Source organism: Diuraphis noxia, unplaced genomic scaffold (assembly GCF_037042655.1).
Source record: "Diuraphis noxia isolate RWA-SAM2 unplaced genomic scaffold, SU_Dnox_SAM2 contig0003, whole genome shotgun sequence".
NCBI classification, from domain to species: Eukaryota; Metazoa; Arthropoda; class Insecta; order Hemiptera; family Aphididae; genus Diuraphis; species Diuraphis noxia.
The window spans coordinates 4,509,124-4,580,714 of record NW_028301713.1 but is presented as its reverse complement, the minus strand read 5'-3'; the positions used below and the strand labels follow the sequence as shown (position 1 = coordinate 4,580,714).

General features: G+C 28.9%; 9 protein-coding genes across 11 annotated transcripts; 6 read left to right on the top strand and 3 right to left on the bottom strand.

The window, feature by feature from the left end:
• Nucleotides 1–1,262: 1,262 nt before the first annotated feature.
• On the top strand, nt 1,263–19,005 carry LOC107173790 (uncharacterized). The gene is made up of 8 exons (XM_015524471.2): nt 1,263–1,934; nt 9,177–9,387; nt 9,487–9,840; nt 9,957–10,111; nt 10,197–10,371; nt 11,274–11,452; nt 11,516–11,671; nt 18,326–19,005. The coding sequence occupies exons 1-8, from the start codon at nt 1,632–1,634 to the stop codon at nt 18,626–18,628; spliced, it is 1,836 nt and encodes a 611-aa protein (XP_015379957.2). The 5' UTR covers nt 1,263–1,631; the 3' UTR covers nt 18,629–19,005.
• On the bottom strand, nt 15,128–17,178 carry PPP4R2r (Protein phosphatase 4 regulatory subunit 2-related protein). The gene has a single exon (XM_015524472.2). It carries the CDS (start codon nt 16,865–16,867, stop codon nt 15,383–15,385), a length of 1,485 nt encoding a protein of 494 aa, XP_015379958.2. The 5' UTR covers nt 16,868–17,178; the 3' UTR covers nt 15,128–15,382.
• A 602-nt stretch (nt 19,006–19,607) lies between the features above and the next one.
• On the bottom strand, nt 19,608–21,709 carry Ada2a (Transcriptional adapter 2A). Its single transcript, XM_015524419.2, has 3 exons — nt 21,046–21,709; nt 20,576–20,877; nt 19,608–20,510 (listed from the first exon to the last, which is right to left on the bottom strand). The coding sequence occupies exons 1-3, from the start codon at nt 21,503–21,505 to the stop codon at nt 19,992–19,994; spliced, it is 1,281 nt and encodes a 426-aa protein (XP_015379905.1). The 5' UTR covers nt 21,506–21,709; the 3' UTR covers nt 19,608–19,991.
• Nucleotides 21,710–22,794: 1,085 nt separating this feature from the next.
• On the top strand, nt 22,795–31,970 carry LOC107173750 (transcription factor Dp-1-like). Its single transcript, XM_015524413.2, has 7 exons — nt 22,795–23,095; nt 28,821–28,971; nt 30,273–30,482; nt 30,608–30,756; nt 30,828–30,910; nt 30,978–31,061; nt 31,129–31,970. Exons 1-7 carry the CDS (start codon nt 22,989–22,991, stop codon nt 31,197–31,199), a joined length of 855 nt encoding a protein of 284 aa, XP_015379899.1. The 5' UTR covers nt 22,795–22,988; the 3' UTR covers nt 31,200–31,970.
• A 4,719-nt stretch (nt 31,971–36,689) lies between these two features.
• LOC107173802 (NAD(P) transhydrogenase, mitochondrial-like) lies at nt 36,690–49,758 on the top strand. The gene is made up of 17 exons (XM_015524491.2): nt 36,690–37,237; nt 37,392–37,546; nt 44,176–44,316; nt 45,200–45,322; nt 45,409–45,596; nt 45,686–45,841; nt 45,902–46,424; nt 46,506–46,624; nt 46,687–46,775; nt 46,860–47,058; nt 47,129–47,295; nt 47,367–47,725; nt 48,054–48,205; nt 48,299–48,458; nt 48,878–48,982; nt 49,072–49,283; nt 49,359–49,758. The coding sequence occupies exons 1-17, from the start codon at nt 37,083–37,085 to the stop codon at nt 49,509–49,511; spliced, it is 3,156 nt and encodes a 1,051-aa protein (XP_015379977.2). The 5' UTR covers nt 36,690–37,082; the 3' UTR covers nt 49,512–49,758.
• A 2,704-nt stretch (nt 49,759–52,462) lies between these two features.
• Nucleotides 52,463–54,297, top strand: ppan (Brix domain-containing protein peter pan). The gene is made up of 6 exons (XM_015524431.2): nt 52,463–52,683; nt 52,936–53,100; nt 53,195–53,518; nt 53,584–53,768; nt 53,852–53,996; nt 54,085–54,297. Exons 1-6 carry the CDS (start codon nt 52,648–52,650, stop codon nt 54,181–54,183), a joined length of 954 nt encoding a protein of 317 aa, XP_015379917.1. The 5' UTR covers nt 52,463–52,647; the 3' UTR covers nt 54,184–54,297.
• Nucleotides 54,298–55,239: 942 nt separating this feature from the next.
• On the bottom strand, nt 55,240–57,601 carry CstF64 (cleavage stimulation factor subunit 2 CstF64). Its single transcript, XM_015524425.2, has 9 exons — nt 57,372–57,601; nt 57,218–57,296; nt 56,968–57,137; nt 56,756–56,904; nt 56,567–56,674; nt 56,261–56,420; nt 56,060–56,195; nt 55,806–55,998; nt 55,240–55,721 (listed from the first exon to the last, which is right to left on the bottom strand). The coding sequence occupies exons 1-9, from the start codon at nt 57,415–57,417 to the stop codon at nt 55,602–55,604; spliced, it is 1,161 nt and encodes a 386-aa protein (XP_015379911.1). The 5' UTR covers nt 57,418–57,601; the 3' UTR covers nt 55,240–55,601.
• Nucleotides 57,602–59,681: 2,080 nt separating this feature from the next.
• On the top strand, nt 59,682–63,184 carry Daao1 (D-amino acid oxidase 1). Of its 2 annotated transcripts, XM_015524430.2 has the most exons (6): nt 59,702–60,067; nt 60,980–61,100; nt 61,804–61,964; nt 62,119–62,275; nt 62,560–62,841; nt 62,998–63,184. In XM_015524430.2, exons 1-6 carry the CDS (start codon nt 59,862–59,864, stop codon nt 63,091–63,093), a joined length of 1,023 nt encoding a protein of 340 aa, XP_015379916.2. In that variant the 5' UTR covers nt 59,702–59,861; the 3' UTR covers nt 63,094–63,184. The 2 variants fall into 2 exon arrangements, with proteins under 2 accessions (XP_089080670.1, XP_015379916.2); XM_089224544.1 differs by lacking the exon at nt 62,560–62,841 and having other exon boundaries at nt 59,682–60,067.
• A 187-nt stretch (nt 63,185–63,371) lies between these two features.
• LOC107173777 (dynein axonemal assembly factor 4-like) lies at nt 63,372–70,344 on the top strand. 2 transcript variants are annotated; one of them, XM_089224541.1, is made up of 8 exons: nt 63,372–63,499; nt 64,657–64,912; nt 65,605–65,836; nt 67,235–67,393; nt 68,044–68,231; nt 68,343–68,443; nt 68,852–69,005; nt 69,955–70,344. In XM_089224541.1, exons 1-8 carry the CDS (start codon nt 63,405–63,407, stop codon nt 70,222–70,224), a joined length of 1,455 nt encoding a protein of 484 aa, XP_089080667.1. In that variant the 5' UTR covers nt 63,372–63,404; the 3' UTR covers nt 70,225–70,344. The 2 variants fall into 2 exon arrangements, with proteins under 2 accessions (XP_089080667.1, XP_089080668.1); XM_089224542.1 differs by having other exon boundaries at nt 63,493–63,849.
• Nucleotides 70,345–71,591: the final 1,247 nt, after the last annotated feature.

Genomic DNA, 71,591 nt, shown 5'->3' with positions numbered 1-71,591 from the left:
TTAAAATGTTGTTTTTGTTGTATGTGCTAGGTCAGTGATTCCCAACGTGGGTGCTACCGCCCCCTTGTGGGCATTTTTTATTTTGAAGGGGGCGTTTTTAAGAGGGGGGCGCTCATCTATTAACTCATATATTAGCGAATCCGAAATCAAATTATATAATCATTAATTATTAGTAGGTATTTAAATTTAAAATTAACTAAATTGTACCGTTAAAATGTTAAATGATATTTTGTCTTAAATTAAATAGCTTATTAAAAAATAAAATGTTTATCATTTTAAAAAATTGATCGGGGGGGGGGGGGGGGGGGTAGTGTGAGATTTTTAAAATCTAAAAGGGGCGTTGAGTAAAAAAAGGTTGGGAAACACTGTACTAGGTATACGTGTTTAAACACTGCAACAGACGATAAGAATATCGTTATTTTTTCCGCTGAAAATGTAAGAAAACAATTTGACACTACCATGTAACATTTTACCACAAATACCATAGTCATACGTGTGTTAATTAGTTTGCTTGAAATTTAAACAATTTATTTTATGTAAATAATAATAATAATTTATTCTAGTCTAGTTTTTTGATTTTTCACAGTGGATTTGAGCTCTCTCTCAAAAAAGGTGTAACATTTGCTCTTATATTTATGTGAAGATACGCATGATGTATTTAAAATTTTTAAATGCAAAAATAATTTGTAAAGGTACCACCTATAGTGTCTACGATACGGTGATTTTCGTCTCGTGTTATATGAATTGTTAAAAATTATGATTACTTTGTAAGTACAAGACATAAACAGAGTTGGATACGTTGGTACGTGACACATGCAAATCATTACAAGTCGTATTTCAGGTATATTGAAATAAATAATGTTATTGAGTAATATAGTATGGACAAAAACAAAAAATAACACTTATCGAAAACATTGTTGGCGTGCGTGTCCGGCCGTGCACAACACGTATATAATATATTATTATATTGTAAACACATCGAATTATAATCGTGTAACGACAGAGCTGTTATTATTTCGTTTATCGTACGTGTTCTAGATTACCATAGCTCATAGCCGTTATAGTTTTTGCGCGTGCGACCGCTCTGTATGCCACCGATATTGTTAACGGTGTTGGGGGCGGCAAGTGTGCGGTAGAAATGCAACTTTCCGCCCACCGAAACCGTACGGTCGTGTATGCTGTGAATGTGCAGCGGCGGCGGCGGCGGCGGCCGACAACGTGTTGCATGTTTACGTATGGCAGACAATAATAATATTACAATATTCGCCCGTCGCTGCCCCGTACAACACTACAGTAGTACAGTACATTCAGACTTCAGTATAGTTTCTCGTCCGCTGGCAGTGTGACGTTGGCTCCTCGTCCGCCGCGATTTCGTTGTCGTCGTGCATATATTATATTTTAGTATCCAACATACTTATTAAAGAGTTATAGACGACGACGGCAACGAAGAATTTAATCGATTTCGAACTGGACATAATATCATCTGCGCAGCTATATACATAATATTTTATCGTATTAGGCACAATACAATAATATATTATTATCGTAATAAACCGATTAATTTTCCAAAACATACTTAAGCCCGCGGTTGATCGTGCACGGGATTTTCGTGGTAACCAAATAAAACCGACATGGACCGACTGAGAGTGATGACCGGCGCCCGGCGTTTGTTCAACAGACCATTACACAAGTGCTGTAAAGCTTCGGCGGGCCACTGTCGCACGTCGCCGTCCTGGACTGCGTCCGGGTCGCACGCGCCGTGCACGACTGCAGTCGTACGCATGTTCGGCGCCACCTCCTCCCGCTCCACCCCTTCGTCACCAACCGGACAGATAATCTTGGAATCTCCGTTCGGCACCGTCAACCCCGTGGATGTCACCCTGCCCGATTACATATGGAGGAACGTAGACAAGTGGGAAGACAAACCGATGATTGTAAGTACCTATACATTATACCTACACCTACCTAAACAACTGCAAAGTAAACCTGATTTATATAGCCTTAGAAGTTGTACGTTGCACCCGCGACGAAGGTGTTTATATTGTGTTTATTAGCGATTAATGTGTTGCGCCAATACAACGGACCCCTGCTTTCTAAAATTTCTACTTCCGACACGAAAATGAATTATAGTAATGTCAAAACTTTAAAAGAATACTTCGTACTATAATACGCCGTGTACACATTTTTAATTTGTAAATGCGATAATAATTAAAATTTGCACGTATAATATTAGTATGATTAATGTAACATAAATAAATATATATAGTATAGCCGTATAAGTACACAGTACACGCTCTTTAATCGCTACGTCTGTATTTACTATTTACACCGCGCGGCGACGTTAAAACGTTTTTAAATCCACGTGAAAAATTATTGTATTTTTACTGATGAATGAAACAGCTCTAAAAATAAATAATTAAGTAATAGTAACTAAGTGAGCATAATGCATAAGTGTATCCTTGCATTAAAAATGTTTTAACGTCACCGTGTAGACTTATTACGCTGTAATTATATTCACTAATTACCTATCTACTATATATTATTACCTAAATATACGCAGTATCACCTGTAGATGTATCACCACGAACGTCTAACTTTATGAGATTGGCTTTGACGTGGTGTATAGTCCGCGCTGGATATATTCATCTAAATTTATTCAACATTGTTTCTGTACATTGTACATATTTATTTATTATTTACATTAATTTCTAAAGTACCTAATATAGTTCACTCTCAATAGTTAATACTGATTTATGATTACTGATAACAACTATCAAGAGTGGTTCTTGAGAAGCCACAAGCCGGTGTGTGTGTGTGGGGGGGGGGGTTTGAAAATATTTACATAGTATACAATTTATATATATATATCTATCTCCCATTTAATTTTTCCTATTGCTTTCATATTTTTACACTGTCCAAGGGGGCGGTCCTCCTATCCCCCCCCCCCCCCCCCCCGTAAAACCGCTACTGACAACTTCTATAATAATATTATTGTTGTCCTGGACTGCGCGCTAACAGTTCGTAATTTAATAGGCATAACTTCTTTGTCGTGATTCGTGATGGTCATCTGCCTACACACTTGCCCAGCACTCACTCCTACCTGGTTTCTCGTGTGGCTATCTACTTCTTGAATCCCATGTCATCAGTAAATAATATTTTCACCTCGGCTATTTAATAAACACGCATAAACATAATATACGCAAACGTTTGTCCCGTCTAAAGACAATACAGCGTTATAAATCTGCGAGCGAAAGTCTGAAAATATCAGTGCCTAATATTACCTAGATAATCTATAATCTATATAATATGTTACATTTATCAAATGTACCTATACACTGGGTAATATTTTAAGTATTTGTATCTTTTAGGTTTATATATAATATCGTATAATATATAATCCACCACGGATCCTTGTTATGGTATAATGACGCGATCAATAAAACAGTGAAATTTCTTTTTTATAAACTTGATTTTCATCATACTATTCGTTTTGGTGTTAGGTATGTATAAATATCTCATCGGATACCTATTCTAAAGTCACTAGTCACCAACGGGTTACGATCACTTCAATGAAAGTAAATTTTCAAATCACATTTAAACGTTCAGCGTATGGACAATTGATATTTTTTATATTCATAACATGAAGCAGTGGAGTGTAACTATCAACTGTTATACGGAAAAAGACATCAGTATACTATTAGTACGATTAAAATACCACCTAATTATTCATAGACCGTGGTAGCTTATATAATTGTACTTATTAAAAATACTTAACGCGTATAACATGTTTTTTACACGAGTAAACTTTATACACGTACTAGGGAGTTATTTTATGTTCTGAGCGCATGTACGTCATACGTTATTATAGTATTATACATACTACACACGACCAACGCAAATATACTGAAAGAGTTTTTGATTTCGAGTCAACGAATAGCTATTTTTAATCTGCGTGTTTTTCGATTTGAAAAACGTTGTACTAGAATTGCTGTGCGCAAACATTTTACAAATCGATATATTTTCAATTTACGCAGAGGATAATAATTACGCTTAAAAATGAAATGTTAGTTAAATATGATATCATATTATTTAAGTTATCAATTTATGCAATAATCACTTTTAAATAATATTGTACGATAATTGTACGAGTTACTGTGAGCAGATATAGATTCTATTAATTGACAAATTTTATCACAATTCATAATATCACATATTATTATATATAATGAAACATTATTATTTTAATATATACATCGTTCAATAGTTGAAAAGATTGTCAATAATTGTAAATAATTTCACCTTTTTTTACCGCATTATAAAATATTTTAAATGTAGATATATGCATTGCGCATAGTATGAAAAAATCACTCACTAGCTGCAAATCTGCAATAATATTTATTCAATACTATAGTACTAATAGCTGTCTACTTTTTATTATCGAGCAGGTAATGAGTACATATCTACATTTGAAAAGTGAGATAAACATTGTATGGCTCATAAATCGTAAGTGCTTTGTTCAAAACAAACATTGAATGCCACTAATTCTAATTTGTGCGTCAGTTAAACAAATAAAGTTGATAATTTTACTGTTTTCAATTTTCAATTTTCAAATACTATTAACTACCTACCTAGATAAAAATTATTGTAATTATATACGATGTTGTCGTTGTGTGATGTGTAATTATTGTATATTATTATTATAGATTATAAAATATATTACTTCGTGGTCCGTTTTGAATTGCATTTAATTGTAAAAACCCCATGATGATTAGTGTTAGCAGAAATTAAATTGAATAGGGCATAGGTACCTTAATTTTTTTTTATGTTTTTGTTTATTTACAACGGTCACAGTTTTAATGGTTCTTAATTACGACTGAAATAAATTCGCAAATAATTTAAATTATTAATATAATATTGTTCTATAAAATACTAAATATTATGTACAAACGTCAATGACTGATTATTCTTTTCTGTAGTTGTTATTGTTATTATTATTTACACGTAGTTATATTTTGTATAATTTAATTATTGAAATGTATATATAGGCGCTTCAAGTCAACGTTGATGATTTTTGATATTAATATACATCTTACATAATACTAATATACGTTTTAATTATGTTATTCCTTTATTTTTTTTGTTTATTTAAAACAATATTAGGTACCTCAAACCGGACAGTGATTAATGTCCATCAAAATTCGACTTCAGGATTTCGTAAAAGTATTTTGATAAATATTTATCGTTCAATGGTATAAAATAAATCATATACATTATTCACTATACTAAATACAATATCATTATTATTGTTATGAACTCATTTTGAACTTTGGGATACTTATATTATTATTATTATTTTTTTTTTTCATTTCCTATGCATCATTGAACTATTGTGTAATTGGTGTACATATGAAAAGTTGTCGGTGATAGTATGAAGTCCAACTATTATAGTTTTAAAAATACAACCTGCAATAGTGCAATCAACTGTGATTATTGTACTTATCCATTGACATATGTACTTATCGCACTAACAGTTGACGCTTAAAATTATTTTTTATAGAGACAATAACTTTTAGATAAGCGCCTTTCCGCGTATACAGTGTATACGATACTGACATGCTTGTTATTTAGTTATTTTCTCAGTCTTGTTAATTTTCGTTGTACTTGTAAATAATTATTGTAATAGTTATTACATTATTAAGTATTTATTTGTCATATACCTAATCTGCATAAATTTGCAGTGCAATTTATAAATGCACAAAAATGATTATACAAAACATACTTGCGTAGAAAAATAATTTGCCGTGGTGTAATATAATTATGTACATAGTTTAATCTTGTATATGATGGTTGGAAAATGTTGTAGCTATAGGTAACGGAATTGGGAAAGTATATAATGCAATTAATAGCTTACTGAAACTAATAAATGTAACGTTTAATTATTATATTAGATACCTATTATATTATATAAATTATAATATATAAAATATAGGTATGCATGTTTATAAAAGGTAATGATTAGGTATATATTATTTTTATATTCGATTGTTTAAATAATATGTGCAGCGCTATAATGATACAAATATGAAACAATCAAATACATTATATTAAATAAATTAAATCAAATCAAATTGCCAATATGTAGGTAACACGTACATTATAATGTTATAGCAATTTGGTAGTGTACAGTGTACAGTGCATAGTACACTTACACATACTTTAGAATTTACATTAAAACTACCTATCTATATCAGTATTCTCATAATCTGGTCAATCATAACATAAAAAGTGGCTTATAGCGTGGCATGGTTGCTGTAATCATTCACGTAAAATGATAGAGTGTACGCACCGTCTGCTGCCACTAGTTTCCGAATGGATCGCCCATCCGGGTTATTTAGTATCAAAAACATTGCACGTATTCCAAACCAACCATGTTTCCAAAAGTTAATTTACAAAAAAAAAATATTTAATAAAAAATAACAAAAAACTTTTACTATAATCAACACACTAGGAAATTATGCTTAATTAGAATACCATAGATTTAGTTATTTACGCGTTTGTTTCATGAGTAGGTACCTAATGCAGATAGACAAATGTTCGATTTTAGTAATCACCCACTCATTAACAACTTTTATAAATAAATTTACATACTTATCATTTTTACACATCAGATATAATTCAATAAATTTAATTGCTGTACAAATTGAAATACATTTTTGATAGGTAGTTTATATTGTATCGTATATTTTATTTATTTACAATTGTTTCGATCAAAATTGTTAGGTTTATTATTCTTGAATTTTAACGAATTTATAAAATAATTATGAATTGCATATTTTTATAATAGGTACTATATAATAGATGGTTACGCTAAATAATTGCTTGTTGTACGCGTTCCTCAATATTGCAAATAACGATTTCCGGGTTTTAAAAATTAAAATAATTATTGCAATAAAAATACCTTACAAATATAATCTACCTGCAACAGAGGCAACGACGACCACGTATTTTATATAGGTACACGTACATTGACATAGTTAGATAATATTAGAAAATCTCGACCTTGTGGTGGCTGTTGATGTGTTATACCGTTTTTTTATTAGCTCGTATCTACTTTTGCATATACTATCGTATACACTATAGCCTTTTGAACGCTACCCGGTAGTTATCGGTTCATTATCTACATACCATCGTCCCAAAAATGTATTGAGAAATCAATCGATTTTTTTTTATCATTTCCTGGTTACTAAATCATTCAATGTACAAAGTGAAACCTGTCAAAAGTCCAATTTTGTTTTTATAGAATTAAAGTAAGGTGTATTGATAAACAATAACACATATTACTTATACTTGTTGCATACTTTTCAATATACCTTGAATAAAAGTAATGTTTTGTCATTGAAACACTATACTTTGTTATAATTTAAATATGCATTTCATTATTTTAATATTTAGCATTACAAACCTATATTACCTATAAAGTATAAACATTTACAAAATATTAATAGTATAAAAATAAAATGATTAAATATAATGAGTCGTCATTATGATGTGGCTTAGGAATTGGGTAGGTATATATTTTACTTTTACACTGCATAGTGTAAGAATCTAGTGCATGTGGTATAATAATGTAAAAATGTAAGTACCTACAATATCGAAAATAAAATAGAATTCCTAACTAGATAGTAAAAGATGAAATATTTGAAGAAAAAAAAGTTAGGTTGTCAGGTAGTCACGTAATTAAAAAGTTTATAAAATACCTATAATAACTTAGTTAAATTATAAATTGTTTGATTAATATACCAACTGATAGTTTGAAAAAAATTAGTTAGGTACTTGGGAAAATTAATGTACTTTTGTATATCATTGCTCTATTAGTTTTTAAAGTAAAAAAATATTTATTGAATTTTAAGAATAATGTTAATAAATGATAAATTTTGTATTTGAAAAATAGAGCACATAAAAATAAATTTAACTCTACCTAGGTTTTTAGATTTTTAAAAGTCATTGCCTAGTTAAGTTAGAAAAGTTACCTACAAAGTAAATTCTAACTTTCTAACTAGTTACTTAGTGCTTAACCTTACTTTCACATTAACTTATGCTTTTTATTTTTGACCATATCTTTACACATTTAAACATTTAACATAAATGTTTATACTTAGTAATATTTTAAGAAAGCGTATATTTTCATATTATTACTTCAAATTAATGTGGAGTATGGTCTTATCGACTAATTTCAAGTTTTTTTTGTGTTTTTCTTCAGCTTTTATAGGCCACTATAAGACCCATATGTGATCCGCACTGATCTATATAGCTTACAGTACGCTTTTTACTCCATTTCTCTCTATTATTTGCCAATGTCTCCTGGTTGTCAACCCCAAATATCCTGAAATTCTGTTTGGGTTTGTCTATCTATCTTTTCTCTGTCCTACCCACTACTGGTCTCATTTCTTTTGGTTTCCAGTTTGACACATCTTTCATACGGTGCCATACGATCTCCATAAGTGTTACAATAAAATCATTTTTCATTCTGTTAGCATTTGTTTAATTTCTTCTTGTAAAAATTATTTTATTTCATTATTCATTCTTATTTCTTATTCGCCTTTCTGATCATTTTGTGTTTGTATAATAATCATAAAATATTATGTATAGGTGCATCATATATTATATTATAATATGTATTTAATAGTTTATAAATGCATCGTTGTATCATTATGCGTAATAATAGCTAAATGATAAGGATTATAGTCCTTGCACAATATATAACATTTTTTGTTTCCTAAAACCTAGTTACTTTTCAGTGATTAAGTGATTTATTTATGAGATTTAATGATAAATATAGTAAATACATCAATAACTATATATTTATTTAGTAGTAGGTAATATCATTGATTATTTATAATATTTATAATCAATGGTGTTTTTAATTAGTAATTAAATATTTACATTGTAAAATTGTATCGCAATAAAATTAATTTTTATGAGTAAAAATAATCGTTGATATTTACACACTTATTTACCTACTTGATGTCTACGATATTAAATAATCATCGTAATTAATACTTACATTTATTAATTCTATTCAATTATGTATCGTATATAACTGATTTATTTTTCACGCGTATTTAAATATTTATATTTATGAAATGTAAATTTTAGTAATATAATTATATTTTTAGACGTGTGGCAGTAGTGGCAGATCATACACTTATGGCGAAGGTCGCATGATTTGCAGATTGTTTGCTAGCACTCTTATTTCGAAACTTGGTTTGAAAAAAGGTGATGTGGTTGGGCTATTATTGCCTAACCTACCAGAGTACGTTTTTGCCATTCATGGAGCCCTCGAAGCGGGACTAGTCGTCACTTTTGTTAATCCTCTTTACACTCCCAGTAAGATATTTTGTTAAGAATCGTGTAAAATTCGTATTTTGTGCATGTTATGTTTATTTTAAAGTCAATGTCTTATCATTGTTAATTGTTCTGTTTTAGTGGAGGTAAGACGACAATTCGAAAACGCTGGTGTAAAACTCTGCATGACGATCTCTTTATTACTTCCCGTAATTCAAGAAGTATTCCCTACTCTTAAAAGTTATGCGGGTACCATAGTATTTGGTGGCGAAGAAGTTGCGAATGAAAAAGCTCGCATATATGATTTCAAAACTTTAGTCTCAGGACAAACGCCTGAAGAACTACCAGAATCATTTGCCCATGAAGTTGCCTTACTGCCATATTCTAGTGGTACAACTGGGCTTCCGAAGGGTGTAATGTTAACCCATAGAAATTGTGCTATAAATTTGGAACAATGTACAAACAAAGACCTCATCAGTTATGAACCAACAACTGGTAATTGTGCTACATTTAATTATTATTTATTATTTATTATTATCATTAATAACACTTGAACCCCGTAAATTAGCAGTTATTTGTATTTCACATTCATTGGCAATTTAATTTTATAGACACCTATCAAGAAAGAGTTCTTAGTGTTTTACCATTCTTCCATATTTATGGTTTTAATGGAATATTAAATGGAGTATTATCGCATGGTCTTCATATGATTACCATACCAAAATTTACTCCTGAATCATACATTGAATGTGTGCTTAAATATAAGGTGCGTAAATTTACATAATATTAATTAAAACATTAAGATAAATAATTTAATGTTTTGTATTATCTTTAAAATAATTATCATTTAGCCAACTTTTCTGTTTGTGGTGCCTTCATTACTGTTGTTCCTAGCCTCTCATCCGTCAGTAAAAGCTGAACATTTAAGCTCAATCAAAGAAATTACTTGTGGTGCAGCACCAGCATCGAAAGGCCTTATCGATAATTTCTTACTTAAAGCACAAAAAGACATTAGAATTAGACAAGGTTAGTTTAGTTTTGTTACAGATATTCATAGAACATAAATATTATATTATAAGGTTATGCAAAGACAATTAATACTTACCTATATGGCTACATTGTAGAGATAATATTCATTAAATATAATATGAATAGTGTCGATGTGGCTCAAGATTTGGTTCTCGAAACAGGACCTAGGTAGTGGCTTTGAAAAAAAATAGGTAGAGGAGGGCGATTTGAATAAAATGGCACACAAATTACGTTTTATTCTTGTTACTTATATTTTAACAGTAAATATAATAATAATAAATTGTAAAAGTAATATTTACTGTTAATTTCCTAAAATTATTATTAAATATATTAAAGAAGTATCAAAAGACATAAAAATGGAAGGTGATACAAACAAAATTGTTTTGCATTTCCATAAATGCAAAACAGATTAATACCGTTATATATACATAAATACATAAATTGTAAATGGTCAACTTAATTTTCTAGGTAAAATATCATCTTTAAAGATCGAGACTTGATGACTTTAAAATATTTAAAAAAAAATGTATGTTTTATTTCTTATCTACCATTGAGTATTTATTTTAAATAAAACAAAAATGTTAGTGTACTCCAACAAAAAGTCGGACTCGAAATGAGAAAAATGCAAATACATAGGTACTAAGTATATCATTTTTCTTAACATGAATCAAATTTCTTTAAAAGCAAGCATTTTATATAATTATAAGAAATAATGTAAATGCATCGAATTCCTGGTCACCAAAACTTTTTTTCATAGTTCAGTCTTAAATTATTGATTATTGCGGGTGGATAATTATATCGTTTGTTTAAATCTCGTAAGCCCTATTTCTATCGTAGCTATAAGTGGGTCAAACTGGCATAGAGCCGCCGTATTTCTATTTCCAATTAAATATTTTCAGGTTATGGAATGACCGAATCATCTCCCGTGTCTTTATACACCAGAGTTATATTGCCTGAGAACAAAACTGGAAGTACAGGACAACTTGTACTAAGTACTCAAGCTAGGGTGGTCAGTTTAACCGATGGCTGTGACTTGGGACCACATAAATCTGGAGAACTATTGATTAGAGGACCACAGGTACATTCAATTTATCTATAGTCTATACATTAGTTGAAATATTTTTAATTAATTTTGTTTTAGGTGATGGCTGGATATCTAAACAATGAAAAAGCAACCAAAGAAACTGTGGACGAAGATGGTTGGTTGCATACGGGTGATGTTGTTTATTATGACGAGGACGAATATTTCTACGTTGTAGATAGGACTAAGGAATTGATAAAAGTCAAAGGAAATCAAGTAAGTGAATATCATCCATACCTAAGATTAACTTTTTAGGTAAAATATTTAAACAATGTTTTACTTATTACTCATATATTATCTATATGATACTCATGCCATATTTCTAAGCATGGTAATTTTTTAAAACAATTTCCTCATAAATATTTTCAAAAAGGTAATAAGTGAAATAAAAGTAAAAATTTTACAAACTACTCTTACTCGAATTTGGATGGTAGGTAGGTACTTATATTTTAGATTCGTATTGAGGTTTTAGTGTGTTGTTATTTTGTGAGTCTGTCATTAGTTCGTTACTTTTTGAAGCACAGCTAAAAATAAGATTTTATACAACATAAATATTTGTTAAAATAACGAACATTTACAAAATATTTTGAGTTGAAAATGTTTAAAATTTTTGTTTCTAATGTGTAGCTAAAGTTTGATAATTTAATTAAAGGTTTTTAACTAGTTGGTCTTAAAGCATTGTAAATATATCGAAAATATTCATTGACTTAAAAGAAGAATAAAATAAATAAGGTACCTACTTAATTATTATTTTCATATTTGTAACAAACCAAATACTTTTTTCTGAAGCCTAATACTAAATTTTGTACAATGCTAATGCACCTATTACCACTATTATAGCAGGTTCCATAATAAGTGTATTATAATATATTAGTTTTATTTTTAAAATAATATTTCTTATTAAAATAGATATTTTGGTAAAACTATTTGTATCATAATTTTTCATAAATATTTTTAAGTTACAACTCATTAACGCTAATTATTTCTGATGATTAAATTACCTAATTATACTGTATTGGGATATTCTACTTGTTGCTTACTAAACTATAATCAAAATCATATATTAAATACTTATGACAAATAAAGATAACGAGTAGGTAATTATATCTATCATCTAAGGGGATACTATTTGTTTATAATGAAGAAATAGTTACCATTTAGTATGCTTATAGGTAACTGGAATTTCAGTTACCTAATATCATAAAATCTTATCCTGATTACATTTATAGATATTGATTAAAAATAAGTCAATACCTATTATGCTTTTTAATTGTTTTTGAAATTTCGTACCTACCTACATATATTACTTTGTTACTCAATTATATGAATATAGTTTATTTATGTAAATTGTAATCAAAACAATTATTGCTAAGATTTGTCAACTTTTGATCAGTTAGCTTGTCTGCTGGTCGTAAATTACATAATTATACACAATATTTGTTAAGGTCCAGCAGTGCCGCATTTAGGGGAGGGCACTGGGTACAACTGCCCTGGGCGCCAGTATTTTAGGGGCGCCAAAATGTTGTGGTCAGAAATGTCTTTACTTATAAATTTTTAAAATTGGATACTTTAATTTATTTTTATAACAGTATTATATAATATAATCTAGTATAATAGTATTGTATATATTATATAGTATAATTATGCCGTTTGAAATTTATTATTTAAACAATCAAAACAATGATCTTGAATATTATTCTATATTATAAACATTATTCATTTAAATAGGTAATATTATTTAATTATTTGCTATTAAATTATTTGTTTATTATAATCATTATTTTTTTGTAATTTTTACAAAATTAAGTAAATAAGAATCAATTAAACTATAGGTATGTATAGATTCAAAGATAATTAATGTTTAATAACTGGTAAGTTGACAAGTTGTTTTGAAACAAATTTATGCAGGTAACTTTTTTGTCACTTTTATGAATAAATTTAGTCACTTTTTTAAATAGTTTAAACCACTTGCAGTCCTGTATATAGTAACATTAATTTTATAAAATACCATATACAAAAAAATATAAAATATTTATTTGCATAGTTTTATATAATTTTATTTTATTTATCCATGAAGTACCTACTTAAATATGCTAAAAAAAAACAACTTAATGATGAATTATTAGCAAGTTTTAAGTGACATAAATTCCAATATATCTTTGCGGAGAGATCAAGCAATTACTAAACAATATATTTTTTTAAAAGCACTCTTAAACATATTCTTTTCTTCGCTCAAAATCTAAAAGGTTAATGATGATCTATCTCAGTGTTTCTCAACCTTTTTACTGTGGCGACCCCTTTTTTAAATTTAAATTTTTTAGCGACCCCTACATATATATTTTTACATACTCGCTTAGATTATCATTATAAATAATCTAGAGTCTATAGTTACTACAAGTACTGTACACGAGAAATATAAAAGATACATATTATAATATTATATTTATTTAAAATTAAAAAAAACGTACATTAAATATTTCATTTTATTATATAAATATATTTTTAATCTGGATTTTTATAATAATATAATATGTGCAGTGTGCACTGCGGCCGCGACGGTGGCCTTATCTTAGGTTGATACTTGATAATCTATATTCAACGTTTAGTATAGATTCTTTAATAGACGTCATAGAGTAATATCGCTTTAAAAATGATAATAGTGTGTTTTCCATTTTAATATAAATAATCTATACTCGTAATAGGTATGTAATTTAATAATATTTTATTGATTTTATTTTTTTTATTATTTGAGCTTTTAATTTTCGAATTGATTTAAATCATTCGATTGCGACCCTAAATAATAAGTCGCGACCCCCAGGTTGAGAAACACTGATCTATCTCACATATTTTCTGTGGGAGGAACAATTTTTTTTTCACCGGGGCTTAGGAGGCGCCAATTTTTTTTTTTGCACCGGGGCGCAAAATGTCTAAATGCAGCACTGAGGTCCAGTACTATTATAAATTTAATAAATAAATATTTATCAATATAATATAAATAAGTAAAATCATAAATACTAATAATAATGTATACTGATATTTAATTTGGTTTTCTTATACATTTGAAAAAGAATCTGATGGTTAATCTCTAAAGACAAATAATGAAAACGCTTAGATATTGTTTTATAAGTAATATATTTAAACAAATTTCATAACGATATTAGATAACTGTTGATAATGGAATGATAATTGATAATGTATAAGTATAAATATAATTTATTATATTCAGATGGAAAATTTTTTATGGTTAATAAAATATTCAAGCATAAGTTATTCAGTCATTTAAACAAGAAATATTAGAGTATAAAATTCAAAACCAACTATATAGATTATTTAGAGATACAAATTAAATTTCTTCATCAAAAATAAATCAATAATTACATTTAAAAGTAATGTGTATTTGACAATACATTAAAATAGGAATGAAACACACATATTATATATATATATATATATATATATATATATTTATACTTTTTATTTATTAAATAAATATGAATTACCTTGAATGAGTACTTTCTCACGTGTAATTGGATTTTTATTAAAATAACATGAAATAAACGAGTCTGAATAAGATAAGAAAATATTATACACTATGAACAGATAATGTAGGTATTGCACTAAGGATAGTTGAAACATATATTATTTGTTATGTTTTGATAAAAATAAAAATGCTTTATTCAAAATAAACTACATTTTTATTCATTTAAAATTATGTATGAAAAAATTAATTATTGATTAAATCAAAATAGCAATATTTGCAAATATTTTTGTACAGTAAATGAAATAACTTATTCTGAATTTATCACGTAGGTACATATAAACATAAAATTTTACATAACTTTTACCTAATTGATAAAATTTCATTATTATTATTAACCTAACCAGTCAATGTATGTAATATTCTTTAAGGTCTAATATTTAGTAAGACTATTCACTTGCAGTCAATTTATTTTCATCCTGTACTTGAGGTTCTTCAACAGTTGTATTAGGTTCTGTTACCTGGGTGTCATCATTTTCTTTAACACTTTCTTGTGGTATAACGTCAAGAATAATATTATTTTCTGTCTTCTCTAGTTCTACTTCCATATCTATAGAAATTGGGTCTACAGTAGGTACTTCAATGGTAGATTCAACAGTTTGTTGTTTGTCATTTTGAATTTCGGTAGGTTTTATACATTCTTCTTGTATATTATCACTGATTACTTTCGATTCCATAATTTTGGATACATCTTCGATTTGTACATCCATTTTTTCAAGATTTTCGTCTGATTTTTCCAACAAAACTGCTGGTTGAGAAGATTCTATATCTAGTTCTACTTTATTATCAGAATCAGAAGTTTGATGAATAATTGAACCTTCTACTCGATCAACATCTGTCGGTATTAATTCCAAATTATCCAATTTATTACTTTCTAAGATTGACTCTTCAGTTTTTGATTTGGCGATTTCAAGCTCTATATTTTGGGATAAACCTTTAAGCTCATCAATAGGATTACTTACAGTTTGTTCTTTTACTTCAACAGATTGAATTTCAGAGACTTCAGAGTTTAACTCTTTTGGTTGGTCAACTATAGTGTCATGATCAACAGTAACATTTTGTGGAATATCAATATTGACTGGTTGGACATCAATATTGACTGGTTCTATAACTTCTGAAGTAGATTCTGTAATCTGTGTCTGAAGTGGTGTATCTTGGGTGATTAATATTGGAGTATCTTGTTTGGGTTCTTCAGGTGTAATATTAGATTCAACTTTATCGGTAACTTGTGCGACAAGAAGATCTTTATGTTCTAAATTTGATTCATCCAGTTTGGTTTCAGGTGTTTTCATTGATTCTAGTTCATTCAGAAGACTTTCAACTGTATCATTACCATTTAGGACATTTGCGTCAGTAATAACATTATTTTTATCAACCAATTCCATACTGATATCGGGCTCTTTCCCATTTTCCCACCGATCTGGGGCACCATTGACAATGGGCTCTTCTCGCTTGGGTCTCAAATCACAGGTACTGACGACCAATATGTTCTTTTCCACGGCACGCATGAACTTGTCCACACGGTTGTATTCTTTCCTCGGGCAAGACAATAACTCGCAAAGCCTTTGAATGGTGAACGGGGGCCCATTGAAAGTGTCGAAACGTTCTAACAACATTGTCTTCATAGCCTCGTAGTTGAACGGATCTACATTTGGATATGGGGGTATGTCAGACAACGAGGATTGTTCCACAAACTCAGCAATAACGTTCATAATCTTCTCACGGATGAACGGCTTGACCAACGTCCACTGGAACAGTGTATTTCCGGTCTTGGCGACGTACCTCAGGTACTCTTCCAGTTCCACGGGAACCTGTTGCTTGTACATCTGGTACATCTCCAGCATTTGCATGACTAGTTCCGCGTTTTCGATCATTGCGGACGCTGGATGGTGGTAACATTAAGCGTACGGTACCAACCTGTGCGTGTCCGTTGTCCTGCAATTTCTTTCCGCTTCACCAACCTTGGTCCAGTTGTTCGTTGACGGATCACACGAGATTTCGGATTCGGAACACAACATGAACCGTACACAACAGTAATAATAATTACGTATGTTAATGATATTATTATTATTGCGGTTGTAAACGTAAATTTCACAACAATATTATTAGAACGGTAAACTAGTCAGACGCCGTTCAACGGTACCGCAGAAATGCTTGGAAGTCGGAACGAAAACAGATAAGGAAACTGCTCGGTGCACAACTTTACCATTATAATAACTGGCGTAGAGTGCGCACGCGCCCGCGTCATGGAACAATGCCGAGTGTCAACACAACGCCGACGAACTATGGTTTCTCGATAAACGAACAAAAATATTATAATAATAGCTACATATTATACATAATATTACATTCAGCTATAAAACTATTTTTACTGTCGGAGACAAGAGTGCACGGGAGGAAAATACTTTTAATGAAAATATTATTTGTTTCGTTCAACGTATTTGACCGTGGAAAACTTAATTCAATATTTTTTGCACCTCACAATTTTGTTGTATAAAATCATATACCTCTATGCAATATCCTATTCAGAATAAATTATGGTCTTATCTCTTATATACTTTTACATGTGTTAACGATATTTTTGGACTCGCAGGTTTATGCGAAATCTGCTCGCATTCAATATTTATGTTTTTCGACAAAGACACATTAAATAAATTGTACCGTGACAAAATAATAATCATAAAATAAAATCAAATGTTGCTAGGAAAAGTATTGGCGTAGGTATATAATATATATAAAAACATAATACCTATACACATTTAAGGGCTTCCTTCTCCTCCAACAGTTTAATAAGCAGAACAATACAAGGTTGTAAATTTGTAAGTGTTCAAACTTGACCTCATGTCCACATTCCGCCACTGTGGTGTAACGGTGTAAGCAATATAGAGAATTAGTAGACTTTTTCGAAAGCGAAACACTTTAACTGTTAAATATGATCTATTATTTAAGTGATCAACACAAACTCAATACCAATTTACTAACGTAATATATTGATTAGCGTGCTGCATTTATGATTTAACACGTATTTATCACATAGTTAAATATTAATTATATGTTTTACATTTTAATTATTTTTATCGTTCAGCTACAGAGTCGGTAGAGGGAGATATAAAATATATAGCGTCCAACTAAAACATTTTATTTTTATGGTAAAACTGTTGGTAAATTGTATAAAACAATACTTATTTTGTAATATGAAGTTGGAATTTTAAGCTTTATGTACTTAAATCATAAACAATTATTTGAGTATATTATACCGATACGTAATACATATCGTTTTATATAATTACCTATAATAAAAATGTAATGTATTTATATATTTTTTGTTAAAGGTATCGCCAACTGAGTTAGAAAATTTGATTTCCCAGTTGAAGGGTGTCGCTGATGTGGCTGTAGTAGGTATACCAGACGTGCTGTCAGGAGAAATACCAAGAGCTTTTGTTGTAAAGCAACCAGGTATGGACATTGATGAAAAAACTATATTAAGCCATGTTGAGAAGAATGTAGTAGCATATAAAAAATTGGCCGGAGGTGTTAAGTTCTTGGATATGATTCCACGTAATCCATCTGGCAAAGTATTGAGAAATGAACTTAAAGTGTTTGGCAACAATCCAAGCGAACAACCACAGAACTGAATTTAAACGATTAAAAATAAATTTTTTTTTATTATATAAAATATATGATTAAATATTTATTTGTTACCCACGTTTCCTCATGTAATTTTTAAAGTACCCAGAAACCTGATATACATATATATATATTTTACCAATTCGGTGGATCAGTGTATATTTTTGTTAGTTAATATTATAAAACATGTTTAAAATTATCCAATAAATAAATTTTGTAATTATCTGACTAGGCTAATGGCTTATAGTCTTTAAAAAATAAATGTAGTTAGTTGGTTTTATTACTATTTGATACATTACATTTATGTATAATATACATTATTTTAGTAATTGTTCTGGAAAAATTGTATTCCTCTTGTTATGTTGTAATATTTATTACTTTTGATGATTATTGAATATTGAATATTGATTGTTATAACTGTACTTTTATGAAATATATAAAAAAAAAATTGTATAATTAATTTTGAATGTTTTAAGTTTTTAACTTTGTATAATAAAAGGTGTTGTTAAATTAAGAAAAAATGTATTCTATAAAAATGATTATGAAGTGTCTTATCATCAGTTATTATATTCCTCAGCACCATTTGATTAATAAAAGTCCATATTTGTTCCAGTCTCAATAAAATGTATATCAGATTCAGTGGATACTTCAAAAATAATAAACTTCTAAAAATTATGAATGGGAATATGACTTTTGCGAGTAAGAAAAAAACATAATTTTATTATGTTTGTTACATACAAACAAAACTGGATGACAATTTTGAGAGTCAGTGGCTAGTATAACAAATGTTCATAAGGTTCACTGAATAGTTAGTAACTGATGTTCAGGTAAGTTATTTTTTAATTATTGTAACAATAACAAAATAATGAGAAGACGGTGATACACATACTTGATTTATTAGTTTATATGTTTGTAAAGGTATAAAAAATTAGGTCATCAAATGATTTGACTTAACAGAGTAAAAAATAAAAAAACAATTGATATTGTTTAAATTTAGTGGTATTTTTTATTATTTATTAATGAAAAAAACATTGTTTACACTTTATACAAAATAAAATAATTCAATAATTCACAAAATGAATTAATTTAGTATTAAGTTTAAATTATAACATTTATTTAAACAAATACTTGGTTTACCTTAAATATAACAATAATTAGCAGGCGTGTAGCCAAAATTTTTTAAAGGGCATGTTTTATTTTAAAATTTAAATAAAACAGGGTGGGAGGGGAAGCTGTTCAAAGGTCTAATATATTTTTGAATTATACATCTTATAATCTAAATACCCCTCCCCTCTCTTAGACTACTCACCTGTTGATTTATAATTATAAAAATATAAATAACAAATTTATTTTATTTTAAAAATAATATTATCAGTCTTTGCAATGTTGCCAAATTATATTTTTACTCATCAATAAGTTATAAATTTTTCTTGTCTTGTTAACATCAATTTTAACCAAACTTCTTGCAGTCTTTAAGATTATACCTTTCGATTTTTTACACTCGTTTATAAGTAATTCCTTAAATTTCAAATATGATTCAGGTAACATTTTAATCTGTGCACAAAGTTCTCTCTCATCATCATCAAGTTTTTGGAAACCTGGAAGATTGCACACATTCATACGAGGCTTTGAGTTTTCAATTATTCTAGATGTTGTCGATCCCAATGGCCTTATTTTTAAATATTCTTCTCTTTTGGTACTTAATTCTTTATAAATATTTATTTGAGCTATTTTAGTTAAGCCGTTTTTACGATAAATGATAAGCTTATGGATATTAGCTAATAATTCGTGTTCTTGTTTCAAATTGGTAACAAGTAAATCAAAAGCCAGTGGTTTTATTAGGTGTAAATAACGAATTAACCTTCGCATCATTTCTGGGCCCAATATTATCTGAAATTAAGTTAGATTTTATAAGAAAAAACCTTTAATAAAAAACGAGATATTATTGTCTATACCTCCATAGACTTAATCCATAACTGGTGTTTATTAAATGCAACAAGTCCATAATCTCTAACGATTTGTCTTCTTCTATATCGTTCTTGCAGCCTCTCATAAAAAATGTCAAAAATAGTTGTATTCAGCTGTTTATAAAGTACATTTGATTCTAAAATTGATTTTGATTTTTGATCAATCCATGTAGGTTCATCTAATAATTGTAAAAGGCATTCAGCTTGGTTATCATATTCTTCTTCAAATGATCCACGTGCTGGTTGATATCCAGCTAAACGAATAGCTAATTCATACTGATGATATGATTCTAAAAACAAAATTGAAATTTGAGCCAATTAATGATGGCAAGATCAGTACTTAAATGTAATGGGAAAACTAGTGAGGAGACAAAAACTAGATTAAAGTTAAAATATAAATAATATTCCATTTTTATATGATAAATAATAATCTTTACTAATTAAAAAAATATAAATACCTTCTAAATCCAATGCATCCCCTATTAGAGCATTTGTCGGGTTTGTATCCACATCATCAAATCTGTCAAATCTAAATGCATTTTTGTTCACACATTCCTGGACTTTAATTTTTGGATAAAGTACATAATTATCAAAGTAATGGCATTCACATTCTTTTGGTGTTCTTCCTAGTTTATTAGCAACTTTTTCCCATGACATTGTATCCATGAATGTGTCGAGTAATGTGATTTCTTCGTGAGCTGTCCACAAGTGGTCGCCAATGTTGATGGCATTGCACAAGACTTTATACGGATCTGTGTTCTTATGAACAACATCTCCGGTACCGGCTGCAAAACATTGAAGGCAAAGACTTACGCCCAACTCGGCACAGGCAGCAGTCGCACACTTGATGAACGTATGCTCGAGCCAAAGGTCTGTAAAGCAAAACCTGCAACACAATTTCCTCTTTTTCGAGAACATTTTACAGTGGCCGACATACAATGTATCTCAATTATTGCATTGGTGGGGGTCATTTACAGAAATGTAAAACGTGAAAGACATAAAGTGACATGCAAGTACAAATTACTATAAATCACAAAAAGCGAAAACAATTGTCAAAATATAATAACAATTGAATATTGTTTGAAAATAAATTGTGCGGTAGAAAGTTGTAGAAGATAATGTGCTGATCCTAGATAACGTTAGTTATGATAACATCGCGTGATAAGAGACTAACCACAAAAACAAGATATTCTTCGAATCGACTCGTACTTCAGCGGATAAATTGTTTATGTGCGCTCGTAGATTTTACCGCGCTTTTCTGAAATCTCAGCGGATTATGAAAATTGAAAGTTTATTATGATTTTTTTTTTTTTTAGTTTTTTCCTCCGCTCGAACTTTCTCATCAAACCCTACACAACTGTACAATTTGATGTGGCCCAATTTTGAAGCGGTTAATGAAACAATTCGAGGTTTCGTTGTTTTGTGACACAAAATCGTAGGCATTTCCGGACAAATGAACACCAGTATTTTGTCATCCCGCGATAGGTCGTTTGGGAATCTCAAACATTGTTCGAGCGGTCCAGGGTAATTATACTTTCCGTTGGCTAGTCATGGCTCCATGGTTTTTTTACATTACCGTCGAAAAGGTCGACGGAAACGATTTCATTCACTATTATATAAGGTTAGCTGCAGCTGTAGCATACACATCACTCGTGGTTTTTATAAATGTAAAAGTTATCTGTATTTGATGATGGTTCACGTGTGTCGCATTATTTGTCATTAAAGTTTCATTTTTCGCCGACAATTCCGTTAAAACGAAACGATGTGTGGCCGCAGCTTTCGCGTTTTTTTTTCAATCAATAAGGACGAACACACGCGCGGGACGATGAGTACTAGAATCTAATCGCTTGAACACGATCAAATGTATTCGAAACATCTTTAAGGTAGGTACTGCGATTTCATGCAAAATGACACTGATTACGATATAGGTAGTATAATGGTAATATACTGCAGTTTGACTGAGTTATAATAAAGGTGAAAGTGATCTGTCGAAGAGTGCGCGATTTCCCCGTTGTATATTCCGTCGCTGGTCTGAGGGGGGGACATTTTCGCACCACCGTGAAAATTGATCACAAAAAAGGGGGTTTTAGAAATTGGTTTTCGGAGTTTTTTTTTTTGGTCGGGGGGGATTTTTTTCTCCTCCCGGGGCGCTTACACGATTTTTCCCGCCCGTTCGCGAACGCCGCCAAACATCCGTTATCACTTGGATGCCAAGCGAGCAGCTTGATAACGTGCGTCGTCCCGTCGACATTTTTGTGGTGTTACTATTATTCTATACCCAACAATAATACCCGTCTGGTCGGAAGCGTTCATCAGCTACTTCGCCCTTCAATCCTAAGCTTGTTCTCGCCTTCCGCGTTCTCACTGCGCCGTTCCAAAGGCCGCCGGGCGGTGGTGCGTTATGTCTTCGTCGTCCTCCACATCTTCCTCGTACGTGGTCGTTAAACAGGAGAACGAATCCGCCAGTCAAGCAGTTCCAGTCGTAAACATGGCCCCCATACCGGCCTAGTGAGTATATTCGCCCGCGCGTCCGCTTGACGGATTCCAAACTGGGTCGGACCAGCAAGGTGCTGGAACGCGCGCAAATGGGGTCCGCTTGCCACGCGCCCCCCCAGAGATCCACGCTTTGGTGGTCACTCTGGGACCAACTTTTTTTGGACCAAACGATAAGTGCTTGACACGAATCCAGTCGTGAGTTTTGGCGGGTTTGAGAATCTAGCCGTAGACATTAACAATGCAGGAGTTCAATGGGGCTTACATCCAGTGTGATGAACAAACATATTGTATGCTTACATACTATAATTTTTCGTGTTCAAAAACCAAGGGTAGGCAAGGAGCTTACATTTTTTTTTGTTATTATGTCAGACCTGGATTACTAGAATTCATTCTTTTGGAAATTAATGTGCCAGGTGTCGAATAATGAGCTAGATCGATACTGAGTAAACGTACCTACTTGATTTTGTAGCTTAGACATTTACAACATAGTTTTTCTTTGAATAACCTAAATATTGATTAAGTCTTCTCTGTAAAAATTACTGAAATGAGGTATCTAAATAAAAAATATCCAACTCAAGTGCATTTTTTCTTACATGCCTTCAAGTTTTAAAGAACCTGCGGTTTCATTTTTGCATTTACACTCTTGTATTTACTAAGTTTAGTTTTCAAAAAAATTTCAAATTTGTTTCAAACTTGTTTCAAACTTGTTGACTGTGCCCTGATAATGTAAATAATTTTTCTAATTTTGTGTAATAAATGTGGATGGAATATTATTCCGTTATTTTGCACCCAACCCCAAATTTTGTCTTACGTTAGTCATAAGTTTCTATTTAGTTATCTAAAGTATTTTACTAGTGATTGTAAATAGTATTTAAATTTAAAAAAAAAATTTCTTTTAAATTCTATCTATTTGACATATTATTTTATGATTGATAAATGATAAAAATTTAGGTAGGTACTTACACACAATTTTATTGAATAATTTTTGCTCTTGAACAATGAAAGGTAAAGTTTTAGATTTTATAAATTCTTTTATTAAAAGCAATTTTACAACTTAAAATTACTAACTTTTTTAATTTATTAGGTTTTCTTATATTTTTAGTTGAACAAATTAAATTAACAAATATATGTATATACATTGGGGTAAATATTCTGGTGAGAGGGGGGGATTGCCTCCCCTTACCAAAAAAAAAAATTTGTATTTGGTTGCTGTGTACCTTTATGGTAGATCCTAGAAGGTTTTAAAGATTATATACCCAAAGAAGACACCTCAGACATATAATTATCCAAAAATTAGTAAAAATTGTAAAAAATTGAAAATTAAAAATTGTAAATACTATGTAAACATATAATCAAAATTTGAAAATTTATGACATTGTAAAAATAATCTGTGTATTGACACAATAAAATTAATAAATAAAATAAAAAAAGATTATATAATCAATAATTATATTATAAGTATAATATTGTACTGATTTATATTCTCATAAAACTCATTTCATAATGATGTTTGGCAGGTGCTGGCTGATAAATTTCTTGATTTGCTCCCTGTAAAAATGACAATAAAGTTTGCACCACTTTATATACATTTATATCAGATTCATATGTGGTGATGACAAGTTACTTTAATTACCCAATATTTAGTATCTAACCTTTAAATTAAAAAAATGATTTTTTTTTTTGTTGATTGGCAAATGAATCAACCTAAATAAAAAATATTTATCTTAATTGAATTACTATTAAAATATAAAATAGGTTTAAAAAATTATTTTGATATTAGGTAATTAATAATTTCATTTTATAGTTTATATTTATTTTAATGTTACATTTTCAGTAAAAAACCTTTTACTATTTGTGTAAATTTGAAATTAATATCCTTTGATTTCCATGTAAACTTAATGTAAATTTTTTATAATTTTACTTATTGTAAAATTAGGAAGAGTTATTACCAGCTGAGTTTGGCATTTAAAAAAAAAATCATAAATAAACTACATGACTTAAAGAAATGTTTTAACAATCAAAAGTTATCTGAAAATTGGATTTACAAATTGTTTATTTTGAATTAAAAAAAATATATAGGTATATAAATGTACATCAAATTAAATTTTTTATTTTTAATTAAAAAAAAAGGTTATACTATGAAGTATGAGTACATCACATTGAATATTTACAAAACTAACTTTTTAGATATTATTAATTATTTGTTCAGTTTTTTTAAATTTAGTTAAAATACTTTTTTTTTTTAAAACTAAAAAAAGTATTAAAAATGATAACACTACTCATCATTTTCTCCAAACATAATATATTAATAGGATTTAAACATCCATGTTATTTTTCTTATATTACAAAATAGGGCTGTAGAAAATTGAATTTTTTTAGCTTATTGTAAAACAAACTTCTTGGCACAAAGCTAAAATTATGTAACAATATAAATTACATTTTGATTTTTGAGGCCATTTTTTTCCATTTTCCATTGAGTTATAAATTGTTTTCATTAATTTTATGAATCTTATAGGTATCTAATTTTATTTTATAATTTTGTCAAATTTAACCAAAATAAATATGATCTGAAATAGGTAATTACAATAAAATATTTTTTTTAAATAAATTTTATGAAAGATAATAATTCTTTCATCAAACTGGCTAAAGTGATTTAGTAAGTTACATGATTGTGTTCACTGATCAAGGAATTTTTATTTGAAATCTTATTTAGCATGGATTAAAAAAATTTTCATTTGTCTTAAATCTTAACGTTACAGTTATATTATATGTTTATTGAATAAATATGATTTTCACTTAACATATTAAAATTTTTCCAATTAACTTTAAAAAGCTAATATATTATTATACAGGACGATTATTTAAGAATGCTCTTTCCCCATTTTTCACTTTAATAATACATTTATTCAAATTTTGTATTTTAGAATTTTTAAGTAGACTTAAAGACCATATTTACAAATTTAATATTTCTGATTTTTTAAATGAGAAATCCATTTTTAACTGAAAATTATTTAGTGGATAATTTTTATGAAAATGTTGATGTATCTAAATCAAAATGTTAATGTATAGTTTCTGAATATAAAATGTTTATACTAAGAATAATAATCCATAAAAGTAAATCTATATGTAATGTTAGATGTAATATTAATTATTATAGATAAATCAGTTTTAAAAATTATTTATATTAATAAATCAATAGTAATTGCCAACTTTTTCAAATCGTCCCTATTTATTTAACTCATTACTTCATTAGTCATTAGTCATAATCATGACATATTATCCTTACAACACTGAATTGCATAACTCAAAAACTACTTGCTTAAATTTTGATTTAGATACACCAAAATTCTCAAAAAAATTTTGCATATTAATAAAAAATAAAAAAGAGAAGTTCCTATTTGAAAAACTGAAATTTGTACTGTTACAAGATCATCCTTAAGTGGTACAAAATCTAAATTTTATTTTATGCTTAATTTAACCATGAAAACAGGATGATCATGTTTAAAAAATTATCCTGTATATTAATTAATTAGTTAAGTGCCATCTTTGATATTATTTTTAAGTATGTCTATATTATCCTATTTTTATTTTTTTAACCTAACCTAATCTTCTAACAAAATTATTTTTGGCTTACATTTTTAATCATTATTGTGCAAATTGTTGTTAGTTAAAAAAATTACCAATGTTTAAAACATTTTTTACTTATAAATTCAATTTCTCAAATTAAACTGAGAATATTTTTGAATCTTTGAATTTTTCTGGTAAAGCTTATGATATTGGTTAATTAATGTCAATTTTTACAATACTTGAGGAAGCTTGTATAGATACTGTGTGTCCTACTATAAATGTATACTGTGAACACTGTTAAAAATCAAACCAAAAATTAATATATTTTAAACATTTTATACTGACCATTTTATAACTTAAGACTTAAGTGAATGCTTATGGATTTGTTGTGTATATATATTTTTTATTATTTATTGCATGGATATTAGCTGACTTTTCTGTGGTGGTGGGGAGGCATGGTTGGTGTATAATAAGTGTGTATGGGACTAGGGTAAGTGACTAAAAACCTGGATGTTCACCCAATCGGAAGCTAACAGTGTTAGTGACTGTGGCCTACCACCATGTGATGCCATGACTCTGTCTCTATTTTTACAAACGTATAACATATCAAATTATACATTCTAAATAATTCATTTAACTTTGCTATGTTTAATTTTAAAGTGAATATGCCTATAAAAAAAATTTAGAAGTAAGAATATTATCTAGTGAATGATAGGTTTTTTTATATTTTAATTTTAAAGTTAGTTATTTGTTTTTCAAAATTGTTCATTTCACTCTAAAATTAATCAAAACATGATTAAATTAACCATTCATAACATACTATTTGCTATTTCATGTTTGTGAGACAGAGTTAATACATATAGTGCTTTGAAATAAAAAAAGTCTTAGAAACCTTAGAGAACAATGTTAGTATAGGATCTTCATTTATTTTTCTAAAATTTTTAAAAAGGTTATATAAAATAAATATTTTTAGTTGATGACAAATAAATTATTATATTTATATTACCTATTTAAAGAATAATTTTATAACAATAAGTGAGGGCCTAGCTGCAATGCTGGCATTAATCAATTAATGGGCATAATTAGTGGTTAATAATCTATTTTTGCATTATCATGAATCATAAAATTTATCAATGCAACATAGGTATCTAGGGTAAAATAAAATAATTTGAAATTATCTCATTGGCTTTTACAAATAAAATAATTTGAAATTATCTCATTGGCTTTTACAAATAAAAAAAAAACCTCATGGGATAGACCAAAGTTGTGCTTAATCACTCAAGTATAAGTTATTTTAAGAAAAAATATAGGTTTTCTATGTTAGTTTATTTTTTAATTTGACCCATACTTATCCTTATTATTTTGTTACTAAACTATTTACACAAATATATTTTGTAAAGCCTGTTTATTTGTTTTACTTTTTGAGTTGAATCAAACAATATTTTTAAATAATCATTTTAAATAGTATCAGTATGTTGAGGTTTCAATAAAGTTTCAGTATTCATAAAGTTTACATTGTTTAGATACAAGATGTAATTGAATGACCTGAGAAATTGAATAACTTGTTCTAATCAATATTTTAAATTAAGTTTTATTCATGATTTATAGAAACTTGTGTTACAAGTATAAAATTGTTTATTTTTGGAAAAATTTAAGTTTGTCAATTTATATAGGCACCTGAGAAAAATGTTTTTATAATTCAAGTAGCTAATTTTTTTAATATTGAACATTTTTTAATTAGTTAATTTGAAATGTTGTTACTTTTAAATTTTAAAATATTCTTTTTGAGAGTTTTCAGACATAAGTAAATCTTAAATTATTTACAATCCATATTTTTTTTTCATTTGCCTGATCTTTCTGCTGCACTCTGTTACAAATTATATAACTCTTACAGTTTGTTTTAGAATCCACAACTTAATATTTTATAGTTCTATACTACTGTACAGTATACAAAGTTTTAAACCAAAATTTCTTGATTTAAATTAATGGGCTTATGCAAATTCCATGTCTCTATCACTTTTTTTTACTAATTTACTAAATATTTATAAGGCAAGTCTACTTAAAAAAAATCAGTATATTTTCAAATAGATTGATTTTACTAGATGTTTATTTTATACTTAGGTTTGACTTACATGTATTTATATTGAAGAATTTTTAATCTTTTTTTTAGTAAACGTAGACGAAATGAAAAGCCTGGAAAAGGTCTCCGTCATTTTGCCATGCGTGTTTGTGAAAAAGTTCGTAGTAAAATGTTAACTACTTATAATGAAGTAGCAGATGAACTTGTTGCTGAGTATCCAGAGGGTAGTAATGCTGAACAAGTAAGTTTATAAATGCAATATTTATAAGTTATAATTGCTCATTTCTGATTTTTTTTTTTTGTATAATTTATTTATTCAAATTGATTTTAAGAATTTTGAAATAAGCTTAAAGTAATTTTTTTTTAATTTTTGATTATTTTTGTTCTTCTTAAGAAGTATCTAGTGGAAATACTAACCTTTGATATTAAAATGAAACCCTTCTTTAGGTTAATATTAATCATTAATATTTTAAAGTCATTCAACCTATCATCTTTAATACACAAATTAACTAACATAGAGATAACTTATTGCCTAATTAATTTGTTGTTAAAAAAAGGGATTCTCATTTGAAAAACATAAGTTAGTATCTTCACAACAAACTACTTAAGTAGTACATTAGTACAATAATTCTCGAGAATTTGAAAATATGGTTATTAAGCATATTAAAAATTATAAAAATCAGATTTTGAATAGCTGAATTATTGAAGATATAAAGAGGGTTGAGCTTGAGCATACTTAGTGAATCACTGTACTTGAATACTATATTTTATATTTTAGTTTTAATTTAGTTCATTAAAGTTATTATAATACTTTCAAGCTTGATTAAAACCACTGATAAATATGCTCAGTATATATGTGATGTTTTTGCAGTACAATATATTTAATATAATATTTAAAAAGTGTTGTTGAATATGTATTTATAAAGGATGAAATTAATACTTTCTTTTAAGCACTTTTGTAAATTAAATATCAATTTAATATTCACATGATCAACAAAAAAAATACATTCAATGTGATCCGTATGACTGGCAGCGGCATTTTATTTGAAAAAAAGATTTTTATTTAAAAAAAATGGTCACATCAAAAAAATTATAATGGTTCCCTTTATGCCACGATACTTTTTTAGTACATTATTGTAGCTTCATGGAAATGTTAATATTTTGCTAATATTGAAATATGTAGATAAATTTGCAGTTTTAAAATGTTAAAAGCTTAGTTTGTTATACCTGCCAATAAAAAATGGCCTGGGTAATAATCTTACTTTTAAAATATATAGTTGGTCTATTCATTCTAATTTTGAAATAAATAGTAAAATTGATCGTTGTTAATATAAAATTTGCCATGTAAAGGTCGCCACACATTGCAGTGGTGGCGGTAAAATTGGGTCCAGCTTCATTTTGTTATATCTGCTTCCGCCACTAACACTGCAATGTGTAGGGACCTTTGGACTAAGACAACTAAGCTCTCCTATGGTTACCATAAATTATTTTGGTTTTATTTATATTTAAAATCTCACGTCGTGTTCATTTTTAATTCAATAGTATGACCAAAAAAATGTGAGAAGACGAGTATATGATGCTTTAAACGTTTTAATGGCCATGAATATTATATCAAAAGAAAAGAAAGAAATCAAATGGATAGGATTACCAGTGACTTCATATCAGGAGTCAACAACATTAACTCGAGAACGAGAAGATTTAATGGCAAGGCTCAATGAAAAACAAGCATTTTTGCATGAATTAATTGTTCAAGTATGTGCTGCTTTCATTAAATTATGTCTTCACTCAATATCAATGGCATTTCTAATATTTTACCATTATTTTTTTACTTAGTACATATATTTTATAGTATAAATTGTATTTATTTATGTTGATAGCAAGTAACATTTAAACAACTTGTTGAAAAAAATAAAAAGTATGAACAGATACATGGTCGACCGTCTTCTGCGTCAGTTCTTAGTTTGCCATTCATTGCCATTAAAGCTGATCCTGGAACTGTGATTGATTGCAGTATTTCTCAAGACAAGTTAGAAATTTTATATTCTAACTATCAATAATATTCATAATACCTATATAAATATTTAATTGTTTTTTCAGGAAAGAATATTTATTTGGATTTAGTAACAGTTATGAAATTGTAGAAGATATGGATTTATTAAAAAGCATGAACCTTTCATTAGGTATATAATGAAACATACTTAGTTTAACTAATAAATAAGCATTGAGAACTTAAATTTTGTTTTATAGGTCTCAATACAGGTACAAGTACTGCAGAGCAATTAGAACAAGCCAAAGCATGTGTACCTAAGAAATTACATGAATTTTTATCACGTAATTATAACAAAAATTGAGATTGATTATTATAATATATCATTCATTTTATAATTGTATGTTTTAGGAATAGCTGTTGAAACTTCAGCTTTAGATGTAGTTGAAGAACAGCCAAAAAAAAAATTCAAGTCTAGCTAAAGTGATATGACTTAAGCATTGATAAATGCCTTATAATTATCAGAAATTTAATTAAAAATTACTCTATTTTTACAAAAAATTATCTTAAGTTATGATTAAAGTAAGTTAGGTCACATTGCTTGTTGATGCATGAACAATTTCGGTGTTATTGGTACAGTCTATATATATATTTTTTTTTTTACGAATGATGATATTATATAGTATGACGGGTAATTTTCTCTCTGTACAATTCTTGTAATTATTTGTCTATTTATGTTTTTACTCTTAGGGTTAATGAAATTAAAAATATTGTTATACGGTTAGTATTTGTTGTCAAATGATATCAAATAATGACATGATATAAAACACTTACATCTCCATTAATGTAGATGAAAGAAATATGTATATTTAGAATATTTAATTTTAATAATTAAAACACTTACATCTCCATTAATGTAGATGAAAGAAATTTATATATTTAGAATATTTAATTATAATTTATAGTACTTAAATGTACGAGTCTTTAAGTATGAAAATAAAATATTGTATTATACATTGTGTGAGAGAGAAAGAATGAGAGATAGAGTATTTGTGCCATAACAAGGACTGTATAATGTTATGGTATACAAGTACTTTTGTTGCTTATTTTGAGGTACTCATTTATTACGCCTGAATTTACCATACATTGTATCGATAATACCACTGTGTCTTTAAAGAAAGTATTAAGTTAACATATAACATGTATCATGTATGTTCATTAAAACACTGAAATATATTATGTAATACATTTAATTTCATGTTGTATAAGTTTAGTATTCTGTTTATATTATTCCTTTTATTTTTATTTCAAAATTGATAATAAAATTAAATAGTATACAAATAAATACCTTGAATTTTTAAGGTGTACTATTATTCAATATCCATATCAATATTTGGTACAAGTAGTAGTGTTGATGCCAACTTTTATTTTTCATGTAGCTATTAAACATTTTACCACTCCTTTAAAATGTAAAACTAAATAACCATTAATATATGTAAATATATAAATTGATCAACTAGAACATAAAAAAAAATTATCTTTAATAGAATTTCACTAGTAAACACGTGACTGTCATAATATAGTATACAAATACTGAAATATCTAAGTGACTGATTTATCTAAGGATAAAAACAAATGTATTTTTAGTTTGATGGGGCTGGGTTAAAGTAAGACTTTAAGAAAAGGTACATATTTGACTTTCTGGAATAGTTACAGATTCCAAAAAAAAGTCACCGCATAATCTGTATAAATTGAATTGATTCCGAGTGAAAAAATGAGCGTTCTTGCTTTTGTAGTCAAGTGATAAAATTCCCTTCAATAATCATATAGTTAAGTCTACAACGATATTTTATATCAAATTAGAATATTAGTCCTAACCTAACCTCTACGATGTTGATCAGGAAATGATAACCATAATTTCCAAGCGATGGAGTAATTTTGCAATATTTTCAATAACGACGATAATTCCGTACTTTTTCGACCATAAATGTTGATAATAATTATGTTTGTTGAATTGGTTACGGACCTGTGTTGTAAAATAAATCTATTTAATCAGTACTAACAAAAACATCATTTCAGGTTCTGTATAATGAGCCCATCACGATCGTACTTGTACAGTCAAATAAATAGCCGTCCATCGGATAAATTGTATACAACTATAAAGTACCTAGATAGGTATGTCACAATATATAATTTATAAATCGCGATAACTCATTATTTATTACCCATAATTTATTTTATAAACACTCAAACGTACATTGCATCCCATAATATTGTAGTACGAGAATGTCGAGAACTACGACTACATTTTTTTTTTGTGCACCGTGCAACGTATTTATACATTTTGAACACAATTCAAGTATTTTGTCAAATATAGAATTACAATCAACATTGTCTATAGATACCAGCAGTAAACATATCGTAATATAGATAATTTTCTAATCATATACCTATATATTTGTGAAATATAATAACAAAATTTATTGATATTTGATTTTTACAACATCGCTTTTATTGTCTGGCAATTTCTAGACGGTGGCGATATCGTCTAGTTATAGTGACGTTTGGTATTTAGTTTTTACTATTATTTATGTTATTACTTACATATTACCTATATCATTGACGGTGGAGACTAAACTAATAAAACCAATATGAGTTCACCCCTCTCCCTGTAAAACATTCACAGCTCGTAGTAATTAAGAAGATTGTTGATTAAAAAAAAAAAATAATAATTTATTGGCTTTAGTAACTTAGAATACTTAGATTCAGAGTGGAGCGACCAATTTTTTGTAGATAATGGACTCTAACGCACGTTTATATTATCTATAACTTAAAACCACTGAAAAGTATTCTGTTCAAGTGAATCGGACAATCGGTTACACAATTTATTGTGCGCATTATATTAATACATTATGAGTTATATAATATATTATGTTTTAATGTTTTTGATATTATTAAGTGATATCTTGAACAATAATCTTTATTTACATAACACGCATAAGGATTAATATAATTTATTTATCAATGTGTTTGTGTTAGAAATTACTTACCTACCAACAAAAGTATTAATAACGTTATTATAATACATTTGTTTATAAATTAAACATAATATATTGATTTCAAAAGTCCAAAAAACATTAAAATTGTTTTAATACTTATTATATGTATTAGTATAAAAATTATAAAAATAGTTTATACTATGTAATATTATTACATTGTAAAGTCGTGTTACATTATATTATTGTATGATTTACAAACTACGGAGCGATTCTTTTTAAATTAAACATTTTAACGTTTTAACTGTTTTTAGTAAACTATAAAGTCTGTAAAGTATATTTAGTACATTATTATTTATTCTCTACTATAGGTACAAAATAGTTTTGGAAAGTAGTTTAGTAAAACAGTTACCACGGTAACTAACATTTAAGTTCTTTGGTTTCTTTTCTACGCGTGCTGTTGTGAAATCCTTAATCAATGTTAAATGTGTGAAATCAAATTTTAAAATGTCTACAAATTATTTTACATAGACCTATTAACAAATTAGTTAATTAGTTAATAGGTCTATGTTATTTTATGAAGAGTGATGGAGCTGATGTATTCTTGAATTATTTTTATATGAGGAATACGATACGAATTATCCAAATATTTATTATGAACCAACGTGATGTGATATTGTATTTACTATTTAGTACACCCTGTGATTAAAGTCGATAAGACTATATTATATTGGTGTAAAATTGTGAGATCTTAAAATACATACAAGAATAAAGGTGATATTGTATTGATATCTCGCGCGTATAATATATGCAAGTCAAAGTTCAGACATTCCTTTCGTCTCGAAAAGATTTATATTTCCAGTGAGACTTGCATTTGTCATCACAATTAATAAGTCACAAGACCAAAGCTTTGTGAAAGTTACATTATTTGTTATACGAGGTCTGTTCAAAAAGTTCCCGAATTTTTCAATTTTTTATTTATGGTGCTTATTTACAAGCTATTGAGACTTATCACCCTCGAAGTATTCTCCCTCTTGGTTAATACACTTTTGCCAACGACGTTTCCATTGTTGAAAGCAATTCTGGAAAGCGGTTTCTGGAATTGCTCGTAACTCCGTTAGCGAATTTTCTTTTATTTCGTCTATCGTAGAAAATCTTTGTCCTTTTAACGGATATTTTAGTTTTGGAAATAAAAAAAGTCTGCTGGTGCCAAATCGGGAGAATATGGTGGATGAGGAAGCACGGTAATTTGATTTTTCACGCAAAAATCACGAATTAACAGGAAAGTGTGCGCCGGAGCATTGTCGTGATGAAGAAACCATGAGTTTTTTTCCACACTTCAGGCCTTTTCCTCCGCACTTTTTCTCGAAGACGTTTTAAGACTTCTAGATAGTACCATCGGTTAACAGTTTGTCCTGCAGGTAGAAATTCGTGATGAATAACTCCCAGGTTGTCGAAAAAAACTGTTAGCATGACTTTGACGTTTGATCTAACCTGACGAGCTTTTTTGGTCTTGGAGAAAATTAACAACACTGTGTACGTCCTAAACACTGATCACCATAAGCATTTTGCAACATTTTGTGAGTCTCAGTAAAAGATTTACAAAGTTTAACACAAAATTTAATATTAATACGTTGTTCGTGAAAATTACTCATCTTAAAAATCGCACAATACACACGACTCGTCTACTTTGAACGCGCACAGTTAATGATTCCATAGCAATAAACATTTGGGATTTAATTGAAAAGATAGATGCTTCTCTCTATTTTATTTTGATAAAATAACATTTACAATAATGTAATTTTTCTATTTTTAGAAACGATAGTTCGGGAACTTTTTGAACAGACCTCGTATGATGTAAAGAGACTATACTTAGGTGCAGATACCTATCATGGTCAATTACGTTGCGCATATTCGTGAAGTGGAAGAATCCGTATTGAGTGCATAGGTGATTGGAAATCAATTTAAAATAATTTTGTATTTGATGAGGCATAACAGCGCAGTACAGTATGTATTATGTTTTGTCTGAAATGTTAATAATATTTATAATGTTTGTTCTATTATTCGTTCATATTTTAGATTCAGTCGATTCAGAGCGGAGCGATGAATGTATTGATTTTACAATGATTTTTTTTTTGTGTAGATACACGATAAGTTATCGAAATAATATTTCGATTTTTACTTCACTAGCTTTTCCAGTCGGAAAGTGAATCTATTTGGTGCATTAGGGAAGTAAAATTTTTAAATTCCCAGCAGTAAAAACTATTCAAACGCAGTTTTTTTTTCATGGTTATTTCAAATTCAAATTTGGGTGAAATTATATACTAAATAATCAAGAATAATAATTTTGGTTAAATTGAAACCTTTCAAATATAAGACGAAACCACCATTTATTTTTTATTTCATAATATATAAAATGAAATGCTTTATTCTAAAATTGTCTATGCGTAAGATCCAGTATTGGTGAGCGGGGACTGGAGAATATAAAAACGTAGTCAAAAGGAGTAAATTCACGTCATACCTTTCGAAATTCTTGGTGCACTTTATCAACCATAAATTATAACATTCTGATTTCCAATCACCCTCCAGACGTTAATATTGTAACTTGTAAAAGTGGTTGGATTTGCACTCGTGTGTGTTAAATCGTTCGATGGACAAAATTCAATATTTCGAAAAACAATATTGGAGATGCAGATGCTTATTGTTGAAACGTTGTGATAGCTGACAATAAGCAATCGTTTGTTTCGCCGTGGTGTTTTGATTTCGAGGAATGCATGCACTCGTTGCACTCGTATAATACGGAGAATGTGTGCAAGCTTTTAATATTATTATTATTGTTGTTGCTTCACGAATGGGAGGAGCTCGTACACCGCATGGCGCTATTGACGGGATATATTATAATAATATATTCGGTATAATATTATTAATTTTCCGTCGTGTATAAAAATGCAGTGTGAACTCGCGTGGGTACTTGTTACGTCCGACGACGTTTCACGGGTTCACGACTTATTTTCGTAAATAATAATATTATACATCCTTTCTCCGCCGTTGTCGTCGTCGTTTCCGTCTTATCCGGTCGTTATTTGGACATCATTAAATAATAATAGATAATATTGTATATCATGTGTGCGCGCGCACCGCATCCACGCGCAACACTCGTACGGTTTCGTCGGGAGTAGGTAACGAATTAATGAATCGACATTCGACGGAGGAATAGAAAACTTTGTCACTTGCCGACGATCACGTCGACCGCCGTCGCGAGCCGCGTGTATAGGTCTCAACTTAAATAATATTATTTCGCGGTCGCGTCCTAATATTGTTGTAGGTACCAACTTTTATCGATATCGGATCACCCATCACATCGGCGGTATGTTCCGGTTAGTAGCTGGTTCGGCGTCGCGCCAACATTCGCGCGCCATCGCCGCCGCACGCGAGTCCGGTTCTTCCACGACCGCGGAGCCCAGAGTGCCCTACAGCCGACTCGGAGTGGGCGTACCGAAAGAGACTTGGTCCGGGGAGAAGAGGTGAACCACGATAATAATACGTTTATTATTTACATGATATACAATATTATAACACTGCACACTACTATTCTCCGTGTCATTAACCCGTGCAATGGACCCCGCAACGGTTCAACGACCGTTGTTTGATTTTTTCGTGTTTTTGATTAACTTACAGAGTGGCTCTGGTGCCGAGTTCTGCGGAACTCTTGACGAAACTTGGTTGGAACGTGAAAGTCGAACGGGATGCTGGTGCCGAGGCCAAGTTCAGAGATGGAGATTACGAACTCGCTGGAGCCGAGATCGTTTCCAGAGAAAACGCTTTCGGTTCGGGTAAGTCGCAGTCATTTCGTCTATTGGATGTTATGTGTCTTTTTGGAAATTTTTTTTTAATTTTTCAGACTGGCCATACCCATACTTTCCTAGAATGTTACTTATCAGCAGGGCTAGGATTTGTATGCAATAAAAAATTGTAAAATATGCATTTTAATTCTTATAAGATAAACACAAAAATATAAATATAGTATAAATATAGGTGGATACAAAAAAAATATTTATCTATTGAAATATATCAGTGGTTGGCTGTTTGTCTTAATATAATATAAAAATATAATTGAGATATAAAATAAAATAATTTAGAAATAAAATTTATAATTCACCTTCACTACGTGTGTTACATGCTACGACCACATATTTTTTTAAATTTTCGAAAATGAATGATCGGCGATTGAATTGTATTATGGCTTTGTATTGACTCCGTTCAACGTCACATGATGTAGTTGGCGCATATTTAAGTAAAGAAATTTCTCATGGTGTTAGGTTACAACTGAAATTGTCCTCATCCGATTCACCATTTAATATTTTATTTATTGATTGTAGAATTTTAAATCATTTATTTTTTTGTAAAATCAAAGATAATTTGTTCTTAATTTTATCTGCGATTCTACCGTTACATTCAAGAAGTCGATCCCTAGCGTTTATTATAATCTGTACACTTTCTTGAAGTGTTAAATTCTTGTTTTGTAGTTTAATTATGAGTTATGACTTGGGATAAAAAGCCAAAATTTCTTTTAATATATGATATATATTAAATTATAAATATTAACTACGAAATATACTAAAAACATGCATTTTTCGCATTCTTTTAATCGAAATATGCAATAATATTCATTTTATTATTTTTATTCAATATAATATGCATTAATATGTATTTTATCCAAAATGTGCAAAAATTGCAAAATAAAAACACCACCATTTATCTCATCGTGAGGTGATTCGTGGACATTACTGACAAAATCAATAATCAGAAGTCGCATAAAAAACATGCTGTTGCATACAAATCCTAGCCCTACTAATGCAGTCATCACTGTAGTATTATTTACTTGGGTGTTAGGTTACAAGATACTACTAATATGCATTTCGAATTTTTTAAATACAGACATTGCGACATTTAGACAGGGGTGTATTTAGACTTACTTCTAGGGGGAGGCGACTCATTTTTTTTCTTTAATTCAAGCTCAAATTTTACAAGTAAAAATGCTTGGTCGTGAAATGAATATAATTATAATATACAGTAATAACGGTATTAACCACGATTTATGATATAAAAACTATCTTAAATCATGTTATTATATGTGATAATAAAATAATAATAATAATAATAAAACTCTGTGGATAATATTGTGTTTATAAGTATCTGGTCTTCTATGTATATAAATAATTATTATACGATATCAAATAATATTATGTAATAATTTTTTCAGTGTTGCCAAAACATACTACTTCACATTATTTTCGTAATTGTTAAAATATGTGCTTTTTTTAATTTTTGCAGATTAACATACCTATTAATATCATAGGTACAACTAGTATCCTGTTAATATATTTTATCTGAATGATTTTTAAAGAATTAACAAACAAAGTTTACAATTATATATATTTATTAAATTACATAATCAAGATATTTCAATATTATGTTTTACTGTAATTTTTTTTATCACTAATTCGTATTTTATAACAAACATTTTTGGAGAAAATCAAAATTGTTAACTCAATATTCGTTATAAAATTATCCATATTAATAAATGTTAACTGTGTATTTCACATATTATAATCGATTCCTTAAATACGGATTCAGGGGGGGGGGCGATTGCCCCTTTCGCCCCCCCCCCTGCATTGAGACACTATACCTAATCATTTTTACGTTCAATGTTCATATTATAAAACTCATTATTAATGCTTTAGCGAAAATGTCAAATTATGCTTAATACAATACCATAATAGTCAATAAACGATATTGTGAGCTAAAAACCTTTTATAAACGCATAAAAAAATTTGGAGCGGAATCTTTGAGAATTTTTTGATTAATAGGTACCTGTGTTCTATATTAACCGTCGCTCGCGTTATTCCTGATGCAACATTTTTTTTTAAAAATGCATTGGAGATTCTTCTTTGGCCCACTGAATACCTGGATGACTAGTCGTATACGACATGTCCTACTCGTCCTAAAAAAGTCCTCAGGCGCTCAGCCAGGCATATTTACATATTTTTATAGGGAAGTAACTAACTTCTAATGTCTAATTGTATAGTTGGTTAGAAAAAATAAATATTGTGAGCCCGCAGGTGTTGTTTTAGCATACCCTGCCATACCCGTATTGTTTAGAAACAATATTGTAAACAATGTAAACTAATAAAACTTTTTTTTTTTTTATTTTTTTTTATTTTTACAAGTAATATACAATCTGTATCATTAATACATAATACAATAAGAATATATGCTAAGAGTAAATATGACAGGAAAATAATTTGATGAAAGGAGCCACCCATTGATGACACTTTCTGTGAATTCTTAATTATTTACTAATTTTTTTTTTTTTTTTTTTATATATTATTATTATAACTATATAAAACTAAAGTTCTTAATTTAAGTAGTAATCATTTCTATTATTTTTATCCAAATTTATTTTGAAACAATTGAATCATTATATGGTAGCCGGTAGGTATAGGTATTTTACTTATTAATTATTATTTATATTAACCATTAACCTATATTATAAAATGGTGAGTTTTTAATGTGTTAACAGTCATATTCAATTTACTATATATACTCGTATAACTAAAAAACATTTTTCAAATGTATTAAGAACTTTGGATTGGAGAGTTTTGTTTTATAGTATGTTAGTGATTAGCGAATATGATATATATGGAGATTTAATGGCTTTAAATAATCAGAATTGATTAAAATAATTAATTGGCATCCAGCAATACGTTTAATGTTACCTAATTAACACTTCAAGTTTTTTTTTCATGGTTCTAATTATGTTATTATTTACGTAGTTAAATTTAGGTACCTACGCAACATAACTTAATGACGTAGTTTGAGTTTATCTATTACGTATAATACTATAACATGTATTATTTAATTTAAATATATTCTATCTGTTTACAAAATGAATACAATAAATAATTTGACAACAAGATAAGTATATGCAAAAACATGAACCACATGAATAGGAGACCGTTCATTAACAGAACCTCAGAAAACTGAGATAGAAAATTCCACTGAGGTGGAAACTTGTGTAGTGACTGTTAGCAAGGTAATTTACTGTTTACATTTTTAAGCCGTTAAAAAGGGCTTTATTTTTTATGTACCCCGGAGCACCAGTGACAAGTCTTAGGGTAATTGACCCAAAGGCTTGGATAGAGCGAATGTTTGTGGGTTTTGCTGGGCTCCAAATGTTGATGCCATATGACCATATTATATTGGTCTTATAATTATTGTTCTGTATAAAATTAATTTGTTTTTAAGGCTCCAGTTAGATTTAAGAAATAGAGGTCTAATAGATAGATCTAGTAAATGAAGGTGAGAGTTCAGTTGTTTGGGTTTTTGCTTTGTGTGATGTTGACCAGTTGAATATTTTATCCTGCAGAGTTATATAGTAGTATTTGGTTGACGAGTGAAGTGGAATTGGTTTGATATTGCATTTTAGGGAGGGAAGGGCATTCCATTTTGTTTAGGAGAAAGTTCACCTGAGTGTATTTTTCGTCGTTGATTTTGATTTTGACGTTTTTGGCCCAGGATTCTATTTCATCTAAAAGTAGATTTTTAGTCGCGATATTAAAATTGATATTTTACGTAAGTGTTGCTACCTTGTCAGAAAATGAGGCTAGAAGAGTTTGGTTAGCTGTAGGTATAACGTATAACATCGTTGAATACATTATAAATTATTTGATATAAGTGGTAAGTCACTACCCTGGAGACTCCAGCTTAATATTCGGAACAGTTGAATAATAATTTTTGAAACTGACCGATTTTCTCAATTAAGAATATTAAATAAAGGAAAGGGTGAAAGTTTTTAAGTTTAAATAGAAGCCCGTCATACCAAACGTGGTCAAACGCCTGGGGTTCTCAAAAAATACCATGGGACAATATTGCTTGGTCTCGAAGGAGGCCGACATGGGCGGACTTGGAATACTTCAGCCCAGGCGGAGAAGAGTATGAGCGGCCCAACATTATTTTTACATAGTTAATGAAAATGTTCAGTTGTCTTTATAATACCTATGTACTTAGTTTTTATGTTAATAAGTTCTAAAATTCTGAAATAATAGTAATATCAGTAAATCATGTTGCAGAAGAAAAAAGTTTATTAGAACATAATGTAATTAAAATTTATGTAAACATAATAATATGTAGCATTAAAGTTTATGTACTTTTAAGGTAATTAATAATATCGGATACTTCTACATCTTCTAACATCTGTTTTTCAATTGACATAATCAGTAATGCTTCTAAATGTCCAGAGCTTAAATTAGAACGAAGACGATTTTTGTTATTTTAAGTTTACTGAATGTCCGTTCACAATTCACTTGTGTTACAGATAAAGTTTAAAAAAATAATAAGCTTCACAAAGATAACTATAAGATGAAACATGTAAATTTAATGAATATATTATATAATACTTTGTACACACAGTTTAAGCAATTTTTCGGATCATGATTGATACTTAATGAACACTTCTTCTCCTGGTAGAAATCATTACCTACAACAATTTCAAGTATTACAAGCATACATAATTCATTAATAAAATTTAGGAAAATATTTTTAAGTTATTATTAAACATACTAATTAATTCAAGAGTATTGTCTTCTAATATATCAGAAAATTCATTAATTGATTCTTCATTATTATCATCATTTTCTGAAACATATTGCTCTTGATACATTGTCTGAGTGCGTTCTTTAATTGATGTAAATATTTTTGGAAAAACTGCAACAAAACTCTTTAACTCTGAATGAAGTTTATCTTTTGGAATGTTTGACACTTCAACGTTCAGATAAATATGTTAAAGCTATACTTTGGCATACTAGCAACCAAATCAAAATTTTTTGGAATAAAATACTGAATAGGTATCAGCTATTAACTGACTGTTGGCAGAAAATCTTTGATTTAAACTATTTATTATTTGGTCTATTATTTATAAATATGTTCCAACTCTAAAAGTCTAAACTTATCAATAGGAACAGACAAAACTTTGTCTGAACATTGTTCATCGAAAAATGATATTTTTTTTGCTAATTCTTGAAGTTGGAAATGTATTGCTGATATTAATTTCATCAGGAAAATTTAAAGTACTCAGTTTTTCATTCATTTGTTTAATGAATTCTTGGGATTCCTTATAAATAGTTTCAAATTTTAATTTAGTAATTTCTGTTTTAGTCACTTCTACCATATCCCATGCAGTCAACAGATCCATGTTTTTAGTCTGCAAATATCTTGAAGTTGGTACAATTATTTGAAAAATTTTCATAAAAATATGAGCAGTCAGTATTAATTTAAAACTACACAGTTTTTCAATCAAAGATGATGTATAAATAAATGATGATAAATTTCACGACTATTAATAAACGTTTACGTAAAATTTCGGTAATATTGGTCAAAATAGTTTTAACGATTCTCTTATCGGGGATATTGTCCACTATTATTGTTTCGATATAGGTACATTTTACGTTACCAACTCTGTACCAATTCTGTCATGTACTCTTGTATTATTATTTATTTTGTATACAACAGCTGTGAAGTCTTCGACTTATAAAATCAAAAATTATTCCATCATATTATTGCAGTACAAATACTACAAATTATTAATAATCCTACTTTCTTATCGGCCCGTGCGCTCCGGCGGACCGGGCGGACTTTTCCGCCTCTCCACCTGGGCCAGTCCTCCCCTGGAGGCCGAGATTTTATTTGTGATCCTATGGATTTGGTAGATTATGTTGTTTGCGACGGAAACCAAATTGTGATGTTGGTAATATACCATTTTGGTCAATTAATGATGGAATTTTATAAATAATTAGTTTTTGAAAGTTTTGCAAATGTCGGTAGTAAACCGATAGGACGATAATAACTGGTAAAATAATGAATTATCATCGTATTGTTTTGAATATCTACTATCTAGTCAATCGTCGTGTCACGGAAAAAAATTATCTTGGGTTTAAAGTTGGTGAGCAATACTCCAATAGGCTTCAGTGTTCAATAAAAACTAAAAAAGATAATCTGATTTTACAGTACCCAGGTACTATAATGTAGGTACCTACGTAATATGTATAAATACCTATTATATTCTAAAACATACTTTTTAATAATCTATACAATTTTGTCCATTGATCATTAATATTAATAGCCACGGCCATAAAAAATGAGCCGTGGGCCGCGTGTAGACAATTACTATATAAATTTGCCTGATGTAGTATATTGAATTGTATAGATTATATTATAGTTTATATTGTGAATATTATGAGATTGAGGATTGTAAAGTTAATAGATAATTAACATTAATCAATTTATAATTATTAGCTTAGAACGATAATTTATTTATTGTATGATACTCATAAGTTTTCCATTAAAATATCATAATCAATATTTACATTTATTTTGAACATCATATATTTTGTAATTTTTTCAGATGTTATACTCAAGGTCAGACATCCACTTCCGAACGAGGTGTCTCTATTTAAAAACGGTTCCACATTAGTATCATATTTTTATCCAGCAAAAAATCATGATTTAATCAAAGAACTGGCAATAAAAAAAATGAATGTTTTTGGTGAGATATACCTCATAATAGTTATGAATTATGATTATCATCTATGTACCTTGGCAATTTTTTATAGAGGGAAGTTGGGATGTATAGACTTAATTTTATGTTAGTATAACTGCATATAATATTTATAAAATCCGAAGTATAACGTATAATATCTGAGTTAAATGTTCCCAATTGTACAACACTCATGTAATTTGATGGTGTATCTCTTATTAAAAATTCTGCCCACTGCTTTATTTATATGACTATATAAATATAAATAAGAAGTTCTGATTGATTCATAATCAGCTCACTGCCTAAACCACGATAGCTAAGCCACTTGAAATTATCAAGGACCGATGTTAAGGTTTAGAAATAATTGGCGATTTTGTAGTAATAGAGTAAAACAGTAAAACGTAGTCAGCCTGAAAATTGGTTCCGAAATTTAATTGGTAATAGATGATACATTTATAGTCGATTTGATCAACTTCCTGTAATTGAAATGAAATTATATCTTTTTTCCCTGATAATTTGAATTTTTGCTTGATAAAATTTTTAGCTAGGTCCCTTGAATTTAAATTTAGATGAACTGTTTTTTCAAAAAAGTTTTCTGCTTAACAATTTACAAGACATTTGATAAAAAATAAATAAATTAGTTTAAAGTACAACATTTTTCTATAGGTTGGTTCTTAATTGTTATAAATATTAAACTTACTTTTTTTGGATAAAAGCTACTACAAATCTAAAATACGGTTTCGATCATATTTTACCAATTAATTACAAAATATTTAAGAGAATTTTCATAGTTTAATGTTAAAAGAGATCACCCTCCTATCACCACAGTTTACAATTATGATGATTGTTTTGAAGTATACAATATATTTTATGATTTTAATCATAATTTCAGCAATGGATTGTATGCCTAGAATATCTAGAGCCCAAGTTTTTGATGTTTTAAGTTCTATGTCAAACGTAGCTGGTTACAGGGCTGTCATCGAAGCTGCAAATCACTATCCAAGATTTTTAGCTGGTTTGAAAAAATTCATATTTGTTCATAAATGTTAATATACCATAAACCATAAGCATGTTGTCTTATAAAATATTATTATTTTTTAGGACAAATAACTGCAGCTGGCAAGTTACCTCCAGCTAAAGTATTTGTGATTGGTGGAGGTGTAGCTGGTTTAGCCGCTATCGCTCAGGCTAAGAGTATGGGAGCTATTGTCAGAGCATTTGACACGCGGTCTGCTGTCAAGGAACAAGTTGAATCTTTAGGAGCACAGTTTTTAACTGTTTCTATTAAGGTATTCAGTACATGTATTTTTCTCAATATCTAATAAGTCTGAATGTTACATTAGGTTCTGTTTTCAATCAACTAAACTTTTTTTTTAAGGAAGAAGGATCAACTTCTGGCGGCTACAGCAAAGAAATGTCCAAAGAATTTATTGAAGAGGAAATGGAGTTATTTTCAAAACAGCTAAAAGATGTAGACATTGTTATTTCAACTGCATTAATTCCAGGAAAACAGGCACCCAAGTTGATTTTAAAAGTACTTCATACTTAATATATTTCCATGTGTGAACTACTCTAAAATGTAGATGACTTATAGGAACACATTCAAAACATGAAACCTGGAAGTGTTGTGGTTGACCTAGCTGCAGAAGCAGGCGGGAATATTGAAACAACTCGTGTTGGCGAAATTTACACTTATAATAACGTTGTGCACATAGGACTAACAGACTTGCCATCTAAACTTCCATCACAAAGTTCTTCTTTGTATTCAAATAATATATCAAAATTTTTACTAACAATAGGCAGTGATAAACAGTTTTGGATAAATTTAGAAGATGAAGTTATAAGGGGAAGTATTGTTTTAAAATCAGGAGTGTTATTATGGCCACCACCACCACCATCTCCACAACTTGAAGTACCAAAAGAGAATAAAGTTATTGCAAAACAAGTTGAAAATGTGGCTATTGATCATCTCAGCAAACATTTGAAAGATTCATTGGCAGTGACTACAGGCCTTGGTAGTTTATTAGCATTTGGTGCTGTGTCTCCTAATCATCATTTCTCTATTATGGCATCTACATTTTCCTTAGCTAGTATTGCTGGTTATTATACAGTTTGGGGTGAGTATCAATTTGTGTTATCTGTTTTGTTAAATGTTTTTTTTTTCATGATGATGAAAAAAAAATATTAATATTATTCAGATGTAACTCCTGCATTGCATTCACCATTAATGTCCGTTACTAATGCCATATCTGGAGTAACAGCAGTTGGAGGTTTGTTATTAATGGGTGGTTCATATTATCCTATAGACACTGTTCAGGTAATAATTATCCTACAGATTTGTATTTAAGACTGATTAACAAAAATAATTATTATTTTCAGGGATTAGCTGCATCAGCTGCACTTTTATCATTTATTAATGTATTTGGTGGATTTGTAGTTACTCAACGTATGTTACAAATGTTCAAAAGGTATATTCATTTTTATTCTGGTAAAATCTACGTTTTTTTCTTTCTAAAACTTAATAACAACAAATATTTTATCATTTTATTTAGACCAGGTGATCCACCAGAATACAATGCACTATATTTGATACCTGCCACTGTATTCTTTGGCGGTTATACATGGGGCATTATGAATGGTTTACCAGAAATACATAATTTTGCAGCATTGGGTTCATCTTTATGTTGTATTGGAGCAATTTCTTCTTTGAGTTCACAAAAAACAGCTCGCTTTGGAAATAATCTTGGAATAGTCAGTATTTTAAAATATATAATAATAATAATATAACTTAATATGAATTTTTCATTCAAATTCATTACAGATTGGAGTCAGTGGTGGAATTATCTCAACACTTGGTTATATAGCACCATCCACAGAAGTTTTAGCTCAAATGATAGTGTGTACTGGTCTTGGAGGAGCAATTGGTTCAATTGTAGCCAAAAGAATACAAATTACTGATTTACCCCAACTTGTTGCAGGATTCCATAGGTATACAACTAAGACAAATTACATTTTCATAATTTGGTCTGTGCATAAGTTAATATAATTTTTATTTTTAGTCTTGTTGGTTTAGCTGCAGTGTTAACTTGCGTAGCAACATTCATGCACGATTTCTCATTATTTGCAACTGATCCAACTGCAAAGGTTATAAAAACATCATTATTCTTAGGTTCGTCAATTGGTGGTATCACATTTAGTGGGTCGTTAATAGCTTATGGAAAACTACAAGGTATTTTGGCATCATCACCGTTATTGTATCCGGGAAGACACATAATAAATATGGGCCTTCTTGCCGGAAACTTAGCTTCTATGGCATACTTTTACTATGACCCGTCAATGTTTGGAGGATTGGCATCATTAACGTCTGCTACTGCCTTTTCGGCTGCTTTAGGGCTATCACTAACCTCATCTATTGGAGGTAACAATTTTATTTATACTTACCTATAAGTATTTTTTTATTGTTGTGGTATTTGTCTATATACCATTTTATCATTAATTCTTTAAAAATTAGAAGATTAACTAAGTAGTTAATATTCAAAGATAGGTAGCTGTGGACATAAAGATATAATAAAATAAAATAAGATTAAGTACCTACCTAGTACCTATTGATTATTTGAATTTATCAGGTGAAATTAGGACTATATAATAACAATTGGTATAAAAAATGAATTAAATAATATTAACACAACTTATATGTATATTTATTGTGTAATGTTATGAAAAAAAAAAAAAAAAAAACGTTCTAGGTGCTGATATGCCAGTTGTGATCACAGTGTTGAATAGTTATTCAGGATGGGCGTTATGCGCTGAAGGATTTATGTTAAATAATAACTTAATGACAATTGTAGGGGCTCTGATTGGATCCTCTGGTGCTATTTTGTCTTACATCATGTGTAAGGTGAGGAATAAGTTATTTTGCATAAAAGTAGTTTCAATGCTTGAATCATACAATTATTGTGTACCAACTTAAAGTTTAATTACTTATTTCAAGGCAATGAATCGCTCACTGACTAATGTTATACTTGGTGGCTTTGGTAATAAACCTGTTAATTCCACTGCACAAGAAACAATATCTGGAACACACTCAGAAACTAATATTGACCAGGTAGCTGACCTCTTGATCAATTCAAACAATATTATTATCACACCTGGTAAGATGAAAAAAATGTTGAATCAATATTTCTTTCTTAGCTAGTACGTATTATAATTTTTATATTTTTCAACTTAGCTCTCTTGTAATATTCTATGATAATAGCATGTATTTTGTTTTGCACATCTTATATATTATGAGAAAATATAATACCATATATTTAATTACCTATATGGCTATATTATTATTTACAATATTATAAATAATTAACGGAAATAAGGAAGCTTTTGGTTTCATAACCCAAACTTAATTTGTAAAATTATAAAACATAACTAAAATCATTATTAAAATGTTAGTCTAAGCCTTTTTGAAATTAATAACTTCCATACTACTTAATGACTTAACCAATTTATGATGAAAATAACTTTTAATTTATTCAATGAAATTCCTTTTTCATACATTAATTCTAATGTTTCATAGGTTATGGGCTATGTGTTGCTAAAGCACAATATCCACTAGCTGAAATGGTTTCAGTTTTAAAGAAAAGTGGAAAAACTGTGCGTTTTGGCATTCACCCTGTAGCAGGTATTTTGTTTGTATAATTTAATTAGATGACTTTACTCCTTGTACTAAGTAATAGTTATTTATTATTAAATTTATTCATCTTGACTTAGGTCGCATGCCAGGTCAGTTAAATGTTTTGTTGGCAGAGGCTGGAATCCCCTATGAAGACATGTTAGAAATGGACGAAATCAATGATGATTTTAATAAAACTGACTTAGTGTTAGTGGTTGGTGCTAATGATATAGTTAATTCTGGTGCTGAAGATGATCCAAATTCTGTGATTGCTGGAATGCCAGTGTTAAAAGTTTGGAAATCAAATCAGGTGAAATTCAGAGATAATAAAAAGTTTATCAATATCAATGAGTAGGTGCTCAAATCTAATTTTATTCTCATTTAGGTTATTGTAATGAAACGATCTTTGGGATTTGGATATGCAGCTGTTGAAAATCCAATATTTTACAAGCCAAATACCAGTATGTTATTAGGAGATGCTAAAACAACATGTGAACAGCTTTTGGCCAAAATTAAAGATAATCAATTAATAAATTAGTAAGTTTTTTTATTATCATTGTAATCATATTATTGATTTTTCATGCTTATATTATAATGTTTTTTATATTGAGAGTTTTGTATTATTTATTAAATAATTATTGTAAGTATTTTGATTACTATAAATTATTTATATTTTGTAATTATTTTAATTTTTATTGAAACATTAAGTAAGGAATGTAAACAATATTTTTTATTGTATTATTTTTGATATTGATTAAATTGTATAGACTTACCTACATTAATTATATGTTTTGTTTTTCTTGATAATTTTAAGTACTACCATTTTAATTTTGGCTTAATTTCACTCAAGCTACTGTGAGATTTTTTTGATTTAGACTAGACTTAATGTTAATGGATCTTTATGGATTTATATTTAAATCAATTTGGTATTTGTCAAAAACCAATGATTTGATAGTTGTGTTTTGATTTGGTGTTTTATACACATATTCCATACAATTGTGTACTTTCTATATAGATTTTATCTAGACTTTGATGAATTTGTGAAACAAGACGTTACGGTTATGCTAGATTAATACAAATTCAAATTTGACAGAGATCTTAACGCTGTCAAAAATAAGGTTTTTTCATCAGAATGCGATTAGAGGTTATTATATTATTACTTTTATTGGAGAGACTAAGTATTCTTTGTATCTCAGTCAGCTTAATATCTGTATTTAATTTTCATTTAATTGTTACTCAAAAAAATTGGATATTTTCCTGACCTTAATTATGTCTAAAAACATTGGACATTATCTTTATTTAACGTAATAAACAAAAATTTATATCTATATCACGATTAAAAGATTATCTTTAATCGTGATCTATATTGAGATAAATGAAAAAACATTTGGAGAGGAATTGCATTGCCGCATTAGATTTCGTGGGCAACTCAATTTCAAGAATTAAAACAAATTTTTTTTATAAAATATTGTATATTTTAGTAAGGAGTAGACAATAATATTTTATATTAATTAATTAAATTTAATAACTGTATTGGCCCCTACCTGGTAGATTGGTATTGATGTATAAGTATACACCACTGCACTCTGGGATAATTGGTTAAAGTTCAAAAAACTCTACACACTTTTCTAGAGCTTCATGAATAATAAGTATATTTTAATATTTCCTAAGATTAACATGTGCTGTTTATATTCCGTGCGTTGAACATTGATTGCAGTTAAAAAAAAAACCATTTTATCAAGTGATGAATGTATTGATTTTACAATGATGTGTGTTTTTTTTTTTTTGTGTCTGTGTACAGCATAACTAGTCGAAATAATACTTCAATTTCAAACTTTGAGGGTGGTTTCCGATGTAAAAATGAATATCCTTGGTGCATTATTAAGGTCAAAAGTAAACATTTTCCAACAGTTTTCAAAAAAATCAACAAAAACAACAAAAAAAATGACAGAAAAACGGGAATTTTTACGCAAAACCAGTTTTCGACCTAATTGATTTTTTATATGGTTGTAAAGTTGTAATTCAAAAACTAATCACTATAAATACTTGAAATTTTCACCAAATGTTTATGTTAGTGATATCTATATACAGTTTAATTTTGACTTTTTTTGAGTTGTTTATAGACCACTGAAATTTTAAATTTTTTTGAAGTGCCGGTAAAAAAAATGTTGGATGACCAAAAAAACTTGAAAATTTAATACAAGGTTCCTTATGAGTTGTTCTTATTGCAGCTAAAAACAATTAAAAATCGTAAGTCACAATTTTTTTTTATAAGCGTTTATAGTTCAAATTTTTACGAAATCTGTCGAAAACGCGAAAATTTGCAAGTAATTTTGAAGTTGAAAAATCATAAAATTTTTTGTGTTTATAACTAAGAATTAAGAATACAACACTAAGTTTTCCTTAAGTTTTCCTTCAAGTAGGTATAGAAAAACTCAAAGCGTCATTAAAGGAAAAATTTTAAGTGCGTTTGAATTTTAAATTTTTACGAAATAGCGTAACGATAACGATTTATCCTCAAACGATTTTAAATATTTGTTATTATTCAAAAAGTATAAGTCGTAGATACTCGAAAATTCCACCAGTTATTTAGATTAGCATTTTCTTTACATGATTTTATTTTCGAAATATTTTGACTTTTTTTAGATATTTATAGACAAATGAAATTTTCAATTTTTCTGATAAAATCGTTTTGAAGTGTCGATAAAATTTTTTTGGCCCTATCAATAAACTTAAAAATTTAATACAAAGTTCCTCATAAGTCATAAGTTATTCTTAAAGTAATTAAAAAAATTATAAGAATACATATGCACATTTTTTTTTATTAGCATTTGAAGTTCAAATATTGACAACAATTCGTCAAAACCATGAATATTTTTTTTTATGTCTGTCATCACGCTTTGGGGCAGTAAAAGTTCTTCGATTTTGAATTCAGTACCTTATTCGATCAGAAAGTGAATCTAGTTGGTACTTTGGGTGTCAAAATAATTTTTTAAATAATCGGGATAAACAAACTAAAAATTAAAGGAAAAATGGGAAATTTTACGCACAATCAGTTTTCGACAAAATCGATTTTGATTTTTGATGTAACTTTAAAACATATGACCATTGGTACATGAAATTTTCACTGAATGTTTATATAAGTATATCCTATCCACCATGCAATTTTCAAAAAAATTTGACTTAAGTTAAACTACTTATAGGTATATGCAATTTTCGATCATTATTAGTTTTTTTAAAATTAATATCGATAAAAATTTATTTTTTGGGTGGAAAATCTTGAAAATTTAATACAAGGCTCTAAACATATTGTTACAATAGCAGTTTAAAAATAAAATAAATTCATAGTCGTTAGCCATTCAAAATTGTTGTTACTTGTTATCGGCTTATCGCCATGATAGATAACACGTGATAATATGCGTCGTTATTCAGATAAACGTTATCAGACATAAAAACACGTGTATTTGACGATGTTGTGATAAAATATGTGTGAACACTAGTCACTACTCACTAGAGTACTAGACCAGACAACACTACATGAGTACATGACTACATGTCTACACTCTACAAGTCTTCAACTTATAGACCTGAGCCTTTACAGTACAATACTCTACAACCTACAAGTACTCTTTTCACCGTCTTCATAAGTCAAAATTTAATTTTTATTTTGTAATATGGGTTCCAAACGCAAGTCCACCGTAAAGAAAAACGTAAGTAATCTATTATTTCTTTCGATGTATGTTTGACAATTGGCATTTGAACAGATCACAATTTGATTCTAGAGCGAACTAGGTGTTACCTAGCTTACTTTAATACAGTTTTGAACATGTTTTATTAATTATTTTTAAGCTAAGGAAAATCAAATAGACAATAGTTGCTCTGTTTTTAAAAATTAATTATGAACTTGAAACTTATAATTTAAAGTCTATTTGATTAATAATTGGGTAATTTGCTTTATACAGAAACGTTTGAAGAAATTAAAGAAAACCGTGTATGAAGAACCAGAAGAATTGAAAAGAGCACCACATTCATTTGTTATCCACAGAGGACAAATCGGTAAAAGTCTCTTACAGTTGGTCAAAGATTTTCGAAAAGTAATGGAACCATTCACTGCTGCTTCATTGCAAGTAATTAAAAAATCTAGTTATTAATTTGAACTTTATACTGATGCTTAATACTAAAAAACATGATTCATAGTCCAACTTTCTTTTTCCATAACAGGTGTACAAGAAAAACACAATTAAGGATTTTGTGGCCTTAGCCGGTCCTATGCATGTGTCGCATTTATGCGTATTCACAAGCTCAGATACCGGAGTAAACTTTCGTGTTGCCAGATTACCCCAAGGTCCAACGATGACATTTAAACTTATAAACTATGCTCTAAGCAAAGATGTTGTGTCGTCTTTGCGCAAACAAATGGTAAATCCAAAATTGTTTAGTCATGCCCCATTGATTGTTATGAACAATTTTACTGGTGAAGGACTACATATTAATCTAATGGCTACTATGTTTCAAAACATGTTCCCTACCATCAACGTCACAAAAGTAAAAACAATATTGATCATACTATAATATTAGATATTAATCAAATTTTTCCTATTTAAAACCAGGTAAATTTGAACGATATTAAAAGATGTGTTTTAATGAACTACAACTCTGAAACAAAATTGATTGAATTTAGACATTATGCTATTAAAACCGTCCCAGTTGGTTTATCCAAAGGCGTGAAAAAAATTGTTCAAAGCAAAGTACCTGACCTATCCAACTTTAATGACATTGATGAATTTTTATTAAAGTAAATTGTCAATACATTAATTATTGATATGTGCATGCATTCTAATGATTATTATCCTAAAATGTGTGCTCTTAATTTTGTAGACCAGAACTGTTGTCTGATAGTGAATTTGAAGAAACTACAAGTTCTAATGTTATTGTTCCGCAAAAATTGGTCAGTCGAGGCAACATAGTAGGAACTCAGTCTTCCATACGACTTAGTGAACTCGGTCCAAGACTCACATTGCAGGTAAAATCATACAATAATAACAGGGTTTTGTTTTGTTTTTTAATCATAGTTAATTAAAATTAATATTAATATGTTAAAACTGGTTTAGTTGATCAAAGTTGAAGAAGGACTCATGACTGGAGATGTGATGTTCCATGAATTCATCAAAAAACCAGACGAAAAAAAAGAAGAAGCAAAAGAGGACTAATTGTACAATTCATAACTCATATAATTATATATTAATGTATATATTTTACATAACTATAAAAAAAACAAAATGTATGTATGTTTTTTTGTCTATAATACAATTGTCAGTTTTTAATCATGCTTTGAGATGTTTATTAAGTGAATATCAAGATAGAAATAACTAGGTATGATCACGCAGCTCTTTATACACATAACATAGTACTAACGAAGGTGCGACTCAAATACATTGAATTCCCTAATTCAAATGTTATGCCGTTGATGTAACTTTTCATAGAAGAATATTATTTCCAGTGCTCAAAACACAGCAAAGCCATATATTTGAGGTGATTATAGCTAGTTATTTATTTCTTGGTGAGTATAAGAAATGATCCTAGATTATCTTTTATTAAATTCAAGAGATTTTGAATCTTATTTATAATTGATGGCAACAATTATCAGGGCATAATTCCTCAAAACTAGTCTTTTACTCAAAAGTTGTTATATTTACATGTATAGTATGTAAATTTATGATAAACTGTGACCCTAAACATACGATGACTAGAGGGGACGAGATGTTATATTTGGTCACCTCTGTATAGCCACACACACACACATGCGACCAAGTAATATTCTCATCATGTCTTCGTGGAACACATATAATTACACTCAAGCGTATATTTCCTTTAAGCTTTAGAAGGTCATTCACTCTAAATTCTAGGCTAACGGAGCTAAACGTGATATTATGAGCATAACATTTGTCATGTACTAGCATTATTAAGACAAAGACAATACTTGTGGGTATCACTTCGTCTTAAGGTGAGAAGATTTTCTCAACATTCAATCATTCAATAGAATTTTAGAACATAAAAATTTATTTTGAAGATAAATTATTTGATTTGTATTTTTTTATTTAGAACCACTGAAAAAAAAATTAGAAACAATAAACATGGATGATTCAAAATTTGGATATATGGGATTCTTGATTTAAACTCAAGTACTATTGACTTGTACAGCATAGATTTATCTTGGGCGTATGACACATTGATCAACTTTTTAAAATAAAATAAACATACAATAATAGTACACATTACTAGTTCTCAAATTTTATTACTTATAGTCTTAATAATAATAACAATACAAATAATTCCTTATGATAATTATAATAAAAATAAATGAACAGTACTGAATAATGTAAAACGATAATTGGTATCTTGGTTAAATAAAAATATAATTTTATGTTTCTTTATAATAAGAGATAATTAATTAATTGTTTATGGAGTTGTGTAAATAAATTAATAAACATGTATTATGCTTAATATATAAATGGTGACAATTATTATATCACAATACTAATACACTGTCACATTGTCGTTCAATCAATATATTAATAATTTTAAAAATTAAACCTATTAAAGTTTTTAAACAACTATTTAACTTAAATTATCTCTGAGCTGACTTGGCTATTTGCTCTTTCAAAACAAGTATGCTTTGTCGCTGTTCTGCAGGCAGTTTCGATATTTGTTCCTCAGTTAATTGTAACACTTGCATGATTAAAGCCGCCTAAAATACAACACAAATTGATTTAAGTATTTTGTTTGGTGTAATGTAATTTTTTTTATGACAATTGATAATTAGAATAATAACCTTTTCAGTATCTGTAGAAGATCCGGGTTTGGCTGGTTGTTGTACAACCTGTGGCCGAGCAGGTTGTTGAACAGCCTGAGGGGGCATTTGTGTTGCTGTTGCTGCAGCATTATTGCTGTTTGCCCTAGGATCCCTTGAATAAGTTCGAATATCTGAATCCATTGATACTGGTGCACGAGGGTCTCTTGAAACCCTAAAAACATTGTATGACAATCACTTAGAAATCTTATTATTATTATTTTAATATGACTTACGGTAATGGTGGTGGAATAGAAGATTCAACTGGTATTGACGGCAATGGTTGAGTGATTGGCATTTGAATTGGTGGTTGTCTTAAATCTTGATCCATTACACGGCCACGGTTTACTTGTCTCAAGTCCATGTCTTCGACTAAATCAACCATAAAAAAAATTACAAGATAATTTATTGTAAGTAGAATTAATCAAGTTTCATACCATGGGGCTGGACCGTTGGGGGGATTGAAGACTTGGGCTGTGCCCACACATTAGTATCATTATTGGGCATATGAGGCATTGAATTGATGTTTGGTGTTGTGGTAGTAGAATTGTTGGGTATTGGAGTGGCTGGAACTTGGTTTGAAGATTGTAACATACTCTGTCAAATAATAAAATTTGAGTACAATAAACTAAAATACTGCATTTTAATAAAATAAGCAAAACTCTAGAGAAGAGCAACTTTAAAGACTAATATGTTTTCATGAAGCAATATTGATAACAATCTTTAATTTTTTTTATAATTACAGCAGCAACTTGAGGATCCACTATTTTCATTATTATTTGTGCTTGTAACAATGCGTATCCAAGTTGAGGATTCTGAAGCAACATGTTTCTAGCTTCAGTTGGATTATTCTATACAAAATGTTTAACGTGATATTAGTTTTAAAGTTAAATATTTTTCATTTTAAAATAGGTGAGTAATTTGTAAGTTACCTGAATGCATGCTTTCATTTGTTTCATGAGTTCATACATTTGTTCTGGTGGTAAAGATGCAACAGCAGTGCTTATGGCTTCTGGCGCTTTCTCTGCACTAACAGCTTCACCATAATGATTTTCCGAAGTAGGCATACCCATCATTAAAGCTGTAATACATAATCAATTATACATTTTGATACTTAGAATTTGGTAATTTATGAAGTGATTACACTGCATTTCAAGTCTAGACTTTTCTGTACAAGCGTTGTCAACGCGTAGAGTACGTCCACCAATTTCATGTCCATTAAGATTTCGCATAGCACTAAGTGCGGTTTCTTGATCTTTGTACTCGCAGAATCCATAACCTTTGGGTTTACCCGTTTCTCGGTCATATACCAGCCTACAATGGTGAGGTAATAAGTCGACAGTAATTAAAATAAATTATAATAAATTATACAAAGATTTATTAATGTATTGTACTTGAATGATATGACTGGTCCTACTTCACTAAATATATCTTTCAACTTTTCTTCAGTGGCCTCATACGGAATGTTTCCCACTAAAAGAATAAAAAACAAAGTGGTCAAGTAAAATATGTAACACACAAAATTACATGAATACCAAAAACACATACCGAAAACGCTCCTCATAGATTTATCTAAAATGTTTTGGTCAGTCATTTTCGAAAAGTATAGTATAATGGAATGATCTACTGTTGGATATTTTGGAAGTTAAATTATTGTTTTTCGCTGTAGTGCTGTACCACTTGTACCAGTAAAATTTATAATCAAAATTCGAAGCTGTAGCACGATACCGCAATGGTGTAATTTACTATAATTTTATTATTGTAATACACTAAAGATAAATATTCTTATCAGTTATCCGGTTCTTGTAAATTCCCGTTTGTAGATAATAATTTGTTTACTTCAATGCATTTACAGTGTGACTACTGACTATATTGTGTACATGTTATAGAAATTTGAACATATATTTAATTTTTCAAAAATTAATATTTCTGAAGTTGATTAGATTTAAATTTTGAAATGTAGGATTTGTTAGATTTCAGTGACAAAATTTAGCACAATATATCGTAAGAAATCGGTTCGCGAACACTGACCACCTTGATGAGTAGCCGAAATCTCCGCGGCCCGAGAAATTTACATTTTACAAACTTGGGAAACACTGATTAACAGCGTGATATTGCGATGGACGTCATCTTCATGATCAGGAACGCGGTCATTGGTTATTGATGACCAATGACCAATGACCACAGAAAATATGATTTTCCAAATTTACCTTCTTTTTGGCTTTGTCTTTGTGCATCGGAGGAAATCGCTGGCACACTTTGGCACTTTGCAGTTTGCAGTGTTTGCACTCTTGAACCTAGAATACAACGGTCAACGATTACCATGATTTTCAATATTATACGATTACCTGCTAGAAAATTACTAAAATTTGTACACTGACTTCTATTACCTATAGTGATTTGATCGTCGACGATAATATTTGTAGGACACGAACATGGAATATTTTTGAAGTTGGAACCATTGAATAACTACTGCCTGACTAGTAACTATACTTAAGTGTGAACTATGATTTGAACAATTATCGCGGTTTTAAATAATATCACACATCAGTCGTGGGTCAGTATAAATAAATAACTAAATAAGTAGGTATATATCAATTATAGTCCAACGGTTCCCAACCCATGTGCTGGGTATACTTGTGGGACGCGATGACTGGTAAAAGGGATTGAAGAATTTTATTGGAATCAACATTGAGATGTAAATATGATTTTATATACGTCTATATTTCTTTTATCGTCTTATTTGTGTGTGTTTATATTATATACCTATACATTAGGTAAGCGGGCCTCAATGTTTTTTTACATTTTTGGTGGTCCGCACAATCAAAAAGGTCGGGTACCGTACCGCCGTCGTATACTATTATAATATTATGTTCATGATTTATAGTCGTGTAAAGTGTAATAATATTTATTATATTCAAAATGTGCAGTAATATGCAATTTGTCAAGAATATGTAAAATTGAAACACCGCCATTAACCATTTACTTCATCGCGAGGTGATTCGTGAACATTACTGACAAAAATAACATTCAGAAGATGCAAAAGAATACATTTTGTGTTGCATATACATAAATCCAACATTCAAGATGGCACTATACCCGCCCGTGTTGTCTTTGTCTTACAAACGTACAGCATACCAAAAACTATTTTACGCGGGATAGAATTAGGTTGTAGTCATAACTAAGAAACAACATTTTCGCGCTATAAAAAGCAGAACATTTACTGTGCAACATCGTTTTTATTTTTTTGATATCTCAAATACAAAATATATTATTCAAGTTTGAAATAATGATTTTTCAAACATTAAACATTTTTTTTTTTGTACTAGCGATATCGAAAAAATAAAAACGAAGTTGCACAATAAATAATGTCCTCCTTTTTACAGTGTGAATATTTCGTTTCTAAGTTAAGACTACAGCCCGCGAGTGGTTCTATCCCGCGTAAAATAGTCTTTGCCATGTTGTACGTTTGTAAGACAGCACATCCGGATATGGCCTCCTCTTAACGGGATACCCATGTTCCACTCCACTCCGCTCCTCAAGGCATTAAATAATTAAGTACGTTGAATGGATCACCCATTTTACAGTACTTTTCATTTACTGCTACTGATTACTATTTATTTATTGTATAATATACTTATTATACAAGTGGGTTGGTATAGTTCGGTACACAAGTACATTTTATTAGTCAAGCTATTTTATCATTCTATATTATACTAATTGTTGCCTATTATCGTGATTACATTTATCGATTGACCCGGCCAAATTATACGGATTTATAATAGCATTTTTATAATTAATAATAATCATTGTTCGCATTATTATAACATTATAATTGTTGTTGATCGTATAAATTGAAGTGTTGTATAGGTTTAGCGGATTAGATTTAATTAGATTTAATAATATAGTACTACAGTACACGCGCATGCTCTGTGCGATGTTATTATCTTAGCGTTTCTGTCGGAATTACGTTTGTTTGTTGAACGAATACGTCTTTTTGTTGCTATATTTTCTTTGTAGAAAAATAAAAACAACTTAATGGCAACGACACCGCATAAAAGAGTTGTGATCGTCGGTGCGGGTATTGTCGGTGTGAATTCGGCGCTGGAAGTTCAGAGGAGATATCCGAATTACGACCTGACCCTGATAGCGGACAAGTTCAACGGAGACACTCTCAGTGACGGCGCCGCTGGATTGTTGCGGCCGGACACGTACATTTTTGGTCCCAGCCTAGAAATATCTCAGTGAGTTTACCTTATATTATTATATTATCTATTGAATAAATTAATTAAGCTCATCTCATGTTTCTTATGCGAATCCACAATTTTTTACCTGCAATTGGCACCGCACACTTGCACTCAAATTCATCGGAATCTCGCGCCGACCGTAGCCCGTAGGCTTCTTTTTACCCTGGAATTCTACTCCTATGAGTATTAGCTCATAAATGAATTTTGTTTCGGCTTATGAAAATCGAATATTATTATAGCATACATTACAAACTACATGGTTGCTAATTTGCCATTGGTTACCGAAAATAAAAAAGTTAGCATTTGCGATTAAAAATTTTGAATAATAAATCGGTGTTAGGCGTTTGCTATTTGCTATTATTTTTATTTTTGGTTTTAATTAAATTTTTTTCCGAAGTTCTTTCAGTGGAATGATTTTTAATTCCGTGAAACATTTTTTATCCTATATTCATTTACTGTTCTTGTATAACAATGTACATATATATCATTGATTAAATATACTTAATATTTTTATATTTAATCAATGTATATATAATATATGTAGCAAAAAATATGCAATAAAAATTTGAATTTATAAATAAAACTAGTCTTAATATTTCACTAAGATACCTACGTATTTTACCTGTATATATTATGTATAATAATTGAACTTATTTATAGAATTATTGCAGTCGTCTTCATTAATATTTATATTTGAGATGACATTTTTATATAAGTGGTCACTTAAAATATTATATAGCTATACATATTTATAATTAGTAATACAATAATATTTTAAGAGGAAGGAATATATAGCAGGCAGTGTTTCTTTAATTTTCAGTTTAAATTGTTTTTAATCATTTTGTGCATACGATTCAAACAGTTCTTATAATTTACTCGACTATAATTGCATTTTTTTTTTTTTCATAGGCAATGGGTCAATGATTCTTATAGTTTTTATAAAAATCTATTAAGAAATAGGGATGAACCATGTGGCATAAATGAAGTATCTGGTTACATATTTTCGACTAAGAATCCAGATATTACAAAAGTAAGTAATAATTACACATTATTGTATTCCAAAAACAATTATTTAAGATCAATGAATTCGTTTATGACACCCATGATACGCGTCGTATAATTTTAAAAATCAACAAAAGTTGTTATCGATTATTTGATAATATTATATTATGGCATAAATGCATAATAATAATTAACTAACATAATTTAATAACTTAATTAACTAAATTTGCTAAATAAATGTCTAGAAAAATTTATTTTTATTGATAGTAAGTTAATATTTGAACTATAACAATATTTAAAACAAAAATATATTTAAAAATATTATTTTATCCCAGCATAGTTCTGTACGCGGAAAAAAAATAATTTAGCAGTGAAAGGGTTAAATAAAGATATCGTTTGAAATTGAATATATATATATATATATATATATATATATTTATAGTGTTTGAAAACTTCATGAAATCTAAAATCATGAAATATTTAATTTACATATTTAAAATGCGTAAAATATTTTAGTATTATGATATAAACTCGTATATATTTATAGTTTTTTAAACAAGTTTTATTTTTGTGTTTAATTACCATCACAATTTTATGATATTAGGGAAAAAATCACTAACAGCTCATTAATGATGATTTTCTTTTGAAAATATTTCGTATTTCAAATACTATATAATATATTATACATATTTTCAATATGTACTTATCCATTATGTATATATTAATATTAGAACCATTACATGAACAATTGCTCACAAGACTTCAGAGAAGCTACTGATGAGGAATTAAAAGCGCATTCGTTTGCTGAGAGTCAACTTAAAATAAAGTATGGTAGCTTCTTTACGTCGATAGTTGTTGAATGTAAACTATTTTTACCGTGGGCTTTAAAAAAGTTTGTATTTACTAAAATAAATATCATAATTATTTACTTTCTAAAAAACTTGAAATATATTCTTCACAAAGCTTTATAAAAATAAAATAAAATTTTTTATTTTATTGTTACTTATCATTATTCAAATAAGAAATTGCTATCTTTTTTCTTTTAGAATTAGTGATAACGGTGGAGCTATTATTAACCGAAAAATCGAATCTTTTGAAGAACTATGTGGAGAATATGATATTATTTTTAACTGCACTGGGTTCAGAGCCGGAAAATTATGTAATGATGTTAATGTGTCGCCTATTCGTGGACAAGTAATTCGGGTAAAATATTTTTATTACAATTTTACAACTTAAAAGTTTATATTAACAATAGCTTATTATATAATTTTTTGAATTACATTTAAATATATTTCTGAATGACAGATTTATAATTGTAACTCTAACTATAGTTATAATATTATAAATATTTTTCCAACATCTTATCTTATCTTTACGTTCCTACACGTAATTCAATAGAATAATTTACTTTAAATGTAGAATGATATACTATCATAAAATTGAATAAAAGGTATTTCAACATTTTAACTTTTTATCATCATGTGTAGGTCAAAGCTCCTTGGGTTGATAAATTTTACTATCTCGATTCCGACACATATATAATTCCGTCAATAAGCGACGGGACTGTCGTACTAGGTGGATGTAGACATTTTGGTAGTCATAATGAGCAGGCGAATGAACGCAACACAGAAGAAATACTGGAAAATTGTATCAGATTATTGCCATCATTAAAAGAAGCGTTAAAAACGGACTACAAAGTTTGGGTTGGTCTTAGACCTTATCGGAATAAAATTCGTGTAGAAACTGAACATATAAAAAATGATACCGTGGTAAGCACTTAAAACATAGTATTATCTTATAAAGATCAATTACTTATAACTTGAGACGAACCATATTAATGTATTAGAGTTAAGTTAAGATGTACATATAATTATACCAAATCACCTTTATAGTCATATATTATACTCATATCTATATTTGTTTAGATTGTACACAATTATGGGCACGGAGGATATGGAGTAACATTAGCGCCCGGAACAGTGAAATATGCAGTTAACTTATTGACTTCAGTTTACACATGATTTAACAACAAAATGCAGTTGCGAACTCGATTATAGTAGTATATTATATTGTATAGCAGCACATATAATATAATATCAGTGTCAATTCTAAGGATTTTTGTCAACAACGCATTAAATTCACTATTCTTAACTGTACTAAAATATCATTATTTATATACGAAATATGAATAATAATAAATATGATTAGGTATGTAACAATGTATCTAATAAAACATTCAAATCAAATTTTATTTAGGTATATGTTTTGTGGGTACAATAATTTATTTTTATTGCAGGTTATTATGAAATATAAAAATATAAAAGTAAAATAAATGATTAAAATCCAATTGGACCATCACACAAAAACCATACATACATTTCACATATACCTACCTATGTACCTGACGTACCTGTACAGTATAAATATGTATAACTATATATAATATACCTATTATACCTATACTATACTACTTACCAAAATGTGCATGCATATTTAAATAATATAAACATTACGCTATAGATATAAGGTACACTCTCAAACTAATATTATACGTCAAATATGAATACAATATACCAGTACAATGAGTAGAAAGCCGACGATTTGTAATATAATTATAGATGGAATTAAATCGAAAGAAACTAAGGCCCGCATACCTATTATATTGTTATAATTTTATAACGCATATAAATAGTGTATTATACAATATACATAATACTATACATCATACAAGTACGTGGTAACTATGCCTTTGTTAAGCGTAAGCAAGTGCCGATAAGGTAATAGACTTTAAAATAATATATAAAACTAGTAATATAATTTAACATGTAATATTTAAAATTGTAAAATCAATTCCCACAAAAATGTTGATATCGGTGGTTTTCAAAACCATTTTTAAACCATTTCACCAACCTCTTCGCCCGTAATATTAATATAATTATAACATTATCAACAACATAAAAGTGTACTTCTAAAAGCACACATTTTTTTCTCAATATCGTAAACACTGCTAACAACGCTTTACAATATACCCTGCTTAATATTATATAATGGTCGGTATGTTATTGTTTCGATTAGGTTAAAGGTCTGATTTATTACGGTTGTATCTTTATGATTAGTCAAAACATATTCCATTAGTTATTTCAGAAATTAAATATTCTTAATGTATATTTATTTTATAAACGTTGATTATTAAAACTAGAGTAGTTGAGTGTGTTATTGCGTTTTATATTAGGCAGATATAAATATTTTAATACATATTATATGTATAAATTATAAACGTTAAATATTTAATAAAAACGCTTTGACTTTAGGAAACAAATATCTATCGAAATTAATGACCAAATGTGTAATTTTATTTTTGCTGTTTTTTATTGAAAGTGATAATTAATTTCTTTACATGCTGCATCGTCTTTACACAACATTTCTAAAGTAATAAAACGAGTCATCACACCATATTATATAGTGTACTTATGAGTGTTCCTCCTCATTTGCTTTATTTTTTACAGGCATTGATTAAAATATATACAATATAATATTATATAATATTATACACAATATTGTATATTTAATCATCAATGTTACAGGTATCACTGTCGTATTTATCAACACCATGGTAACAAACAATTGTTTGACGATTACAATTATTTGTCTAAAAATGTAGGTAGACGTCGTATATGTTTAGAGAAAATCAATAGGTCCAAAATTAAATTTAAAATAATGCCTATCATCGTAAAAGACTTTTCTTGGTGGCAAACTGAGTGTAAATTGTTTTTACAAATTAAAATTCCACATATCTCACAGAAAAATGCTGATATTCTTACGTCTAATAAATATTTAAAAGTAAGTGTAAATTCTATATTTATAATGATAGTAGATACAATTGTGGGTAATTTTACACAGCGTGGTTAGCGTCTAAGGTAGGTAGTGTAGGTACCTACTTAGGTAGCTAGGTACATTGTATTTTATATAATATAAATATTATACAGTATGTAAAAGAAATAGCTGAAAAACTTAATTAACTAGGTATGCAGCATCGTTAACTGTTCAAATAATTTTTTACATTATATAAAAATGAAATATGAAATAACCATAGGTAGTAAAATGTTTTTTTTTAAATTGATAAGAATTAAATTGATCACAATATATTTAATTAATTACATTCGTCGATTCTTTCTAATAACTATTTATTTTTATATTTATAGCAACAGGGCATACATGATGTTTATGTTAACAGCAATAATACTCATCTCTCAAAATTAGGCATTAAAGTTTTCCTTATTTTGATAACATTTTTGAACCGTAATTTATTTATACTATGTATAATTGAATGACAGAACCCATTTTAAAAATTGTAATCTTATAATTTAAGCATAATGGTAATATTTTTTACAATCGAATTTCAAACGAGTAACGCTCGGATTTTGTGGTAGAAATATGATGCTAATATGTTCCTAAAAATATTTTATTAAAATTAGTAAAATATTCAACAATAATTAATGAATTATCGTTATGTATATATGTTATGCGTGTAGATTAGCTGTTTACCGCATATTTTTGAAGCGATTCTCTGGGATGAAATTAACGAAGAATGTAGTAAATGTACATTTGATAATGGATGTGTTTTATTTGAGTTACAAAAAAAAAATAATGTGCATTGGGAATGTTTGACACTAAAAAAATCAAAAGAGGAGCTAAAAAAGTTAAAATGTGAAATTTTGAATAACATCATCGAAGAATGCAAGAATAAATCTCATCAAAAGGCTGGTATGAATATGTTTGGTAAAATTAATTTTAATATAAATGCAGTAGAGGTGGACGTTACGCGTTTATTACTTTGAATGCTATAACATTTATTTTAGTATTTTACAATTTTTATTTTGCTAAAAAATAGAAGAAATTCATAGTCACAATTTTTTTTTATAAGCATTCAAAGTTTGAATTTTGACAAAATATGTAAAAATCACAAGAATTCACAAATTATTTTAAGCTAGAAATTCATAAAAAATTTCTTTTTAAATCTAAGATTTGAAAATTTAATACAAGATTCCTTACAAGTTTGTCAATCTTTATCACAAATAAAAAGTCAACTGGAAATTCAAATTAAATTTTTATGAGCATTTTAAATTTAAATTTTTACAACACTGGATTTCACATTTAGCAATTTTCTCATTTTGGTGTAACTCTAAAAATCTAAAACGAATGACTGCAGATACTTGAAATTTTCACTGAATGTTTATATAGGAATTTTCTATATTTGATAAAATTTTCAAATTATTTAAATTTGTTTTGAGCTGTTTACTGACATTTTAATTTTTCAACTTTTTTAGTTTTTTTTTCTATAAATATCGATAAAAATTTATTTGTTCGGTAAAAAAGCTTGGAAATTTAATACAAGGCTTCTAACACATTTTAACAATAGCAGTTGAAAAGATTGGCAGAGTGGAGTGGTACGGGGTTACCCCGAAAAATGTTTGTCCATCACTACTCCGCTTGTCTAAACTTTAAATACTTATAACTCATAAACTACTAGCCCTAAATTCGCTTTTTATGTATCGAAATACTTAGAAAAGTATTCTGCTGTGGAATATGAAATCAAAACTCTGTTGTCATTCAAAAAAGTAAAAAACTTAAAAAATGATAAGGATAACAAATATTTAAAAATGTAATTTTTTAATAAAAACGTTGGTTTTTTAACAACTTGAAACCATGTAAAAAATATTTTGAAAAAAGTCAATACTTTTTGAAATAATAAGTGTTGTTTGATAAATCAATCATCCTGCTGTATAAAGAAATTAAAACAGGACAATTTTTAAATAATATATAGCAAAGTGTGTGAAATAGTTATTGTTGATCATAAATTTTGTATTTTATATTTATTTTAAATAAGGACTTGCTACTTTGTATGTACTTATTTGTGTTTCTTGTTCATTTTGATTGCTAATATTATATTTTTGTTTTTAACATATTATTCAAATTTAACTTGTTGAAAATGATGGTGATTCATTAAAACTATATAAAAATTGTAAATATTTTAGGACCCTTGAAAATAAAATTAAAAACATTAGTGATGGTTTAGTTTAAATGAAAAAACCTAGTCAGATATAGATTTGTTGTTTGCAATATATTAATTAATTACTAATTGATGTTTTTATGATGTATTAGTCGTTAAAACAGAACGAGACCGATTAGCTGTCAAGGAACAAATAAATTTTGAAAACCAAGAACACCAACTTATTCAAAGTGTTCGTGACGAAGAGAAACAAAAAGTTTTGAAAGAGTTGAGTTCGTGGAAATCAAAAACAGAAATTATATACGATAAAAGTACGAAAATTATTTGTATGATAAATTTATAGCTATTGTTAAATGTAGGTTGAATATTGCGGAGGTGGGGAAACTTTTTGGTAAAGATCTACTGAGAATATAATATTTTCCCTTATGATACCATAATATACATACAGCTTTATAATGGTTGACAACGATCCCTGTGATTTTTTGGGTTTTTTTTAAATGTATAATAATATAGCCTAACAAAGAGTGGAGGGTCAAATTGTAATTCGTCGATCGATTGTTTAGCCGCATTTGCAGGTATATATATTGTTCATTTAAATGGCCATACAAATTCTGATGAGAATATGAGATGATATATACAGTGATGCAACCATAATTTATTTTTGAGAGGCACAACTCGGGATATAACTCCATTTTGGTTTTAGATTGCAACCCCGTTTGGTTGGGTACTTTTTCTATGTTAAAAAAATTGTGCATTTCAAATTTAAAATAAATACAAATTAAATAGATAATAATATTATAAGTAAATTGGTTGTTGTAAAATATTAACAAAGAAATGAGAAGGAGGAAATAAACCTGAATCAGTTCTATATAGGGATAGAACAAAGATATTAAGATCGTTTAATGCTTATTTTTTCCGTACCCATTTAACTTCAATTTTTTTGTTCGTGTATTTCATATAGGAATAAATGAAAAAAAAAATAAAGACAATTTTTCAACGGATCAACCGATTAAGATTTACGAGGTAGAAAACACACCGACTGAATATCAATTGCCAAGCCCTAGAAATTTTAAAGCAATTGAAATAAATTTCACACCTAGACACTTTACTACTCCGAGTAGAGAATCAACAAAAGCTGACGAGCAAGAGGTATAACATTCTGTATAGACGTTTCACGTAAATTAACAATATCGTTGTATTATTACGATTATTATGTAAGACCAATGTGAAATAATATAATCGGTTATCTATATACTGTAGTGGTTACATAAGCAAACAGCCGCCAGAAGAGCTGCAGGATTTGTAGAAGAAGACTTAAGACCAGAAGAACATGACCCCGAATGGTGTTTGAAAAAAGGAAAGTGAGTAACTTATTATACTTATTTATTAGTGGCATATACTATTAGTTGAAAAGTTGGATAGGCATGACCAAGTCATTGTTCATTAAAAATATTTTTGACTTTTTTTTAATTAAAAAAACTATTTACTACTTTTTATTCACATTTTTTTTTGCATGTAGAAAAAATATAAGTATTAGTGGTACCGAAGTCATTTTTATATACAATTTAAGATTATTATACCATTTATTATTTACATTTACTACATATAGGTATAGGTAGAGAAATGAAAAAAAAGTTTTTAATAACAATATGCATATTCGTTACCACTAAAATAATAAAATTTCGAAGTTCATAAATATTTTATAATTTATGAGGTATCAATATTTGATTTTTACATTTCTAATAGTTTGTTCTTTTATTTTATAACAGTACATTTATGACAGAATTAAATTATATTGGAGCATTAAGCGCTTATTCCCATGGAATAAAGTTGAGTCCAAAAATGGCTATATTGTACTTGAACAGATCTAAAGCCCACATTCAAATAAAAAACTATCACAAAGCCGTCGAAGATGCAACAACCGTATGTAAACAATATGCAACACATTTAATTTTGAATAAGAATCGTAATATAATATTTATAATACTTATAATAATATAAAATACAATCGAACGTGTCTTGACTAACTGAGTAACTGATTAACATAGAGCCTAAATTAATTATGGTAGCTTGAGACTTCAAATGTTCATGGAACCTTCACATTATCTCGTAACGGTGTATTATGAATGATTTTCCGAATTTGAATTTTAAAACGTCGCTCACTCAAGGATTTTGAGACTCACGATGAATATTTAATTTGTTTGCATTATTATAATGGCTGTCTTTAATTACATATTATAATAGAAAAAGTAGAAATTAGTATTTATTTTTTTTGTATATAAATGGTTGAAACCGTTGAAAGGTTGTCATTGGTTGCTCGTGGGCCATAATTTTATAAATAATTATTAATATATATTATTTCATTCTATTTGTCTTAATGTCTCGGATATAGTTTACCAACATAGGCGTATATAGGACATATAGAGGATCAAAATAAATGCGCGTATAAGAGGGAGTAAAGCCTAACATTAGAACTACCCTCTTTCAATGTAAATTTATAGGCAGATAATTTTTATGAATTGCGTTTATGAATGTTGCGTTTTGGAATACACTCCAATTTATTAAGCAACACGATTTACTAAAATAAAAAAGCTTATCATTAATTAAAATTTAAATATCTGAAAATAAGTATTTATCACGACCAGGGCCGGCTCTAGCTTTTTCAGCGCCCAGTGCAAGTATTATTTCGGCGCCTTTTACCCTCCTTTTAAACATATAAGCAGACAACCGCGCCACCCCTGATTTGGTACCCTGTACCGTCGCACTCGTTGATCGCATCTGAAATCCGGCCCTGATCACCACAGTCTGGTCTCCCGGGACACCTAAAAATAAAATGTTCTCACCTTGTGGTACAATTAACGCGCATGTGCAGGCGTTGGAGTTGATGGTGCCGGTGGTCGATGGAAACGTGGGTTGGCGAGCTGAGGCGTATTACAATCGAGGCAGAGCGTTGGTCGAGCTGAATACCGCACACTTGGCCGTCGATGAGCTCAAATTGGCTTTGACATTGGCGCCAGACCAGGCCAAAGTCTACGGACCAGAGTTACAGAGAGCCATGGAGTTGGCACCAGCGCACGAGCAAGAACAAAAAAAGACTCGAGAATTAGACTTAAGTAACGCGCCGACCATTTGGTGTAAATGAAGAATATTGCCATTATTATTATATTATTACTGTTATTTCACTTGATATTCGGTCAATAGCTCAATAACAAATGCATAGGACAAAAAAATAATAACAATATATTACATTATTACAAACCAAGCAATGACATAATAGTTCGATTTGAGATATGTATAATTAAATAATTGGATTAATTAATGACAGGATAGTGTTCAAAGAATATTACTTCTGATACTGTGATTTCGGCACAACATTCCCGAAACTCTGTTAACATTGTGGTAAGACTTGACTGAAGCGCGACTGCTGTGCAAATTCATCAGGAACACGATCATTATTAAGTTTATGTATTGTAATTTATCATATTTTTTAATATTATATGAACAGGTCCGCGGCTGCTATGACTATGCCATATTTTATTGTCGCACTAACGCGGGTAACTGAAATATTTTTATCGGTTTACCCCGAATTCACAGCTATTACGTCGTCTGTCGCGTCATGTTCAATGGTTGAGCTATAATGGTTATAAGAGGTATAATGGACTGGAAACAAGCTATTTATCTGTGGCCATTAATGTTTGTATAAGAGACAAGACTACAAGAGGTCGTAATAGGCTCCGAGAGCAGCTTACAACGCCATCTATATAAAACATAGACTAAGATACAATATGTGACGCCAAATAAAACCACCAATAGTGCTAAAAATATTCGGTGCTCAGACAGCCAAGCTGGGCAATTTGGTAATTTTGTTCAACTAGTTAAAGTTATATAGATACTTCATACTTAAATCACTTAAATATAAAAACTAACTAAATTGGAATATAAGTCAGTTTCTAAAATTTTCCAAGTTTCCAACTACTTAGTTGAAAGTTAGTTTGAAGAAAATAGTTACTTAAGTTAGTTTATTTTTTGTTCAAAATATGTTAAGTATTATATGAATTAATTATCTTTGTCTCGGTACCTAATTTAAATATTATTACTGACAATAGCAAAATTGTAACTAACAACTGAAAATTTGATCAAATGATTCAACATTCAACTATTCAAGTAGGTAGGTATAGGTTTTAAGTAGGTAATAACTAATTACCTCTCTATTTCTTGAAAATAAATTGGAATATCAGTTATTAACAGGCCATATACTAAAATATTAAATATACAAACTGTATGATACTATATTTGTGTATGTATGCATGTTGGTCAATATAGTTCTAGATGGTTAACATGCCATGGCCAATAGATAATAATAGTCAGCACTAAAAGTTTTACGGAACATTTGGGTTTATAAAATGAAAAAAAAATAGTTACTTATTGCTTATAACGAGTTGGATTAGATTACTTTACACTTTCAATACAACTAGTTCAGTATCAAAATTATAAATTAAAACTAACTTA

What these genes read in the sequence shown, in the direction of transcription:
- LOC107173777 (XM_089224541.1), top strand. Translation starts at nt 63,405, where the DNA reads ATGATTAAAATCCAATTGGACCATCACACAAAAACCATACATACATTT. An exon ending in AGAAATTATATACGATAAAA is followed by an intron (nt 67,394 to 68,043) that starts GTACGAAAATTA and finishes TATTTCATATAG; the next exon opens with GAATAAATGAAAAAAAAAAT. An exon ending in CCGTCGAAGATGCAACAACC is followed by an intron (nt 69,006 to 69,954) that starts GTATGTAAACAA and finishes GCGCATGTGCAG; the next exon opens with GCGTTGGAGTTGATGGTGCC.
- LOC107173802 (XM_015524491.2), top strand. Translation starts at nt 37,083, where the DNA reads ATGTTCCGGTTAGTAGCTGGTTCGGCGTCGCGCCAACATTCGCGCGCC. An exon ending in ACTTGGTCCGGGGAGAAGAG is followed by an intron (nt 37,238 to 37,391) that starts GTGAACCACGAT and finishes ATTAACTTACAG; the next exon opens with AGTGGCTCTGGTGCCGAGTT. An exon ending in CACCCAAGTTGATTTTAAAA is followed by an intron (nt 45,842 to 45,901) that starts GTACTTCATACT and finishes GATGACTTATAG; the next exon opens with GAACACATTCAAAACATGAA.
- CstF64 (XM_015524425.2), bottom strand. Translation starts at nt 57,417, where the DNA reads ATGACTGACCAAAACATTTTAGATAAATCTATGAGGAGCGTTTTCG. An exon ending in GTCTAGACTTGAAATGCAGT is followed by an intron (nt 56,905 to 56,967) that starts GTAATCACTTCA and finishes TATGTATTACAG; the next exon opens with CTTTAATGATGGGTATGCCT. An exon ending in TCTATTCCACCACCATTACC is followed by an intron (nt 55,999 to 56,059) that starts GTAAGTCATATT and finishes CAATGTTTTTAG; the next exon opens with GGTTTCAAGAGACCCTCGTG.
- LOC107173790 (XM_015524471.2), top strand. Translation starts at nt 1,632, where the DNA reads ATGGACCGACTGAGAGTGATGACCGGCGCCCGGCGTTTGTTCAACAGA. An exon ending in AGACATTAGAATTAGACAAG is followed by an intron (nt 10,372 to 11,273) that starts GTTAGTTTAGTT and finishes AAATATTTTCAG; the next exon opens with GTTATGGAATGACCGAATCA. An exon ending in TATTGATTAGAGGACCACAG is followed by an intron (nt 11,453 to 11,515) that starts GTACATTCAATT and finishes ATTTTGTTTTAG; the next exon opens with GTGATGGCTGGATATCTAAA.
- LOC107173750 (XM_015524413.2), top strand. Translation starts at nt 22,989, where the DNA reads ATGTCTTCGTCGTCCTCCACATCTTCCTCGTACGTGGTCGTTAAACAG. An exon ending in AGGGTAGTAATGCTGAACAA is followed by an intron (nt 28,972 to 30,272) that starts GTAAGTTTATAA and finishes TTAATTCAATAG; the next exon opens with TATGACCAAAAAAATGTGAG. An exon ending in TGCAGTATTTCTCAAGACAA is followed by an intron (nt 30,757 to 30,827) that starts GTTAGAAATTTT and finishes TTGTTTTTTCAG; the next exon opens with GAAAGAATATTTATTTGGAT.
- Ada2a (XM_015524419.2), bottom strand. Translation starts at nt 21,505, where the DNA reads ATGTTCTCGAAAAAGAGGAAATTGTGTTGCAGGTTTTGCTTTACAGAC. An exon ending in GGATGCATTGGATTTAGAAG is followed by an intron (nt 20,878 to 21,045) that starts GTATTTATATTT and finishes TTTTGTTTTTAG; the next exon opens with AATCATATCATCAGTATGAA. An exon ending in TATGGATTAAGTCTATGGAG is followed by an intron (nt 20,511 to 20,575) that starts GTATAGACAATA and finishes ACTTAATTTCAG; the next exon opens with ATAATATTGGGCCCAGAAAT.
- ppan (XM_015524431.2), top strand. Translation starts at nt 52,648, where the DNA reads ATGGGTTCCAAACGCAAGTCCACCGTAAAGAAAAAC. An exon ending in AGTCCACCGTAAAGAAAAAC is followed by an intron (nt 52,684 to 52,935) that starts GTAAGTAATCTA and finishes TGCTTTATACAG; the next exon opens with AAACGTTTGAAGAAATTAAA. An exon ending in ATTGATGAATTTTTATTAAA is followed by an intron (nt 53,769 to 53,851) that starts GTAAATTGTCAA and finishes TTAATTTTGTAG; the next exon opens with ACCAGAACTGTTGTCTGATA.
- PPP4R2r (XM_015524472.2), bottom strand. Translation starts at nt 16,867, where the DNA reads ATGATCGAAAACGCGGAACTAGTCATGCAAATGCTGGAGATGTACCAG.
- Daao1 (XM_015524430.2), top strand. Translation starts at nt 59,862, where the DNA reads ATGGCAACGACACCGCATAAAAGAGTTGTGATCGTCGGTGCGGGTATT. An exon ending in CCCAGCCTAGAAATATCTCA is followed by an intron (nt 60,068 to 60,979) that starts GTGAGTTTACCT and finishes TTTTTTTCATAG; the next exon opens with GCAATGGGTCAATGATTCTT. An exon ending in ATATAAAAAATGATACCGTG is followed by an intron (nt 62,842 to 62,997) that starts GTAAGCACTTAA and finishes ATATTTGTTTAG; the next exon opens with ATTGTACACAATTATGGGCA.